The sequence below is a fragment of the Rhinolophus sinicus genome, linkage group LG03, assembly GCF_036562045.2.
Source record: "Rhinolophus sinicus isolate RSC01 linkage group LG03, ASM3656204v1, whole genome shotgun sequence".
Lineage (NCBI taxonomy): Eukaryota > Metazoa > Chordata > Mammalia > Chiroptera > Rhinolophidae > Rhinolophus > Rhinolophus sinicus.
The window spans coordinates 27,162,198-27,234,286 of record NC_133753.1 but is presented as its reverse complement, the minus strand read 5'-3'; the positions used below and the strand labels follow the sequence as shown (position 1 = coordinate 27,234,286).

The following is a 72,089-nucleotide window of genomic DNA, read 5'->3' as shown; positions in this document are numbered from 1 at the left end:
GGGCAAACACACCCCCTGGGGGTATGATACAGACTGGCAACTTATGCTGAAGGCAGGCCTCAGAGCTACCTCCCAGACGGCTGTCCCAGATGGCCCCTTCCCACTCAGGCACCCACTATCAGGAAATTGGCTTGTGTGCCCATGTGTGTACACATGTGTGTACACGTGTGTCAGTATGTTTGTGAAGCAGCAGGTTCGAAGGACCAGCAAGAGGAGTTGATCATTAGTGCCTGGAGCTACCTTATGCCCTGGTTTCTTGTGGTTAATACATCTGGGCAAGGAAAAGGGAGCTGAGAAGGAATAGGAGAAAGCTGATCAAGAAGCATGGACGCAGAAGGACATAAGAAAGAGAGCTCAGAGACAGGAGCGTGGCAGCTCCTCAAAACACCAGATGTGGAAGAGTTTTCTCATCTATAGTTTCTTATGTTTCCTCTTTGTGGAGTCCAGGTGACTGATGTGGTTTGCTGGGCTGCAGACATCAGCCTCTCCTTGGGAAGGCAGCTCTGCACAGAGGACTGGATCCACCCAGCCTGGAATCACCTGGCCGCACAGTATCTAAAAGGAGAATGTAGAGAGAGAACAGGCCAGGATTCATGATTGTGGGAGCCCTGTGGAGAGTGCGGCCCTACGCCAGAGGGGGACTTCATCCAAGAGGTAGCGCCCCCAAAACTCAGTGTTGTGTGGTCTTAGCACGCCCCCTAGTGGTGTCAGGCAGTGTCTCCAAGGCTTTCCCACACCAGGATGATTTCTTTCAGAAGCACCACAAACCAAAGTTATGCCTCTCAATCCTTTTGTCCTCAAAGTCTAGTCTCTACTCTCACCATCTAAAGGAAATTGAAAATCCCATTCAGAAACCTTTTGCCCACTTTCATTCTATCATTTGGTAATGCTTCCCGCAGGTTAAACATTGTTTAAGGATCAAAAGACAGAAAACAAACCAGAGAAAAAAAATTTTTCAATGAATTATTTGAAGCAATGACTTAGTACAGAATATTTATCATCTGGAAACAGATTGTTTTTCATCTACTAGTCAATAATAATAGCCACTACTTTTATCATCTATTTTTTCTTTGCCTGTTTCTTCACTGACTTCCTTGCATACTTCACCTAGGCTAATTGACACAGACAGCTATACAAAACTCCAATTCAGAGATGAGATAATTGAGACTCGAGTGAGTTATATAATTTGTGTAAATTACACAGTTTATAATCTGACAAACTGACAGAGACAAGATTCCAATTCAGGTCTATCAGTTTGCATGTTTTTCCCACTGAACTTTGCTGTTTGTAGGAGACATAAAAGATCACTCTGATAGGTCTTTCCACTCAGGATTAATTGCTACTAACTTAAGAGATGGTTGAGCAATGCTATTTTAGATGCGTCATTTTTATAAGAACTTTTGTTCTCACTAATGATCCTTTCCTACTTAATAATAGCGAACGTCTGTTGAGTTCTATCTCTATGCCAGTTATTGTTCTAAGAACTTTACATAATTAAATCACATTAACTATATGATGTCATTACTGTTATTATTCCCATTTTCCACACGAGGAAACTGAAGCACCAAGTTGCTAAATAATTTTCCCAAGATAATACATGCATATTTAATTTATAGACTATCCTGCTCTTCACTAGGATTCCTCACTACTTCCTTGTGACAGAAACGAGCTTATTTGCAGAGCATTTGGGGATGGGTGCGCTGGTTTGCAGGAGCTGGGGAAAAGCTAACTTGCTGTGCATATGAAAATAATGAGTATGAGGGAGAGGGAGAGAAGGGTATGCATTGGGAGGTATTGTTTAAGAGCAAGAGACGATCCAGAAACAGAAAAATAGGGACCCTTGGAGGCTGGGCCCCTCGTAGGGAAATGGCCAAGTGCGAAGGACGTGGGGTGCCTGTGATGGACTTCATGGGAAATTTAGGAAAGGGATTTCTTGAGGTAGTCATTGTATGGTGTGCAGTGCAAACCTTCTCTTCTCTACGAAGTCTTCAGTAAAGTTTACATTGATTACTAATACTTTGTGTCAGAAAGCTGAGTTTTCTTTAGGGTGGGGAACTCAAAGACAATGATAGAACATTACCAATCAACTGCATTGTAAACTGAAATGCTCCCATGGATTCTCAAAGGCAAAAGATATCAAGGTCTTAAATATATTCACTTTTTACCAGGAAAGACCAGGAAAAAGACTCCACGTTAAGTCAGCTCAGAAAGCATTGTCTTTAGTGTTGTGGTGGAGACAGGAGAGAGGAGAATTGAAAGGAACAATCTTTGCCCTTGAGGCTTACAGTCTTACCAAATCCTAATGCCACTCCGTAAGGGTCTAATACACCTACCAGGGCTGAACTCATTTACCAGTTATAATAGTTTTAGTGGATTCATCGAAGGCTCTATGTACAGGATCGTGTCAACTATAAATAGTTTTACTTATTCATTTCCAGCACGGATGCTTCTTATTTCCTTTTTCCCCTCCTAATAGTCCTAAGACCTCCAATGCAATGTTGAATAGAAGTGGTGAGAGCAGACATGCTTGTCTTCTTTCTCATCATAAGAGAGCACTCATTCTTTGCCTATTCAGTATGTTAGCTGTGTGTGCGTGTGTGTGCGTGCACCCGGATGCCTTTAATCAGGTTGAAGATGTTTCTTTCTATTCTGTTTATTCTTACTATCATAAAGAGGTGTTGAGGTTTTTCCAAATGTTTTTCTGCATCTTGATATAATCATGTGGTTTTTGTTCTTAAATCTATTATTATATAATTTTTGAATGTTAAATCAATCTTCCAATCCTGAGATAACTCACTTGATCATGATGCATAACATATTCTATATGTTACTGCATTTGGTGTGCAAGTATTTTGTTGAGGATTTTTGTATCTACATTCATAAGAGATATTGGTCTGTAACTCTCTCACCATGTCTTTACCTGGTTTTTGTACTAGGATACTAGCCTCATAGAATGAGTTGGGAAGTGTTCTGTCCTCTTCTATTTTTTGGAAAATTTTGCGAAAATTGGTATTAATTCTTCTTTTGAATATTTGGTAGAATTCACCAACGAAACCATCTGGGTCTGGGCTTTTCTTGTGGGTATTTTTAAAACCCTAATTCTTCTCTTGTTATAGGTCTATTCAGATATTCCTTCTTGAGTCAGTTTTGATAGTCTGTGTTCTTCCAGTATTTTATTTAATCTATCTAATTTATTGGCATATAATTTTTCATAGAATTCCGATAGTTCTTTATTTCTGTAATGATTCTATTAACGTCCCTCTTTCATTCCTGATTTTAGTAAGTTTTCTTTTTTTATCTTGGTAAATCTAGCTAAAGCTTGTCAATTTTGTCAATCTTTTTTTAAACTTTTGTTTTCATTGCTTCATGTATTTTGCTGCTCTGTCATTAGGTACGAACATATTAAAGATTGTTCTGTCTCCTTGGAGAACTGACTCCTTTATCACTCCTGTATCATCTTTATCCCTGAGCTTCCCTTGTTTTGAAGTCTGCTTTGCCTGAAATTAAATAGCTTACTACTCCTTCCCTCCCTGCCCCTTCCCCTTTTTTCCTTTCTTCCACCCACCCTTCCCTTCCTTTTTCTGTGTCATGTCTACTCTGTTGATGACCCCATCAAAGACATTCTTCGTTAGTTTTATTTTTAGAATTTCCTTTTCTTAAAACCTCCATCTCTCTGCTTAATTATCTGCCTGTTCTTGCATGTTGTGTACTTTTTCCATTACAGCTCTAAGCACATTGGTCAGTTATTTTGTGTTTGACAATCTAACATCCCTGCCATATATGAATCTGATCCTGATGTTTGCTTTGCTTTTTCAAACTGTGCTTTTTCTTTTCGTATGTAGTTTTTTGCTGTTATTGTTCAAAGTTGGACATGACACCCAGGTGGACTGGGTACAAGAAACTCCAGTGAATAGGACTTTACTGATGTGGCAATAATGTGTGTCTACAGTCTTATGACTTGGTCTGTCTTAGTGGTCATGGGCCCCTGGGATGTGACCTTCACAACTGCTTCTCAGTCTTCCTCCCCACCACTTCTATTTAGGTGCGACAGGAAGGCTAGAGGGAGCTAGAGTTGGGTATTTCCCTTACCCCATTTAGTCAGGCTCTGGTAAAACCCAATGTCATTTGACTCTAGCAAAATAATTTCCTCTGAGGCCAGGCTTTTAAGGAGAACAGAATTTGGGAGGCATATTTCTAAAAGGTTACTTTCCCCTCCCATTGCTGGGTACACAAGGAAATTTTTCTCTGATACTGTGAGAACCTGGTGGGACTCCAGGAAGTAAAACTCACAAGTGTGCTCCCAGCCCAGTCTCCAGTTTTTAACTCTCAACTTGGTCCATGCTCAGTCTCTAGTAATTAGTTAATTATCCTTTAATATTCCTACCTGATGCTGGCTCCCGTGGTGGTTTCCAGGTGGTTTCTCTTCCAGGTAAACTGATTTTTGGTATTTGCCTCAAATGTTCAGGATAGTGGTTTTGTCTTGTGACCTCAGTTCTCTCATAGATCAAAGAATTGTCATGAATTTTCCGTTTTTCAGCTTTTCTTTGTGTTAGGATGGGAGTTATGACTTCCAAGGTTCCTATATGTTGGACTGGAAACCAGAAGTCTCCTATGCTGATTTTTAAGAAACTGCCAAACAATTTTCCAGACTGGTTGTACCATTTGACATTATACTAGCAAAGTGTGAGAGATCTAGTTTCGCCACATCCTTGCCAGCATTTGGTATTGTCACAATTTTTAAATTTTAGCTGTTCTAACAGGTGTCTGATTTCTCAATGTGTCTAAATTTATATTTACCTAATGGCTAGTGAAGTCAAACATTCTTTTTGTGAGTTTATTCGCCATCCAGTGAAACGTCTCTGTCTTCTGCCCATCTAATTGGATTGTTTGTTTTACTGTTGAGTTTTCAGTGTTCTTTACATAGTCTAGATATGAGTCTTTTGTCAGATATGTGGTTTACAGTATTTTCTCTCAGTCAGGAGACTGTCTTTTCATTCTTCTACCAGGGTCTTTGGAGAGCAAAGGTTTTTAATTTTGATGAAGTGTCCAACTTACCAAGCTTTTCTTTAATGAATTTTTTGGTACAAACTATTCATCAAGAACTATACACTAGATCCTAGAGACTGTTTTTTTCCTAAAAGTTTTATAGTTTTATGTTTACATTTAAATCTGATCCATTTGGAGTTAGTTTTGTACAAGGAGGAAAGCTTAGGTGGAGGGTCTTTCTTTTCTTTCTCTTTTCCCTATGAAATCCAATTGCTCCCTCAGATAACTAAGTCTTATGAATCCCCTCTATCACAAATTATCATCACTAGATAATTAGTTTGCTTTCCTTTTTGCTAACACTAACGCACTGAAAATAGGGATTTTCATTGGGGATGAGGTAGGTGGATTTATAACTTTTGGCAATTAAAACAGTGACATAAAATCACTGTTTGATGTTACTATGAGAATTTGGATCCAGACCTACTACTGTCATTAAGAATCAGACTGAAGTATCAAAATGTTGCCCCAATGGCTGGTAGAAAAGGAATATGGGTGGGTAGTTGAGAGTGGAATAAATGACACTCTTTAAGTAGCAGTGTTCAGATTTTTAGTGAATGGTATAAAATATGTGTGGTCTACATTGTTACTTTCATCTGCAAATGGGAGAGTTAGGAAGTATAAAGACCTGTACTTGACTTTTTATTAAGATTATCTGTTATCAAATTATTCACATCCAGGCTTCTGCAGGTCTGGAATTTTCATTCCACTGGAGAGGAGTCAGTATACAGTGGGCATTCCAGTTGATAACATTTTGTTTTTAAAAAAAAAAGAGAAAGAAAAGAAATCAGCATAGTCAAGTTGTCTTAGTCTTCAGGAATTCTGGATTTCGTCCTTGGAGGAGCTGAGGATCTTCCCAAGGCCTCGGTCCTCGAATATTCTTCCAATCGTCAAAAGCAGAGTCTTTTATTTTCTATAGAGCCACAAAAATTGAAGTATATGTATTAGTACATATACTAGGATTAGGAGTCCTGAGGTTTTGATTAGGACATCACTGAATGAATGAATGAATGAATGAATGAGCGAGTGGAAAGAATCAAATAGGTCCTCAATATAATTTTAGCAAATAAATCAACTGCATATCAAGCACAATAATTGAAAAAATGACATATTTCTTAGGATTTTGAATTTTTCTTGCTTGCTATTGATGTTAATGTCAATCTTTTCCCCTATCAGAATAAAACCATTCTTTTAAAAAAGAGTCTACATGCTGTTTTTGAGAGTACAAAGAAAGAGAAGCCTAAGAGAATTTAAAAATAATTCTTGAATCCTTATAGTAAGTGACATCATAAAAATGGCAGCAAGAGGTGAGCCCCTTGAAATCTCCCCTGGAACTTACAACAAATTGAACAGTAACTCCACAAAGGACTCCCTGCGCAGCAGACAGACAAGAATAAGAGGCGCACTACTGAAATCACCTAAAGGCGGGCAAATTCTGCGAGCGGGGGAGGAGGGAAGGGAGAAGTGCGGAGACAGGGCTGCTCGGTCACAGGACGCAGACCTAGCTCAGTGCTCCGAGCTCGCTGCATCCCAGAACTACCGCAGCTGCGAGTGAGGGAAGAACTCGGACTGCTAGGGCTCCGCTTATGGCCCACAGGGCTGAGGGGACAGCATATAACACAGCTGAACCCAATGCTCACAGCAGAGACCTCAGAGCAAAGACTGAGGAAGAAGGTGGAAAATGGTGGTTTAAGCCTTCACTGCCGCACAGAAGGAAGACTTGGGCACTGATATTAGCCGCCCCCTCCCTACCCTCCCAGAGCTCGCCCTGCCCCCACCTGCCCAGTGCTAGAAGTGGAAAACTAGCAGTGTCAGATCAAAAGAACAGAATATTTGCAGTTCTGAGAACTGTGGTCTGTAGACACGGACTTGCAGCCCAACTAGTTTTGGCAAAGGGGAGGGAGCTGTGGAAGCAGGACTGGCTGTGGTGGTGGTCACCGCCATTGCTCTGGGCCACCTCTCACAACTCACCCCGCCCCTGACCCCACCTATCTGGGCAGATCCCTGCAGGAGTAAACAGAGCTGCTGAAACACACCAGCTCTGAATCTGGTGCAGGAAGAGCTTTGGAACTTCAGAAGCTCACCACATCCCCCCACAGAGGGGGCACACTATGACCCAGGTGAACTGTTCACAGAGGAGAAACCCACCTTCCAGGGAATCCTCCCATCGTGTGAGAAGCCGGAATAGTTCAGAGAAAACATAACACTACAGTGTGAGAGAGAATAAAGGGCTGCAGTCGGAGAGAAAATAAAACATTCTGCCAACACCTACTGGAAAACAAAAGAAAGATCTCTTTCTATCAACCTGTTGCAGAATCCACTCCTGTAGATGTCTAGGAAGAGAAATAATAAATCATTAACTGTCATGGATAACCAAGGCAACAAGACAGCTCAGAAAGAAAATGAAAAGTCTCCAGAAAATTACCTTAAAGATATGGAAATATGTGACTTAAATGACAGAGAATTCAAGATTGCAGTTCTTAAAAAACTCAATGAGATGCAAGAAAACACAGACAGGCAGATTAATGAACTCAGAAACACAATCAAAGAACAAAATGAACATTTTTACCAAAGAGATTAAAATTTTAAAAAAGAACCAAATAGAATTTCTGGAGATTAAGTACTCAAAAAAAGAAATGAAGAATGAAATAGCCAGCTTAGGTAGTAGAGTTGACCAGATGGAGGAAAGAATCAGTGACATCAAAGATAGAAACCTAGACATGACATGGATGGAAGAAGAAAGAGACTTGAGACTTAAAATAAATGAAAGAACTCTACAACAAATTTCTGACTCCCTCAGAAAGAGCAACATAATAATGGGCATACCAGAAGGAGAATAAAGAGAGTAGGGAACAGAAAGTATATTCAAACAAATACTCAACGAGAACGTCCCAAACTTGTGGAAAGAACTGGATCCTTGAATCCAAGCAAATAGAATACCTAATTATCTCAACCCCAACAGGCCTTTTTAAAGGCACATTGTATTGAAGTTAGCAAATATCAACGACAAAGAAAGAATTCTCAAGGCAGCCAGGGAAAAGAAGACGGTAACCTACAAAGGAAAGCCCATTAGATTGTCATCAGATTTTTCAGCAGAATCTCTACAAGCCAAGAGAGAGTGGAACCAAATATACAAACTATTGAAAGAGAGAAAGTATGAGCCAAGAATAATATATCCAGCAAAGATATCCTTTAGATATGAAGGAGGAATAAAGACTTTTCCAGACATACAGAAGCTGAGGGAATTTTCTAACATACAACCCACAACACAAGAAATACCGAAGGAGGTTATTCAACCAGCATCAATAGGGATAATATGTGGCAACCAAAACATAAAAGAGGGGAGAGTAAAGGCCTGAACCAGAATATGGGAATGGAGAAAGTAAGCATGTTGAAGAAAATGGAATACTCTAAATATAAAACTTTCTTTTACATAAATGTAATAGTAACGACTCAAAAAAAATCCAAAGACATATATAATGTAATAAAAGAAGAAACAGGGAAACATCATAGAATAACACCACACAGAAATAATAGACAACAACAAAAAGGCAAAAAAACAATGGAGAAACAGCCTTACCAGAAAACTAAAGATAGACTGACAGGAAATCCTCACATTTCAATAATCACCCTAAATGTAAATGGACTGAACTCACCAATAAAAAGGCACAGAGTAGCAGATTGGATCAAAAAACTAAACTCAACCATATGCTGTCTCTAAGAGACACATCTCAGCTACAAGGACAAGAGCAGACTCAAAGTGAAACGGTGGAAATTGACACTCTAAGCAAATGGTAGCCAGAGAAAATCAGGTGTAGCCATACTGATATCATATGAAACAGACTTCAGGGTGAAAAAGGTAACAAGAGACAAAGATGGACATTTCATAATGATAAAAGGGGTTAGACAACAAGAAGACATAACAGTCATCAATATTTATGCCCCCAATCAGGGAACACCGAAATACACCAAGCAACTACTAACAGAACTAAAGGAAGAAATTGACCAAAACGCAATTAGAGTAGGGGATCTAAATACATTATTGACAGCTATGGATAGATCACCCAAACAAAAAATAAATAAATAAATAGCAGCCCTAAATGACACATTAGATGAAATGGACATAACCGACATTTATAGAGCACTTCACCCTAGAACATCAGACTATACATTTTTTTTCTAGTGCACATGGAACATTCTCAAGGATAGACCATATATTGGGACATAAAATTAGCCTCAGCAAATTTAAGAAGACTAAAATCATACCAAGCATATTCTTTGATCACAGGCTTTGAAATTGGATATCAACTGCAAGAAGAAAGCAGGAAAAACCACAAATACGTGAAGATTAAACAACATATTTTTAAAGAACAACTGAGTCAAAGAAGAAGTAAGACAGATCAAGATACATAGAAACAAATGAGAATGAAAATACATCCTACCAAAATTTTGGGAATGCAGCAAAAGCAGTTTTAAGAGGTAAATTTATATCATTACATGCCTATCTCAAGAAAGAAGAAAAATCCCAGATAAATAACCTCACGTTACACCTTAAAAAACTAGAAAAAGAACAACAAATGAAACCCAAGGTTAGCAGAAAAAGGAAATAATAAAAATCAGGGCAGAACTAAATGAAATAGAGAACAAAAAGACAACAGAAAAAATTAATGTGACAAAGAGCTGGTTCTTTGAAAAGATTAACAAAATTGACAAACCCTTGGCTAGACTCACTAAGATAAAAAGAGAAAAGACACTAATAAGCAAAATCAGAAATAAAAGAGGGGAAGTTATCACGGATGCCACAGAAATACAAAAGGATCATCCAAGAATACTATGAAGGATTATATGCCACCAAATTCAATAACCTAGAAGAAATGGACAGTTCTTAGAAACAAAGAGGCTGAATCATGAAGAATTGGAAAAATCTAAATAGACCGATCACGAGTAAGGACACTGAATCAGTCATCCGAAACCTTCTCAAAAGCAAAAGTCCGGGACCAGATGGCTTCACTAGTGAACTCTACCAAACCTTCAAAGACAATCTAATACCTGTCCAACTCAAACTGTTCCAAAAAGTTGAAGAAGAGACAATACTCCCTAACTCATTTTATGAAGCCAACATTACCCTGGTATCAAAACCTGGTGAGGATAACACAAAAAAAGAAAACTACAGACCAATATCTCTGATGAATACAGATGTAAAAATCCTAAACAAAATTCTAGCAAATCGAATGCAACAATACATTAAAAAGATTATTCATCACGACCAAGTGGGGTTCATCCCAGGGCACAAGGATGGTTCAACATATGCAAATCCATCAAAGTGATACAGCACATAAACAAAATAAAGGACCAAAATCATATGTTAATATCAATTGATACAGAAAAAGTGTTTGACAAGATACAACATCCATTTATTATTAAAACACTTAATAAAATAGGTATAGAAGGAAAATACTTTAAACATAATAAAAGCCATATATGACAAACCCTCAGCTAATCTCATAATTAACAGTGAAAAACTGAAGCCCTTCGCTCTCCGTTCAGGAACAGGACAGGGCTGTCCCCTATCACCTCTGCTTTTCAACACAGTGTTGGAAGTCCTCACCAGAACAATCAGGCAAGAGAAAGAAATAAAAGGCATCCAAATTGGGAATGAAGAAGTTAAACTGTCACTCTTTGTAGATGACATGATGCTATACATAGAAAACTCTAAAGACTCTACCAAAAAGCTACTAAAAACAATAAATGAATACAGTAAAGTTGCCAGCTACAAAATCAACGTACAAAAGTCCATTGCAAGCCTATACACTAACAATGAAATCTCAGAAAAAGAAATGAAGAAAAAAAAATTCCTTTTGCAACAATTGCAACAAAAAGATTAAAATACCTAGGAATAAACTTAACCAAGGATCTGAAAGACCTATATGCTGAAAACTATAAGACATTTTTAAAAGAAATTGAAGAAGACACAAAGAAATGGAAAGACATTCCGTGTTCAGGGATTGGAAGAATCAACATAGTTAAAATAGCCGTATTACCCAAAGCAATATACAGATTTAATGCAATCCCCATCAAAATCACAACAGCATTTTTTTAAAGAAATAGAACAAAAAAAACATCACATTTATATGGAACCACAAAAGACCCCGAATAGCCAAAGCAATCTTAAGAAAAAAGAACAATGCTGGAGGTATCACACTCCCTGACGTTAGCTTGTACTACAGGGCTACAATAATCAAAACAGCATGGTATTGGCAGAAAAACAGACACATAGACCAATGGAATAGAATTGAGAACCCAGAAATAAAACCACATAAATATGGACAGATAATTTTTGACAAAGAAGCAAAAAACATACAATGGAGAAAAGACAGCCTCTTCAATAAATGGTGCTGGCAGAATTGGAAAGCCACGTGCAAAAGAATGAAACTGGACTGCTATCTGTCACCGTGTACCAAAATTAATTCAAAATGGATCAAAGACTTAAGCATAAGACCTGAAACAATAAACTGCATAGAAGAAAACATAGGTACTAAACTTATGGACCTTGGGTTCAAAGAACATTTTATGAATTTGACTCCAAAGGCAATGGAAGTAAAAGCTAAAATAAATGAATGGGACTATATCAAACTTAAAAGCTTCTACACACTAAATGAAATGATCGACAAAACAAAGACGCAACCAACTGAATGGGAGATCTTTGCAAACAGTCCTCCGATAAGGGGCTAATATCCAAAATATACAAGGAACTCATACAACTCAAAAAGAAAACAATCAAACAACCCAATTGAAAAATGGGCATTTCTTCAAAGAGGACATACAAATGGCAAATAAACATATGAAAAAATGCTCAACGTCACTGATCATCAGAGAAATGCAAATAAAAACCACAATGAGATATCACCTCACCCCAGTTAGGATGGCTATCATCAACAAGACAAACAGTAACAAGTGTTGGAGAGGCTGTGGGGAAAAAGGAACCCTCATACACTGTTGGTGGGAATGCAGACTGGTGCAGCCGTTATGGAAGGCAGTGTGGAGGTTCCTCAAAAAATTACGAATAGAATTACCATATGACCCAGCAATCCCTCTCCTGGGTATCTACCCAAAAAAATCTGAAAACACTTATACATAAAAACACGTGTGCTCCAATATTCATTGCAGCTTGTTTACGGTGGCCAAGACATGGAAACAACCAAAATGTCCTTCGATAGATGAATGGATAAAGAAGTTGTGGTATATATACACAATGGAATACTATTCGGCGGTAAGAAAAGATGAAATAGGACCATTTGTGACAACATGGATGGATCTTGAGAGTGTAATGCTGAGCGAAATAAGTCAGGCTGAAAAAGTAGAGAACCGTATTATTTCACTGATATGTGGTATATAAGACAGAGACAACAAAAGAACAAGACAAACAACTGAAAGAACAAAAACTCATAGACATAGACAATAGTTTAGGGGTTACCAAAGGGTAAGGGGGGAGGGGAGAGCCAGGCTCTAGAAGAGGGTAAACGGGGTCTAATATATGGTGATGGAAGGAGAACTGACTTGGGTAGTGAACACACAATGTGAGCTATAGATAATGTAGTCCAGAATTGTACACCTGAAATCTATGTAACTTTACTAACAATTGTCGCCCCAATAAACTTTAATTCAAAGAGAAAAAAAACAGAATAATTCTCAGATAGGATGCGAAGTTGGCAGAACAACTTCATGTAAAAATGGTCCAGTCTTCAGAGATCTTTGGTGACAGAAAGATTCCCTGTAGAATTCTGCAAACCAGGCAGAGTCTCTGAAGACTAGGCTGTCCATGTGCTGGGCAAGACCACTTACGGCTTACTCAGTATCAGCCAACTGCTTTAGAACTGAGTGTGGAACAGAGTCAACAAGTGCTGAGGATTTTCAGTCCTATCAGAGTGGACTTAACACCTACTTGCTACCTTAACATCCAGCTGGGACACCAAGAAGGCTGCTCTTGAAGAGTAATGATTATGCCAAGAATAGGACCTACTTGAGACTAAGCCAAGAAAGCTTAAAACCAAGCTCTGACAAGATCCTTTGGGGAGATGATTTGGAGAATGAAATGCACAAAGAGGGGCTGAGGAAACTCCAAAGCTTGTCCACAGTTCCTCCTTATAAAGTACAAAATCAAGTTCAAAATGATCAGCCAGTAATTGAACAGCCTACTAAAAGTTCAAATCTCTTCAATGTATTATTCACAATATCCACCTCTCAATCAAAAATGACCAAACATACAAAGAAACAGAAAAAAATAATACATAGCCAAAAAATGAACAAACTAAAAGAGATACAGAACATCCTCTCTCACCACATTCTATAATACAATGTGCTATTTATTAAACTCTTTGATTTTTGCTATTCAGATGAGTGAGAAATGACAGCTCATTATAATTTTAAGTAACATTCTTATAAGTTGAACATCTCTTCATATGTTTAAGAAAGATATTTATTTCCCTTCCTTTGAACTCTTTACATGCTTTGCCCATGTTCCTACTGATCAACTTGTTGTTGAGTTTTTGAACTTCTCCATATTGATTTCAAATGACTACACAGTTGTTCCAACACCATTTGTTTAAGGTAAAATTTTTTTTCTGCACTTTTAATAATTTAAGTTTATCTTAAGGAAGACAGAACCAGTCACTGACTAGGAAGAGTGTAACAAAAGAGAGACTATATTTACATACTGTACCTCGTACTCTGATTCCAATGACACTTTATTCATTTTCAGTTTTTCTTCTAATTCAGGATCGATCTGCAAAAAATAAAGAGGAACCTTACATAAGTCTGTTGGATTTAATTGTCATTTTAAAAAGTTATACAGGGCCGGCCCGGTGGCTCAGGCGGTTAGAGCTCCATGCTCCTAACACAGAAGGCTGCCGATTCGATTCCCACGTGGGCCAGTGGGCTCTCAACCACAAGGCTGTAAGTTCAATTCCTCGAGTCCCACAAGGGATGGTGGGCTCTGCCCCCTGCAACTATGATTGAACATGGCACCTTGAGCTGAGCTGCCTCCCGAATGGCTCAGTTGGTTGGAATGCGTCCTCTCAACTACAAGGTTGCCGGTTCAGCTCCCGCAAGGAATGGTGGGCTGTGCCTCCTGCAACTAGAAAACGGCACCTGGACCTGGAGCTGAGCTGTGCCCTCCACAACTAAGACTGAAAGGACAACAACTTGACTTGGAAAAAAAGGCCTGGAAGTACACACTGTTCCCCAATAAAGTCCTGTTAAAAAACATACACACAAAAACACAAAACAAAAAAACTACTCAAAAAAAAAAAGCAAAACCAACAGATTAAAAAAAAATTTAATTTCTGTAAAAAAAAATAAAAAGTTATACAGAGGATGGCTGGGATGGTATGGTAGATTACAAACACATGGCAAAACCTCCACCATCCATCGTCTAATTGCATAATGATAACTAACACAGTACCACCATCATCACCACCACCACTAACAGCAGCTATTATTTACTGAGCACTTGTTATGTGCCAGGCATTTTGACCTTTTGAATCCTCACAAAAACCTATGAGATAAGTATTATTATTATGATCACAACTAAGAATAATAGGACACTGGGAGTGTGAATAACTTGCTAAGAGGCAGAACTTGGTTCTGAATCTTGCCATGCTATTATCCACCACCCTAAATTATATTATATAGAAACATTATTAAAATACTAATAAATAGAATGCTTCTCTTAAAAACAAAAAAGAGGGGCAGCCGGATGGCTCAGTTGGTTAGAGCGCACACTCTTAACGACAAGGTTGCCAGTTCGACTCCCACAAGGGATGGTGGGCTGTGCCCCCTGCAACTAGAAACGGCAACTGGACCTGGAGCTGAGCTGCGCCCTCCACAACTAAGACTGAAAGGACAACAACTTGAAGCTGAACGGCACCCTCCACAACTAAGATTGAAAGGACAACAACTTGACTTGGAAAAAAGGCCTGGAAGTACACACTGTTCCCCAATAAAGTCCTGTTCCCCTTCCCCAATAATAATAAAAAAAAAAGCATAATGGAAATGTTGGACATGGTTCATAATATACATCTCGATTGGAATTCCATAAAGGAAGCAGAGAGAAATTGGGCAAAAGCCACATCTGACAAGAGAGTAACAATTTATTTATATTTTCACAGTTTTATTGAAATCTTCAAAGAAATAAGAAGACAATTTGAAACTCCATTTTCACATGAGAGTACTTAAAGAGCTAAGATGAACATTTTTGTTGCCATGATTTAATTCATCACTTGATACACTATAGAAAGCACGATCCTTGGTAAGACTTAGTAGAATCAGCTCCATATTGTAAGGGGTCGATATAGCTGTGTTACCGAAATTATCCCTATTGTTTGCCCACAGGATTATTTCAGTTTTAACCTCTAGATCAGAAAAACGTAACTGTGCTCAGTTTCATAGAGCAATCAAGGACATAGTATGAAAATGCATGTTCTCATTTGTGTGATATACACAAAGTCACTCAGCAACTGCTATTTTCAACTGAGTGTTGATGTTTTGAGGGGAGACAAGTAAACTGGATGGATTTACAAGTACTTGCCTCTCTCATCCTGGACCCGTGAGATACAGTCTTCATTTGTGTTTTCACATCCCTGTCTCCACCATGCCCAATCTCAAGTTCTTTTTCACATATTTTGTAGTATGATCTGTTTTGGTTATTTAACTGCCTAATCCAGTTGTATGTGTCCTTCCATCTATCATTAAAATAAACACAGTTATTTAGCTTTCTTTTTCAGTGATGTCTGGATCATACTGACATTGGTACTGTAATTGTTCTCATTTCCATTATCTGAATCTTAGAAAACCTGGTCACAATATGAGTATTTACAATGTTAAAAATTAAACTAGCACTATTTCCTTGCAAAGTACAACAGACAAGCAAAACCAAAAAAAGACTGGTAATGCTCCAGATCACAACACACTTCACTGCACATTTACATCATGTTACTTGGGGTGATGCAACAATGGATGACCTATTATTGTGGAACCACGGTTGTCAGCATTAGGAGAAAAAAGAGCAATGGCCAGTAAGGATGGCAGACAAACTATGTCATAGCTATTTCACACTAAAATTGAAAACTATTCCTTTCAGTTTATTTTCTTAGCCCACCTCACAGTTTCTGTACTTTCTTTTCAACCTTCTGTACACATGACTGAAAAGCAGGAATTTGTGTGTCCTGGGATGCTGGATTTTCAGTCCTAAAAATGAGGACAGTTCCAGGCAAACTAAGATGGCTGGTCACTCTGAATCAATACCATCTTTCTCCATCCTTCTCAAAACTTCTCAACTGAATTTACCCTCTCCTGCTCCTTCTCGACCAAATTTGTCCTCTCAATCCGTCCTGACCCCCACCCCCTTGACCTCAGAAATTTTGCTCTCTTAACTCCCCCTAGATCCCAATTTCTCAAGCCTTATAACCCCTGCCAACCTCAACCAATCTTAACCTCTCAATCCGTCTCAGATTTAGTCCACTTCATCTTCTCTAGCCTGTTTGAATTCAACCTCACCCAAACACTGACTGTTGACTTCACCTGAGTTTGACTTCTCAACATCAACCAAATTGGACCTCTGTCTCAGTAGGTCCTGCCCTCTGACCCTTTTCACCTGAACTTTGTCTTCTCAGCCTCCTTCCACAGACCTTGACCAACCATAACTCTCAACCTTGGTCTCTTGATTTTAACTGACCTTGTCATCTCAACTTCAATCAACCTCATTCTCTAAACTTAGTGCCTAACTTCGTTCTCTTATTTTAAACCCATCTTCTAGACTTATCCTGTTATCCCAATGTCCCTGATTGTTTCTTCTTAACTAAGTGATTACCACCACCATTTATCCAGTCCTCAAAACCCAAACCTTGAGTCATCTGAGATTTATTCATATTTTTATATAATATACATCACATTAGTCATCAAATACTATCAATTTACTGCTAAAAATTTTTATGGAACCCATTTATTTTTCTCTGTCTTCACTGCAAATGTTTTATTTCACATTCCATTACTGTTTATCTGTATTACTGAGAAAGCATCCTAAAAGGTCTCTTCACCTCCAATCTCTTCCCTCCTACATTGCTCTGCCAATCCCCATCCACCCGGTACTCTGTTGCCAGAGGGACATTTCTAAAATGAAAATCTGACCATATGCCTCATACTCCTAGTATATACTCCCTCTAGAATATTAATCATTTCCACCATTTAGTTCTTACTCATTCTTAAGGCCTGAATTCAAAGTTTGATAACTCTCGCAAAGCTTCTCAGATACCCCTCTTCCAAGTCTAAACTGTATGCCTCTCCTTGAAGTTCTTGTAATGTTTTATGCAAAATTCTAATATAGCACTTTATTGGGCATTGTTATATTATGTGTTTGGTACATATTTATATTACATGTCTTCCAGCCTTGATTATGTTACAAACTCTATAAGAACCAGTTTCTTAAATCTTTATCTGTAGGATCTACCACAATAAACATAACAAATATTCAATTATTTTTTAAATATGTACATGTCACCCCTCTTCCACAAGTCAGATTATTATAATTTTCATCTTAAAGCAAAAGGGAAATAATTTCTTAATGAAATAATTGGGATGCTAACAGAAACTTTTAAACTCAGTTGATAATTGCTTTATTCCCTCACAGAAACTACATATTCTTTTTAAATGTAATTTTTATTCTAATACCTACTGTCTTTAAGACTAGCTGGAGTTGGTGTTTCTCTTAAACTATAAAATTAACTGAGAAAATTGAATAGGCCTTTAATACTCTTTACCACACATTTTACTGAGGTCTGCTAATGAAATACATATGTTACTTGGGAAAAAATCTCCAATATCAAATGTGTTCCACAAACAAAAACTACATACTTATGAATGAACCAGAATTTTTACGTACACCTGGCCTGAATTTGACAGTAATTGTGTAATCACAGAGGGTGAGAGTACTGGCTCTACCCCTAAATAGCCATGGGATTTATGACCACAGATCCAGGATGAGAAAGTTTACTCACCTGTAAAATAAAGATAGATAGATAGATAGATAGATAGATAGATAGATAGATAGATAGATAGATAGACAGATATCAGTATAGTCCCACCACAAAGGCATACCTATGAAAAAGATACCTATAAAAAGATAGGTATCACTATTTATAATGAAAAATAATTTTTCTTTCTTGTAGTACTAGTTACTAAAGATAATGTAATTTATAAAATTACTGGGATTAATATGAAATAGCTAATTTATAATGGAAGTAATAAAATGGACTGAAATTGCAGTCCCATGTTCTTTAAACAATTACACCAGGGCATATGTTGTGGCAGAAAGCTAACAATATTACAAATTTTCTAGTGAATTAGGAGAAAGATTACTAAATTATTTACATTTCATGATACATTTCCATGTGATCTTTAATGCTATTCCAAAGAATAAAAAAGAGCCCAAAGATCATGTATCAGCTATGAAAAGCAAGACAAAACTCAGACTGCTTAGCATATTGAATATACACATCTCTAAACCAGAATACACACACGTCAAACTCCAAGTACAGTTCTTACTTTAATCTTCACAGCATCATAACGGATTTGTGAAAACTCACGAAGACCAAAAGAACCTCCAACAATCAACAACTGAAACAAAGAAAGGAAACAATTAAACAAAATAGAAGGGCAGAATTCAGTCTATCTATAGATTACTTATCTAAATGCCAACAGTGACAGATTATACAAAATTCTATAGATTATTTTTCCTGGTTAGTTACCATTCATCTTTCAGAGTAGATGCAGTATATACTGAAACTGGGAAACATTTTAGCACATTACCAAATACCAAAATCAGTACCCCATACTTGTACTTGACCTTATAGTTTAAATAACATCATCACAAGCATTATATTAGTTGATCCTTACAAAAGGCCTATGAGCTAAGGGAAAAAAAATCAATTTAATAGATGAGGAACTATAAGCACTGCCAACTAAATGACTTGTCCATAATTACCCTGGCTAAAGCCAGGAATAAAATTCTGGCGTTGTTTCTTCAAGACCAAAATTCTTTCAATTTTATGATTTTACAAAATAAATCAATTGGAGAGCATTTTTCTTCATTTTCTTACCAAGTGATAAAAGAATCTTATGAAATATGCCACACTTTTAAGTATGTGGTAAATCTTAAAGGAGCTCTCAAACTGTCATTGCTGCTTTATCATCTCCTCCAATAATCTAATGGGTTTTAATTCCTCATCCTAAAGCTGCAAAAGTCTAGCAATTTGGCAAAACATTAAGTTTGATCCCTACCTTCCTTTTTTATATCAATACATTAATATTACCACATAAGTAAATACAAAAAGATATAAAACACTATAAAATTTTATAATTTTGAAGTTGGAATACCAACAAAACCTTGAGGCTATGAATTTCAAAACCCAACAAATCTGACCATATAAAAATTTAAAACATCTATTCTGACAAATAAACGAACTAAAAACAACATAAAATCAAAAGACAACAATCAAAAGACAATACCAATCAGGCAAATTTCTGTTATATACAAGCAGCTAATACTTGCAATGTCAATATATAAGAATTATTTATAAAGGGAAATAACTCTTATCTCTTAGTTTCAATGAAAATACACACGTCTGGTTTTCCTAACTCCTGCTCAGTTTCCCTCTATTCATTCTTCCTCACCTTTCCAACCTTGAAATGTTGGAGTACCCCAAAAGATTCAGTCTTCATACCTCTTCTACCTATTCACAACCAACACTGAGTCCGTAGGTTATGTCATCCAGTTCTATGGATTTAAATATAGCTTCTATAACCCAACAACCTCCAAATGTACAATTTCAACAGGAAATATTCTAGTGAACTAAAGATGTGCCTTCCAATTTGAAATCTCCACTTGAAAGTCTAACAGGTACATACAAATTAACATAAGAAAAACTTCTTGACTTTTATCCCAACACTCTTTCTACCCCAATCTGCCCCTAAACAATCTTTCACATCCCAGTAAATGTCAATTACTTTTATACAATTACACAAGCAAACTTTTTTGGAGTCTTCTTTAGCTCCTCTCATTCATATAGCTCACATCTCTAATCCATCCCTGAGTTCTGTCACCTCTACTTTCAAAATATTTCTTGAATCTGACAATTTCTGACTATGCAATCACAGTACCCACATGTTACATTTCAAAAATCGTCTAGCCTTTGTCCCGGGTTTCTTAGTAAACTTGGAATTTCCTGAGTGCTTTAAAAATATAAACTACAATACAGCGACCTCTTGAGGGCTGCTACGATGTGGCAGGAGCCGTGCCAAACACTCAGTTCACAAGGTTTTATTTAACTCAACAGCAACCTTGGAAGAATTAAGCTGGTTCCCAAACTAGGAAGCTGAAATATGGAGATGCTCGAAACTGTACAGTTAAATTAAGCAATTACACCTAGTTCCAATGATCCGGAGCACTGTCAAGCTGTAGCGGCGGGGGTTGGGGGAGCTAGTTTAGAAACCATCCAGACTTGGGTTAAAATCTGGTTCTGACATAATTCTGAAGCACCAGGGAAGGTCAGAGGGGAGTGAAGATACCACCACCAACCAGAGAAGGCTAGGAGGCTCTCAACCTATCGCTAGACCTTTCCTAGCCCAGGCCCCACCTCAGGCATGACAGTTTCCCCGCAGTCTCCACCCAGCCAAACTTGAGGTCCCACCCCTTTCGCAATCCCGCCCCCACACTTCTTCTTCAATGCACTCACCAACATGGGGACTCCGTAGCGAAGGGTCTTGTTCTTGCGCAAGGCGCGCGTCAACGCGTGTGTAAACATGACTGAACTCTCAGACCCGTTTGGACGCCCCGCCAAACGGGCAACTTGGCCTTCCGGAGCTCAGTGACTCAAGCGCCCTCGTAGACCAAGACGTCTTAGACTTGACTCCTTTTTGTTGGCCCCGCTGCGCTTGGTCCGCTCCTGATAGGCCTCCGCCAGGCAGAAGCAATCGATCCATCGTCACATACTCGCGCGTCCGCCCAGAAATCCAGGTGTCGGAGCTTTGGTTCCGGCCGCTGGCTTGTGCTAGGGACTTAGGCATTTAAATCGTGTTTGTACTCGTCGTCCAGTCATATGGTAACCGGTACCTCCCTAGTTCTGGGTTTTGATCAACATCTTATTAGAACATTCCCTGGAACATAGCCGGTCGATAAAATCAGCTAAGGAAAAAAATAGGTTGGTGCTAGCTTCTATGGATGGAGAGTTTACCAGCTTAATAAAGATTTTTAGAAATAAATCGCCACCAAGGTTAGGTTGAATGGTTATCAGTGCAATGTGTTGCTATCATGGAACCTTCAATGCTGATGCTTTTACTGTGAAATGGCCTGTAATCTTCAGTCATTTATGAATGTCGATTTTCCACTTACTCAAGCTATCCAGCACACCTTTTTACTGGTCATTACAAAAGGCTCCAGCAACACATAGATGAAAAGATATCCCTGCCTTATAGAAGCTGGCAATCGAATGGGTACACAAATGAATGTGTGTCTAACTACTGTGATGGCTTGGAACGTCTCCCCTCTCCCCCCCTCCCTCCCCACCCCAGGGCCATTTGTCAGGGTGAGTCAGAGAAGCCTCACCTACCAAGTACTACATAGTCACTCCCAACTTTCTTAGCAAGGAATTTAAGGCCCATTGTAATATGACTTTGGCCTGCCTTTTCTGCTATTTTTCCTCATTCACTCCATACTCCACCCTGGAGGAGATAGTATTCCCTGAGTATTCCATGAACTTCCACATTTTCAAAATGCAGCTTCAGGGACACCAGTTTCTTGAAGTCTCCCTTACTCGACAGGCAATGCAAATTATTCCTCGCTGGGAGCTCCAGCAGCCTTTAACTAATGCATATCACAGAGCACGATCACTGTATAGTTTTAGTGTATAAAGTCATTGTTGCTCCAAATAGCATATAAACAAAATGAAGATAGGAGAGTGGGAAGATTATTTTGTTTTGAGTTTGAAACTTGGGGTTTTCTTTTTGATTCTGTGGCTGAATAAATGAGTCACACCCCACCCCCCAAAAAAGCATCACCTAAACTTAGCCAACGGAGATTTTGAAATAATCAGGGCAAGGTTCATAAAAGTAAGACTGCTAATTCTTTCCCTTATCCCTATTTTTCCAGTCTTCCCTCACTCCAGTCTCTCTAAGAAGACACCTTGCAAACCTAAGGACTGGAGCAGCAAGAAAGGTGGGAGAACTTAACGTGAGAAGTGAAGTCAGTCTGCAAAGTTGAGAGTGCTGGGAGAAAATAATGTAGACTTATGAGAAAGAGTGGAGCATTTGTAGAATGCCAGATAAATTTTGGGTTAGAAGGATGGGCTTATAAACAGGGTTGCTATGGTTTATAAATAGGATCTCCTTTAGTGTTGTGATGCTTTTGTACTTTATTTTTGATTGTTTGACTTATGCTTTTTGTTATGTGTTTAACTAATCTGTGTGCAGAGAAGAAACCATATAGGGCCATAAAGTTTATTTAAAAATGTATATGAGGTATGCAAAATTTGGCATTGCCACTCTCTTTATTCATCTCCTTTTGATATTTCAGAACTCATACAGCATCCAGGTTAGTTAAGTGAATTATTTCTCCCATTTTCCGTCATATGCTGGATGCCAAGGGCACTATTCTAAAAGCCTGGACCTTTCCCTATCTTTTAACTACTTAAAACATCACCTTACTGGATCTGACTCCAATAAAGCCCTATACTCAGCTAGTAGTTAATAATGGATTAAATAATATACATATATTCTAGGTAATGCTATAGCTAGTAATCTGTTACCCTTTTCAGATGAGCATATATTCAGCCACTCATTTGTTCAATCATTCAAATAAGCATTTATTGAGGACCTTGAGATGGCCCTGCAGGGCCTGTCCATGTGTATGTTTTGCTTTGTTTTAAGTGCTTGAGTAATATCTGTTGTCTGTCACTGGTTAAAAAAATGTCAAATATCATTCTACATGTAAAGTTTCTATAAATCAAAATACAATGCATCCCTCCATGGATGATTGGATAAAGAAGATGTGGTTCATATATACAATAGAATACTACTTATCCATAAAAAAGTATTAAACATTGCCATTTGCAACAATGTGAATGGATCTTAAGAGTATTATGCTACTATGTTTCCCCCAAAATAAGACCTACCCCGAAAATAAGCCCGGGTTATGATAGTCAGCCAGACGGACACATTTAATACGTTATGACGATGTTTCAGAAGAAGATGACATGACTGTATTTGAATAAATGTAGATTGTTGTACATGAAAAAATAAGACACCTCCTGGAAATGTGCCTTTTGGAGCAAAAATTAATATCAGACCCGGTCTTATTTTTGGGGAAATACGGTAAATGAAATAGTCAGATGGAAAAGGATTACACATATGTGAGATATAAAACAAAAAGCAACAAACGAGCAAACAAACTAAACGAAAAGAAAAAATCAAAACTCATAGATACAGACAACAGAATGGTGGTTATCAGAGGGGCCGAGGAGTGGGAGGAGGAAGAAGAGGGTAAAGGGGTCCAATATATGGTGATGGGAGGAAACTACAGTTTGGGTGGCAAGTACACAATAGAGTATACAGATGTCCTATTACAAAGTTGTACACCTGAAATTTACCTGTTATTAACCTATATTATCCCAACAAATTTAATGAAAAAAAACAAAAACAATGCACATCCAATACAACTAGAACTTGACACCTCAAAGGTGAATCTACCTCCTAAAGTAACAAGTTTTACAATATCTATATCAAGTAACACTGTTTTACAAATTAAAATGACATATAACATTGTGTAAAATTAATGTCTACAACATGATTTGATATGTGTATATATTGTGAAATGATTACTACAGTAAATTTAGTTAACATCCATCACATCACATAGTTACAATTTTTTTCCTTGTGATGAGAACTTTCAAGATCTACTATAACACTATTAGTAACACTATTTTGAATAACACCCAAATCAAGGATATAAAAATAAAAATGATAAGTTATATGGCAATTAATATTATCAAAAGGGAAAAAACTTCACATGAAATCCTATGACTTAAGAGAACAAAAAATAAATATTCAACTTATAAAAAAGAAAGACCACCCCCCGCAAAAAAAAACAAAAAAACAAAGAAAGAATTATAGTCAAAATGAAAGCTAAAATAAAAGAAGTGGAAAACAAACAATATCAGAAGAATGGATTAATATAAAGCTAAAAGCTGGTTATTAGAAAGAATTACTATATTAAGACAAAAATTTTAATTTGTTAGGAATGATACCGAAAATAAAAACATATATAAGAAAGTAAAAGGGATTATATGAGAATTTGAAATTCTATTCATTACAAAACAATAACTAGCTAGAGAAATTCATGGTTTTGTGATAAAACCTAAATGATCATTTAAAAGTCATACATATTATATCAATTACTAAGGAAATCAGAAATTTACCACTAGGAAGAGGCCCTTGACTGTGACACAGGAGTAAACATTCATCGTAAGTGAACCAAATCGTAACTATCTTTCAAAAGTCCAATGAAAAACTGGTCTTTTTAGCAAACAGCAGAGTGAGTACATTGGACAAGGCTTAACAGTGGGAATAAAATATATTTTACTTATTTCTCAACATTCATCACAGCACAAGTTCCATCGGAAAGATACTTTATGATCTCATACTCATTATCCAAAAAAATTAACCTTTGCTTAACACACCCACAGAAAATCCAGATTTATTTCAAGTCTAAATTTCCTGACCCTTTAAAATAATGCTGAGATAAAGAAAAAGCTTTTTATACTTTCCTTATCTCAGCAATCTGGCATTCACATTTTTCTGGCCAAGACAAACATTAAATGATTCCTGTAGTGATGCTGTTAAATTTCTTTAAACACCAGCACCTTGTACACCAGCACCCCTCTCCAACAAAAGCCAGATTAAAATACTCTTGTTAAAACCTAACGACGTTAACTGGGGACAGTCACTTCACATCTCTAAAGTTCTACTTTTCCATCTTGAAAATGGGGGAATTTCAATCTAATAAGATTATTTAAGCATTAGGGACTTCTACTGTAAAGTGCTTGGCGAGTACTTAATATCACTAGTATTTTTAGGTGAATCCTGCATTTCAGGTGGTGTCCTGGCCATGATAGGTGCTCAGTCAAGTCTGACAATGGTCACTCTTCAACTAATTTCCAAAATTGCACCAGGGTAAATATTTATTGGATTTTCCCTGGCTTCTCTTTCTTAGAGGACAAGAGATTTTTTAAATATTCATTCCTAGGAAATGTGTCAATGCTCTTCAATCTGGAACTCAAAGGGATCAACATTTGGGAGCTTTGTCCTTTCAGTTTTACTCCTAAAAGTTCATCTCAACCTGCAATAGTCTTTGTTGGCAGTCCTCAAACTAGTATAAACCAGCAGGGACTCGTTTTTGTAAATAAAGCTTTGCTGGAAGACGGCCATACACTTTTGCATATACCAGAGGTGCCAAAACAATGTATACAAGTGGACACTTTGTTCAGCGTTGCTCAGGCAGTAGTTCGCCATAATCAGAAATGTCTGGAAGCTGATGGTGACCACTTTGAGCACCTCTTGTAATTGCAGAAGTTAAATGTGATTTGTATTCATTTTTGTTATCGTTATATATTGATTATTACACTTTTAATAGTTATCTCCTTTCTTAAAATGTGTATACATTTTTTGGATATATATATGTATATTTATGTATATGTATATATGTATATATGTATATATGTATATATGTATATATGTATATGGTTGCTTTCACACTATAACTGCAAAAGAACCAAGGCCCATAGGCCTAAAATATTTACCATCTGGTCCTTTATGAAAAAGTTTGCTGACCCCTGATCCTTGCTGTTTAAATTCTGGTTTCTTTCTGTGATGGATTAAAAATGACCACAATTCTTTGCACTATTCCCATCAAGGGGTGGAGTTTAGGTGCCCTTCCACAATGCCTCTGGGCTTGGCCCTGGCTCGGTCTGGCCGATAAGACATCAGCAAATGTGACAAATGCAAAGGCTTGATTAGTGCTCTCCACACTGGGGCTTGCCTTCTTGGAACACTTCCCTAAGACACCCCTGCCCCCATGCTGTGAAGAGCCCAATCTAGTCTGTTGGAAGATGAGAGGCCATGTGGAGAAGAACCAAAGCATCCTAGCCAATAGCCAGCACTAACTTCCAGACAGGGACGAGAGGCCACCTAGGACTTACCCCTGTTCTGCCACCAGATTAATGCAGATGCATGTGACCCCAGGGGATATCAGGAGAAACAGTCAACCCATGGGATCTTTAAAAATTATTAAAATATTGTTGATTGAAGCCACTACGTTTTGCAGTGGCTTGTTATATAATTGGTAATTGACATACTTTCTTTGCCCACAGAGGGAGAAAACGGCCATTTTGTACATGCTATAGACTAGCACTTTGACTCTAGATCTGAACTTTGCTTAAACTGCATGACAGAGCAATGATGACCAATGTAAACTGCCTTTTTCTCTTCATATCCAAGTCAGCTATGTGTTGACTAACTTCAGCAAAAGGTCAGTATTCAGTTCTGACAAGTCCTTTTTCATCCTGTGGCACAAACCCACTTCTGCCTTCTATGTATCTTGTAGGGCTTTGGGGCCACAGTACGATACTAAAGATTGGCAATTGCTTTCCAGTTTTGTATATAAATACAGAACGGTACTGTTACCATTATTGTTGTCCCTCGTATAGTCAATTCCCTATTATCCATAATGAAAGGTTGGGCTAGCATGAACCAAATTCAGTATAATAAACTTCAATTTTTCTGGAATGCTGAGAAGTGGACTTCTCATTGGCTTGAATTCCCAGGTATGGAACTAACTAGCTATATATCTTGAGCAAGTTATTAACCTCTTTAAAACCTGGGTTACCTTATCTAGAAAAATAGGATTATTGATACTGTCTTGTGTGAGAATTTGTCGACATTAGTTTTGCAAAAGGGCACCCCAGTGAAGTAAGTGCCTGCCACCATGGAGAATGGGGACAGTATAGTGCCATGGTTATGTATGCAGGTTCTGGAGCTAGACTGCCTGGATGTAAATCCCAGCTCTGGTACTTAATAGCTGTGTGACTTGGGCAAATTACTTCATCGCTATATGCCTTGTTTATCTCATCTGTAAAATGAGGATGATGACAGCAGCTGCTGTGAGGCTTGACCACATGCTTAGAACAGTAGCTGAAATATTGATAAGGTTCAATAATTGTTAGTCAATTCTTATTAGTAGTAGTACATGATAGTGCCCTTCTTTTGTCCTTACTGTTCTCCTGTGGCGAAGCTAAGCCTCAAATCGATCAGATTTCTTTCCTCTTTCCATTGTTCTGTCAGAAGTGCTACTCTAAGAGGTTGGCAAAAAAAAAATTTATTCATCAATCTCCAAAATAAGGTGGAAAAAAAAGATTGCAAAGATTATTGACAAATGCAGTAACTTTTTATTGAATGTGAATATTGAGCTAGACACATTTAGACACACTATTATCTCATTTGTTGTATCTAGTATCAAATAGCAAAGTTTAGGAAATTATCATCTATTTTCATGGCACCATTAACATATTTAATCTGTAGTGATAATACGGTTTTATGCCCATGTGTCTTCCAAGTTGTTATAGGGCATCTACTACTTGGTCTGAGAAACAGATTGCTGTTTAGATCCAACCATGCAATGTTAGGATCAAAGTAGAAAGGAAGCAAAACAAGGTTCATAAGGAAAATAATCTTGTAAGAACTAACATGGCCAAGGGGTAAAATGTACATATATCCAGTAATAAGAAATTCATATTCAAATCAGAATTGCAGACAGAAAATTAAAATGGAATTCGATTCTGTGATTCCATTTGCAAATCTGCAAACTAAGAAGGATCATCCCATTTCCTGTGATTGATCAACAAATTTAATGGTTACGGTAAATACAAAGTTCTTTTATGACTCTGTTCGTTAATGATTGACTTGCATTTGAAAACATACTTCAGCCTTCTCCTTTTCCTTTCCCCATGCGAAAAGGTGGTTATGAACAGTAAGGACAAAATTTAGAAACAAGACATAGTGTTTGCTCTAACTTGATTCCTTAGACACAGCAATACTTTCTTATAGTGGATGTTATTACAGTATCATCAAGTGCATCAGGTAAGCAAATCAAGTGCTACGTAGTCTACACATACAAATATCAACATCAGGAGTCTACAGCTGTTAAGAACTGACCAGAACATAATTCCTTAATACTGTCTTCCTTTGCATCACAATTGCCCTTTGGAATGTAAGTGCTGGTCTCAAAGATTTGCCGATTAAAAAGAAACAGCAAAGAGCCCTACCCCAAGATAATCAACTCTAAACCTATTATAGGTGAGAGGTAGAGAGCTTCATCACTCAACTTTCTGCTTCTAGATGATGTTAGAAAAATACTTTAACATCGAAATTACCAACAAATACTCCACCACCTTCTGATAATGAGCTATTTCAGCTTAGAGTGACTATATCTTATTTATCTTTGTATCCTCAACACCCAGCACATAGTACGCACTCATTTATTGAATGAAGGAAAAACCCTCACCCGTCCAAAGATAAATTTTAACTCAAGTTGAGTAGAATAAAATCTTTATTGACTCCACATGAAATTACATAAACTCCACTCCCATACATACTTGACAGCTTAATATTCCTTATGTTGTTTCATTTCTTAAATACATCTTAAGTTGCTTATTTACACAATAAAAACAATGTCGAACATCAAAAAACATACTTCTCTAGTTTAGAACTACTGGAATTAGTCTCAGAAGAGCTCACTTAATTGAACTTGGTCTTAGGTCTTCCTCAGATTATTCTGTGGCATCTCCCAATTTTGCATGATGCTTGCAGTACACTTAAGCTGTCAATCAGTTCTCCTGGTCTTTATTTAAGGTCCAAAGAGAGAAGATGGAAATGGACTAAGATAAAAAGGATAGTTTTGCATATGATCATGTAGTGGACACATTCAAGACATAAATGAGACAGAAAGAGCACCTCTGCAACAAACTGTCTTTGCTCTGGGTTATTAGCTCACCTCTCTGAGCCTTGATTTTCTCATCTCTAGGACAGATTCATCCTAGAATCTTTCTGGTTCCCTTTGACGCCAATGTTCTACATTTGGTTCGTTAACAGATGCACAACCTGAAACACCCACTAATACATTTTGCTGGAGGTTGGTCAGTCCTTAGCAAATCAGAAGCCACTTCCTATTCTACACCTATGCTTGGGAAAGCAGCTCACGAAGAGAGGGTCTCTAAAAAAGGCCCTAGAGAAATTTCATTTTTGGCTGGAGCACTGTCTGTAACTTATGTAGTGTCTAGGTTTAAATGCCATACAGCATTTTTTACTGACATTGCACACTGGAATCACGTGATGAAATTAATTTTATTAGGGCCCGAGTCCCATCCCCGAGATTGTATTGAATTCATCTAGGTGCAGCCCACGCATGAGAATTTTTACAAACTCTCTAGATAATTCCAACCTGAGGAAAAGGGGACAATTACTGGCATACAGCAGTAATTCTCAAATGTTAGCTGAATCAGTCACCTAGAGGGCTTATTAAAACAGATTGGTGGGTGCCCTCCCCATTTTGATTCAGGTCTGGGGTGAAGCCCAAGAATTTGCTTTTCTAGCAAGTCCTCACATAATGTTCCCCCCCCCCTTTTTTTAAAGAAGGGCGCAGCTCAAAGTGGCCCAGGTGGGGATCGAACCGGCAACTTTGTGTTAGTAGCACGCGCGCTAACCGACTGAGCTAACCGGCCACCCGTCCTCACATAATGCTGATGCTTTTGTCCAGAGACCTCACTTTGACAACCACTGCCAGTGAGGAAGTATCATTGATGGTGGCACCTGAAGTTGAGTTTAAATCCTGATTCTATTATTACCACTGATGTAACCTTAGGAAAGTAATTTTATTATCTTTTCTTTAGTGTCTTTATAACAATACTTAGATCGGAGTTGTGAGGCATAAACAGTGTTACCAATCAGGGTTTAGTACAGTACCTGGCACAGAATGCAGTAACAAATATTAATTTCCTTTTTCCATTATACATGGTTAGATGCTGTGATTAAGTTAAATCAATAGCACAGATTAAAACTTGGCAGAAGGAAAGAGATGATTGAAGCAATGTGATATAGAGAAGTGTTTTAAGTATATCGTCTTAAAAATACTTTCATTCATTTTTTAAAACTTTGAATACAGTAATTTAGGTGGTAGGAATATAAGATACAATCTATAAAGTGCCAGAAATATTAGATTGAATTTATAAAGAGCATGAATGTTTTTAATGACCTACAATGGACTCCGATATCTTATCTATAAGTCTTCTAGAGAATGAGAAATAATATAATAGCATATCTGCCTAAAAATTTAGTATGTTGATCTTTAAATGCTATTCAATTCCAGAAAAAACCTAAATTATTAAAGTGCATCAGAATCCCTATTATTAACCAAATCAAAACTTCCACCGACAATGGGATGGGTGTTCTTTTACATACATGTCAACAAATAAAAAACTAAATAGCATTCCTTCCTGCTTGCCATTGTGCTTCATTTTGCACGTGTCGGGTCCTCTCAGGAGTTAATGTCCAGACCCTGAGCTGAATCTTGGAAGCAGCAGACCCACTGCAGAAGCTACTGCACAGACCTCCAGATACAGGGAGGGCATCGGGCTGTGCCTCCACAGCGGGGCGGGTTGCGGTGGGAACTAGAATACTGTCAGCATTTCTCTGTGGAACCTACAAGCGCAATCGTCCGAGTGAATCTCAAAGGCACTGAACAGTTCAGGTCTAAAGGCGTAAGTCACATCAGGATTGCTTAAAGCAAGTTTCTCCCTATACGAATAGTTGACTGAGAGGGCAAAGTCTTTCTGGGATTTTTATTTTTAAAAGCCTTCCCTTTCTACTCTGGCCTCATGTCATTACCTGACAGCTTTCTTTTTCTGAATTCCTAAAAAAGTGATGGTTGTCTGCACGTCTTTGCTGCTGCATCGTGTTCTGTACCATTTATTTTATTGTTTTCAACTTTTATTTAATCTGATGATATACTTTTAATTTTTCATCTATTTATGAACTCTCCTACTAGACTGTGAGCTCAAGGGTCCTCAACTTGTCCCCTTCCTCCATGGAACTTTCTCAAGTGTCTCAAATTCAGTAACCATTCTCTTTTGCTGTCGGCAATATAAATGCGACACTAACTTACATTGCCCTGCCTATACAGCTAATTTCATTTTTATATGTGTAAGTTTTCTTGTCCCAACTGGAACCAAAAACCCCATTAGGGTGGAGGCTATATGTATTTCACTTCTTTGCAAAAATGTCTTAACAAAGCTGATAAGCAATTGACATTTGTAAAATACTCACTAGATAACCCTTGCTAAAAATTAGACACAACTCCTTACCTCATACTCTTGCTGTCAAGATTCTATAAGGCCTATAGTCTTGCCAGTGTGTTTGTAGGATGAAAATAATTTTTTTTTTGGAAATGATTTTCTTGAAGCCAGAAAATTAGCCTTGGGAGCCCCCATTAGTGCTTGAAAACCAACTTTCAATTCCCATCTCATTAATAACCTTAGTATTTCCTAGCACCCATTCATCTATATCCTTCTCTCAAGCTTTCCCTATGAAACACCCACCAAACTTCCCTGCCACTAAGACAAACAAAACTCTTTTTTCCCACTTTTCCTGCAAAATGGTTTATTCATTAAAAGCCATAACCACTATGTAGAGCTTTTCAAAAACACTAGCAATCCAAATGCTCTAAACTTAACTGAATCAGAAGCAAGGCTGATGTCGTGCCCATCCTGCCAGGGAACAGTTCCTTCTCTTGGATTCTGCCTGTTATTAGAACCCGAGAAGACCAGCAGACAGCCTGAGAGGGTTCAGGTGCCCCCACGGAGACACTTTTTCCTTTTTAGAGTATTTTCATTGGGTTGGTTTGGCCCCATCACTATAGTTTTGACCACAATCATTCCAGCTGATTCTTTCACAGGACATGAGGTAGCAAAAAAGTCACTAGGGTAAGATTTATTTATCTTTAAATCTCAAAGGTTTTTTAACAGATTGACTTGTGCAAAGCTGGATTATGGCATTTTACCTCAACTTCACCTTAATATTATGAAAATAAGATTTCTAAGATTTTAAATTAGTTGCTTCGATTTTCTTTTTTTTTCAATGACTCAGATGGGGCATCCTGTAAAGCTCACTGTCTCTTACTCCCACTATGTATCAAATACTTCAATTAAGATCATACCTTACATCATACTTTGAGATCATACCTCACAGAAACCTAGAAACCAGAATAGCTTTCTACATCTTTAATTCTCCATAAGGCATTACTATTATACTTTCATATATGCATATGTGTGTATATATGTTTTTTAAAGAAGTAAAAATGCTCTCCTCATTATCTTTTGTTTGATACAGGCACCCAAGTATGTAGTTAGAAAGTAAATAAAGGCCACAAAAACTTCCTGAGGAAGATCATTAAAAAGAAAAATCCTCTCTTCCTCTTATATCACACAACTGGCCTTTGAGGCATGCCAGCTAAGAAAACTGGTATCACTCGTGGTGATGGGAAGACTGGACCTTTCCCTCTTTGGGTTGTAGCTGAACTTCTATTGGCAGTCCTAGTAACATGTGTAACTGCTCATTTGTTCTAAGCAAGTCTTTTCTTCAGCTTTCCTTCAAACAATGCCTTTACTTTCCCATTAGAATACGAGGATTTGGAGATTTTGAACAGCAAGGTCTGGATGGGAAGGAATTTCTTTCAATCATGTGTTAGCTTGTGCAGAGAGAGGGAAAGATACGGAAGAATGGCAGGGGAGGACGTGAGAGAAGGAAGAAATGTGTCTTCATCGGGAGCGCGGGAAGAAAGGACGCTTTTCAAAGTTGTTGCCGGTATCTCATGAAGGCCCAAGCCACCACCATGGTGAGGGCAAACACTGGCACCAGCACCATGGCTATGGGAATACCACTTGGTTCCCCTTCACCTCGAGGTCCTATAGGCCCATTCTGCACCTGTAGCTGGAAGGGAAAGAAAGTGTTAACTCTAGTGACAATATGTGCTGACAACTGAAATGTTCAGCTGACACATTACCTGGCTCTGGAGTCTCTAGACCACCCAAAGCTGCAGACCCAAGCACCGTCTAGCAGAGGGCATCCTGTCTGTTTGTCCTCAGTTGACAACATCAGTATCACCGATTCTTTGGAAACAAAGTAAGTCTGATGGGGAGGCATTTAACCTTACTGGGCTTCGGACCTAAAGGGACCCCTGAAGGTAAGTCAGACAACCTCTCACTTTCTGTTTTTGTACTACCTCCACCAACCTATTGTGTATCAATCATATCAGGAAAATGAAGATATGAGATGAAGCCTATTGATCCTACAGGAAACCTGGAAATTCTTCGGTGTGGCAGGGGACATCCATCTTCCTAGAAATGCTTACTTAGGAAGATTATCAGTCATGTTTCACATGTTTCCTTCCCTACTTAAAAAAAAAAAAAAAAAAAAAAAGACTCTGGTTGTACCTTTTCCCCCTTTATTTTAATTTGGTTGTCAAACTTTAACTTTAAGGCACATTATCCTGAAGCGAGGACCTGGGTTGCAAGCATACTGTTATGAATTTCCTTTAATGATAAGCAGAAGTCCCAGAAGACCGTTTCTTATGCCAGACAAGCTCTTCAAAAGAGTGGAAGTAAAAGGAGAAGAAGCTAAACACACCCCTGAGGGTTACGCGACAGGGTTTACTCCCAAGAAGGCACAGAAGCCGGGAGCCAGGCTGCTGGCTGCAGAGACACCTACCCTGTGCTGCACTCTCAGTGACACGGCGTAGCCTGCGTTACGAAAGAGGTCTACAGCGTCCTGGTGCAGCAGGTTCTTTAGGTCTTGGCCATTCACCTGTCAAAACCAGCAAGGAAAAGCAGTAAGAGCTAGAACACGAACTCTCTTAAGTCCAAGATTTACACTCATGTGACCAAACTAACAAACAAAAAAAAACCCAAACTCCTACAGAGCAAATTCCAAGAGTTAGCAGAATGGGTAAAGTTACTTAGAACCCAATGTAACTTTTTTCATTTTCAAAGTTATGTTTTCCTAGAACTGAGGTTCCGTGGGCTATTTGAAGAGCACCTAAGTTTTTTTTCTTTCATCTTAGTAGCTCCTATGGCCTGTCTTGTTTTGGCACTTGGGCTATGCTTACTGTATTCATATGTCTTCCACAAGCATCAGCCTGGCTCCCTGTAGTTGACATGGTCTTCTAGGTTTTTTCCTAATGCCTGACACTGCCACCTTCAACTCTAAAAATGTAAGTCTATGAAACTCACCCACAATTTATTTTGATGTGGTACAAATCTACTAGCCCATTCTATTGGTCTTGTTCTATTGTGAACAATTTCCCGTGATTCCATGGATACTCCTATCTTCCTCAAGTTTCCTAAAAATCATTATTTGTGATGATACAAACTCCTAAAAAATGTTTCAGTGTAGGTCAGGCTTAGAAGTGAGAGATGGGAAGGACTACTGGTATTAATATTAGATTGGTGCAAAAGTAATTGCAGTTTAAAAGGTTAAAAAAAAAAAAAATTGCAAAAACCGCAATTACTTTTGCACCAACCTAATACTTTTTAGTGTCAGGAGTAACACTGGCCACAAGTGCTATCTATCCTACGCTGCACTCAGTGACACGGCAGTGCCCACTTTATATAAGCTCTACTTATCTTTTACACATGGCAATGTCAGCAACAGCAAAAAGGACATCTAATGTATTTATTTAGTAGGTTCTGTGCTATATGCTTTACATTATAAATTATCTAACTTAATTCTCACAATAATCTTATGAGGCAGACATTACTTTTATCTTGTTTTCACAGATGAAGAAACTGAATCTTAGCAAGGTTAGGTGATTTGCCAAAAGGCATAGTACGTGTAGGAGCTAGGGTTAGGGTTTTTAAAATACCAGAAGGAAGATCAAAGTGCCCTGCGTTTTACTGTTCCTTCTGTACTATTCCTCCACCTTAACCCACCAACTATTCTCTGCTCAGCTGAAACTCAAGCAGTTGTCTTACTCAGCCTCTCGACTTCCTGGTCAGTCTTCCTTCTACAGGCTCATAATAGTCCCTTCACTCTATCTCCTGCCAATATCCTTGTGAATTAATCTACCAACACTCTGGACTTACAGATTGTCTGCCTTCCCAAATTAAGTTTCCAGCTCTATCCATGTTAGTCATCAATTGGCATAAGCCTTGGACTTCAACATTAGGCATGTTTCAGCTCCAATATCTCAAACTCTTAAAAACTAACCACAATTTCTACTCCCGTCACATTTCCGGTTCCTCTTCTGAGGAGCCTCTATTCTCATCAAAGCCTTTAAACTTTTTAGACTTTAATTGCATCCTTATCTATCTAGGAGTTCCTGTTATTATTGCTTTTCTGTTCTTTTTTTATTGGAAGATCACTACGTTTTTGTTCTGCTTTTATTCCCCCAATATTATTTTATATTAATTTCAGGTGTACAGCATAGTGGTTAGACACACTGTTGTTATTTCAACAAGCACTTGGTAAACTATTAGAATTCCTTGTCTCCATGATCTTCTGCCATCTTTCCAGGCCTTCCTTGTTAGCACTGAATTTAATGTTCCTGGAGACAAATACACAGTCACACTCTCCACCACGGAGCCGTGCCAGCTGACGCCCGCTACGTCCTCACAACCCTCCCGCTCATCTGATGAACTCTCTAGGAAGGACGCAGTGGCAGCCGCTCCGGACCTTTCTACCAGCAAACCCCAACTTCAAAGCCCATCTCTCCTCTCATCAGATTCCTTTGCCTTATCTTTCTTGAGAATGTTGAGAACTTCTTACAAAAATGCTCTCCATTTTCTCCCCCCACCTCAAAGTTTCTTGATAGCCTCTCACTGCTCCGTCCCCCTTGTTTCGGAGTTAGATCGATTTCCTTTATCGAGGCTAAACCGTCCCCTAGTGCTCTAGATCATAGTCCTTCTAGTCTCCTTATAGACTTAAGTAGTCACTTACTCTTCTTGATTCCTTGCTTATTATTACCCTCTGCTCCGTCGCAACTAAAATTATCCTCATCTATTAAGAAAACAATCCAAATATTTCCTGGAATGCACCATTACCTCCTGGCCATCTTCTCTCCTCGTTCATTGCAATACTTGTTGAAAGACCTGTTTGTACACACTGTCTCCACTTCCTCAGCACCCATTCACTCTTTATTCCCTTGTAATCTCATAATATATGAAGCGGGAGGGGAAGAGCATGCTGTCCCACAGGTCGCAGTAAATGCCAATCACCAAGTCCTGTAGCCCTTTCCAGTCTCCAGCCATCTCCTCCCTTTTGCAGTTACCTCCTGTCTTAGCTTATGAATACATAGCTCTCTTAGTTCTTGAACTATTCCTGATTCCTTTTTTTCTTCCTTCTTTCTTAAGTAAATATTCCTCAATGTCAGTTGTTCTTTGTTCTCTGTATCTTTTCTTCCACGGTGATCTTTCACAATTTCAACTATAATCTGCAAGACCACTCTCAAATTTTTATCCCTACTTCTACTTCTGGATTTGCCATCCGCTTGGGTGCCTGTATTTGGATATTCTGCTAAACCCCAATTCAACATATCCAGAGCCTCTTTATTTCTTCCCACAAAACCAGACTACTCCAACTTCCTTCTTATTGCCACTATCATTCCTTCAAACTAAAATTTTGATAATACTTTAAAACTCTTTCCACTCTGTCAATGTTCACATACAATATACTGCCAAACCCTGTGGTCTAACATAATGACTGTCCTCAGGTGCTATGTTCCTTCTATTACCTCTCCCTTGAGGCTATGGATACTTTCAGCTGAACTACTGTAATCCCCCATTCTAACCTATTCAACACTATGTCTCCAGGCCAATCTTCCCCAAGTATAATTCTGTTCATACCACTTTATGGCTCAAAAACAAAAACAAAAGTAGGAGCAGGGGAAGAAAGAGTGCATACCTCATTTCTCATCCTGGTATGCAAAGTCCTCCAGGAAATGACTCAAACCTACCTTCCCAATTTAATCTCTCATTATTTCCTTTCATATATCCTATGCTGTAGCTAAATCACGTAACTCACTGACCCTGTGGTATAAAAAAACATATATTCTTATTTTCATACTTGTGCTTAAGCTGTATCTGCCATCTGAATACACTTTTCTTTTAAAAAACTGTATTTATCTTCCAAGGTTGATCTTAAATAGGATGCGCTTTTTTTTGTTTTTGTTTTTGTTGTTGTTGTTGTTTTGATAGATATGCCACAGGGAAAGAAATCTAGGCTCTCTCAACTGAGTCATTCTCAATGACTCAATTTTCTAGTTAGTTCCTGGGGAAGAGAAGAGGCATGAGATTGCTGATTGTAGTAAGAATACTCACTTAACTAACCTAACCCATGTGATAACTGCATTTCTCATTGCAGAGAAATAGGTACTTATTTTCTCTCAGACAAGTAAGTTAATGATGCCGTCATGTCAACGGATGCCAAGATGTCATCGCTCAATATCAGAGCCAAGTTTCAAAGTAATGTGAATGCAAGTGGGGTAACTGAGTCACTAATAGGACATTCAATGGCAGGAATACTGAGTTCAAAATAATCTTTGCCATAGTAGTCAGTAATAATTGCCAGCAATCACTGCGTATTTATTATGTCTGGAGCTGATACTTACTTTACATGCACTATCTTATTTAGTCTTCACAATAGTCATAGAAGTTAGGAATCCCCAGTTTATAAGTGATAAAACTAGAGAGGCTATGCGACTTGTGCATGGGCATACAGAACGAAAGCAGCAAAGCCAGGATTCAAACTCAAGCCATCCAGCCCCAAAACCTTCACTTTCAAACACTAAATTATAGAAATTTTCATTGTAAGCTAGGATTTTATTTTGGTAACATACCACTATCCAACACTTTAATGCTGTACATTGAATTTTTACTGATTTTGCAGTTTAATTTGTATATAACGTAACACATTTAAAATTTTCAGAGTTGTATAAAAATATAAGGTGTTTATATGTTAACATTTTTTACTTATTTGTATATATTGAAGTAGCATTAAAATAAAAAAAGCAATTTAGTTAACTGCCACTTCATTGACAAGGCCTTTCTAGAAAACTCCACTGGATGTGACTGATTTGCGTTTTTGAATCTCCATGCTAAGTAACCATCTTAAAGTTCAAGCTGAACTCTGCCTTACACCACACCCCTTTACATTCTACCGTAAATAACCTGGAGAGGTTGTATCTCCACTCATCATTATGGCCCCTATCATACCTGAATAGTGCTTTGAACAAGACGTGAGTATAATAAATGTCACATGATTCCTGAGGTTTGGTTGCAGAGTACACCATGCAAAAACCTTAACTACACAAAGCCTGACGGCCATATTCTCAGTGTTACACAGAGCTGAAAGGCCTGTACGCCATCGGCAGCTTCACCTGCCAATGACTAGTGTGTAATCTTGTTCCTCACCTGAGCCTCCTTCTGCTAACAGGGAAGAAAGACATTGGTGACATCAGGTAAAAAAAAAAAAAAAAAAAGAAGGTGCTATACAGGACACAGAAGGTGCTATACAGGACACAGGCAAATTATGCCAGTTATGCCTTTCAACCTTCCCAGTTAAGCCGAAAGGTATTCTAATATAAGGACTGTTACTCTAATTGCTTTTTTTTTTTTTTTTTTTAAATACAACCCAAACAAGAGTCCTTTTAGAAATGCAAAGGGAATTTCTTTTTTAAAGAACCATTTCTCACTTTGCCTCTTAAACCAGCCCCATAAAACAAATCATGATTCTTTCTCTCTTCACAATGTCATCTCTACTCCAAAGCCAAATTTGCTCTCCAACATTTACCTCCTCTAAGCATTTTTACACATTCATTTCATATTGACTAACCACCAAGTTCTGTAGACTTTACCCCTAAATATATGTGGAATCCACTCTTTATTACCATCTTTTTACTAACATAGACCAGAGGGTCTCAAAGTGTGGCCCCCAAATCACCAGCATTAGCATTAACCTGGGAACTTGTTCAAAGTGAAAATTAGTAGGCCCCATCATAGCAATCTATGTTTTAACAAGCCCTCCAGGTGATTCTGAAGTTTGAGTTAGCTCTAACCTAAACTGCCTGAAACAGTCTTCTAACTGGTCCCCGTATCCAGCCTACTTTCCCTACTTAATACATATTCTGTGCACCCACGGATTTCATCAATGATTTTCCATTTACTGGAGTAGTGATTTTTCAGGTATCGGTCTGGTGACCCATTACAAAAGATAGTGACGTCAATCCAGTGGGTCAAGACCAGTATTGAATTGTTTTAAAATGAAATGAGAAGAAAACAAAACATGTCAGAAGGCATCACATATAGAAGAAATAAGTATTATTTTGTTAAACCTTGTTTCAAGTGTGTGTGTGTGTTGTGTGTGTATGTACACATGTATTTCCTATTACAGGCCACAATTTAAAAGGTTTGAAAGACACTTGTCTACTGAAGTGCTTCTCTCACTTTATTCACACTTACCCAGGGATCCTGTTATAATGCAGGTCAGGGAAGGTTCCTGAGACTCGGCATTTCTAACAAGCTCCCAGGTAATGGCCAGATGGTCCTTAGACCGCATTTTCAGCTACTAAACTTAGAAATCTTAGAACACTATTAAACTTGCTACTTCAGCTTCCTTAACTTATGGAATAGTAACTTTTACTGAACCTGAGATATGGCAAATTTGCAATATGCTAGACAATTTTGCGGATTAAATGTTCAGAGAATTGGGATGGCTGTGTTCTAGTTAACTGATGGGGAAACATACAATTTTTTTGCCTTAACTATGGTTGTTAGCAGTCTTTAAAAATGCATTTCCTATTTCCTGCCTTAAGAAATGAGTAAACGGAGTTTAAATTCATTTTCTTTGATGATCAATAATTTTGAATTGCCTCAGGATAATCTAAGATTATCTCAGGATAATGTTAGCGTTGCAAGAGCTCTAACTATAGGATAATATAAATGCAGATGTGTAAGATGTAGAGAAAGAATGGGTTCAATTTAATAAGCACTGATCAGATTACATTCTGGATATTTTAATTTTTAACGAAGATGCTGAAATGAACTGCAATTTTTTTTGGGGGGGAGGGGTCTCTTTTTTCATCAAAGTTGAAAGAAGAAATAAAATGATCCAGTTCCAATTAATCAGGCCCAACCAAAAAAGTCAGTTATGCGATAATTCATTCACAGAACAACTAATTTACTAGATGCTTACTCTGTGCCAGCTACAGGCCTTTGTGCTGGGAATATGGAGATGAGAAGACAAAGGCTCCTCCTTAGAGGTACACTGTCTAAAGGGGTCCGTATATTTCAATGTCTCTGCAGCTGATTGGATGAGGGTTTTTAGTGGGTCTTTCCCATTGATTTCTTAGCTAAGGCCAGAGACAAGTCTTAATTTTCCATAGCACCTGGCACAGTGCTCTGCAGGCCATCAAGTACAATAGTTGATAAATGTTGATGACTACTCAACTCTTTCATTCACCAAGTTACTAATTGTATTTGAAGAGAATATTAAATGCAGCTGAGTAACAGCCCAATCTGTGCCATTTTTGTTATGTAAGGGGTTTGGTCAAAATGGAACGTTCATCTGTGCAGCATAATAACCAGCTCCCATCACCCTGAGCTTCATAATAAGTACAGTGACCGAGGATGGATTATTCTTGACTATCCACCTCCCTTCATTTAGGCAGACATATGGGAGGAATGAGAAAACTAGACAGTTTAGTTTTTTTCCCACAAAAATAAAATTTCCCCAGGTTCCCTGATAATCTATACAAATGTTAAACCATCTTCACCATCACACACAAAAAATGAACTTTGGGTGAGGAATCTCCAGCCCTCATCTCAACTTCAGGTCTGTTCTGCTATTGGTAATATCTGTTTTTGTTTCATGCTTGTCAGATATAACAGGGCCTTAAATGTCATTTACATTCATTAAAGAAATTTCTTTTCTTTTTTAGTTTAAATCATCCACCATGATTACAAAAAATTAAATTTCACTTTTGATGAGAAAGGGAAAACCGCATAATAAATCATGGAGTTATTTAATTTTAGAACTAGAAATTAAGACAAAACATGGGTATTTCGGGAGAAATGGAAAGATTACATTAATAGTAACAACTCCCAGGAAATCTAGATCACTTAATGATACTTCTATTAGTTATCCAAAATGGGTATATGCTAAGGAAGGGACATATTCTTAGTTTGATTATCTAGCAAAAGTTAAAAGAAAGAGTTGGGGCATATTTTATAACATGGAAAAATTCTCCACGTGAGGAGAACAGGAAAGCCCATAAAGAATAAATGGGAATATAGGCTAATCAATACTTTAGTATCATTTTACAGAGACTCCAAAGCCAATAATAAATGAATGCTTAAGTACATAAAAGGGATAAAGTAAGCTAAAGCATGGACGTAACCGTTTAATGCTTAATGCCTAACAAGTTCACTTAAGGGTAGAGAGGGAATAGGATGGTGAGTGAGGCAACAGGGGCACTATTTCTTAAGGAATGGGATCTAGAAAGAATTTTGGAGCAAACCCTTGAAAGGGAAACTGGAGTCAATGAATGTAGTGCTAGATAGAATGCAGAGGATATGCTGAGCTTTTTCTCTTCTACACAAGAGATGCTCCAACTTTTTCTCTGTTTTTTTTTCTCTCTGTATCTGCCTTGCATTTTCTCCTCTTCTTTCACACGTCTTTTCCTTAATTGGCCAGAACATAAACTTGAATCACTCTTTGTAATGTGTTATATACATATTTGTAATATTTAATATCTTGTATAGGTCTTTGTAATATTTCTTGTATTTTGATAAAGTGAAATCCTCTTTGCTATAAATGTTAAGGTCAAGTGAGCTGAGTTTTTTTAGACATCTACTTTTCTCTTCATTGACATTTATCTCCTACCCCTTTTAAAAACTTGAGTAGCCTTTCAATAATTTCTTTCTCTAGGAGGCAATGAAGAAAGGCTCCTCATCTCAGCCTATGTCTAATAAATTCTCTCGCATTGAGGTTTGTGTCCTTTTCTCCCTGTCTAATTCTACCCTTCATAGAAACACTAATTTCAGTTTTTATATAAAACCTACATAAAATCTACTATTAATTCACCATGCAACGTTCTGTTTAGGGTAACTAATCCTAGCTCCTCATTTACTTTTTATGAGGCAGTATGGTATGTTAAGAGTACAGGTTCCAAATTCAGACAGACCAAAGTTTTAGTCCTCTGTCACTCACAACTTATGTGACTTTGGCAAGCTGCTTGACCTTACCAAGCCTCAGCTTCCTTAGCTGCAAAATAAGCATAATAATTGTACCCACCTTATGGAATTACTACAATATTAAATAAGTTTAAAGTTCTCAGAACATTGCTTAGCATATAGCTCACAAAAACTTCTACCCATTCTCATTTTCCCGTAATCTACCTTTAACCAAAGCTGTTTGAATATGGCTCCCGTCTTAACCCCTATACTTTTCGAGTCCCTCTTATGTCAAAGTATTAGGCTGCATAGTTTCTAACTACATGCCATACCTTACTGTAACAACCCATTCTCAAGTTTTCCTTAATGTACCACTCAGGGTGATTTCATGTTTGTAGAATGTCTTTCTCCTAGGAGTTATAGGAAATAATCTGCTTTTTAACTTCTACATATCCTTAGAAATAAAAGGTAGATTATCACTGCCTCTATGTCAACAGATTAACAGGGGTCTAGAAGCTTAATGGACTGAAAAGAGGCAAAATGGTCAGTGAGAAGGACTAAAGTGGATCAGCCAAGCTTGCTGAGCTTCCCTGAACGACTAACTTGTCAATTTGTTAAATATATAGTGAGCGCTGTGCTAGAAGGTGAAAGGTTAGAAAACGATCTGGTTTTTGCCCTTGAGGAACTTCCAGAAAATAATAAACGAATGCTGACCGTGTAGTAAGGGTACCACTAGGTACATTAGCAGTGTGACACGGGAGCACAGTGGGCAGGTACCCAAATCAGACTGCATTCCAATTCTTTATCTTAATGGGTAAAAAAGGGCTCTAAGTCTAAAAAGAACAATTCCTACCTTCCTTTTTTTGCCACTTTTGGAGTAAAGGAAGGCATATTAGTGTTTTCATTGACAATAGGGAGGTGATAAAAGTGTGACAGAAGAATGACAAAAATTGTGGGTTTTAAATGCCTCCACTGACCTGCCAGTCCCTCAGCTTTCCCTGTTTCATGTTTTTGAACTTGGGTAAGTAGCTTCACATTCTGGACTTAATTTGCTTTGTCTATCAAGTGAGGTAGTATCCTCCATACTCTATGGGAGGGATGGAAAAGGTGAATGATCAAGGTCCCTCCCGCTGAATTCTAGAATTTGGAATTTCCAGAACCAAAAAGGCAGGCAGGAATCTTCCCCAGGAAGGGCGAGGAGTAGGAACGAGGGTCTAGGGAGCAAGGGACAGTGTGGGAGGCCGAAGCCAGTTCTCACCGAAAGGATCTTATCACCCTCCTGGAGCCGCCCATCCAGGGCCGCAGCTCCGTTCTCTTTGATGCGACTGACGTAGATGCCACTGTCATTGGAGACATCCTGCTGGTCTGTCCCACCGATGATGTTGAAGCCCAGCCCTGAGAAAATCGGGGAGGAGGTGTGAAGGAGACGGGGTGAAGAGAAAGAAAGGGATCCGAGCAGAGTAGGATGAAGAGAGAGGAAAGGCCTGGTGGAGAGGGGAGACTAGTGAGTCAGTCTGTGATGCAGCTGGTGAACAGTCATGGCAAGGTCAGTGTGTACTACCGCCAACAGAGGTCAAGAGCACCTAGAGATGCCCTGTCAGACCAGGTAGAACTAGAAATACAAACACAGTGATCATCATGGTTTGTTGAGTATAACAAAAAACAGCTATACTGACTCAGTGAAAGAACAGTGATTCCTGTCAGGTGTGCTTCTGCTCACACTTGATTCTGATTCTGTTGGTGCCATTAAGAGGACCCAATAATTCCTGACTATTATTAATATAAGAGGGTTAGCTGTGTTCATGAGAAGAAGCCATGCTTTTAAGTAATTGGCAAATGTACTATTCCTAATTTAGTGGACAAGAGATTCCTAACCAAACCTTCCCCTCCATACTTCTCCAAACCTTTGGGAGAATTTGTGTATGTGGTGTTTTGGAAGAAACGGTCGTGCGAGTTTCATTTATTTTTTCTAATTTGAGTTGAGGGGGCAGTAGTGTAGGTGTTAGCAGGAAACCTGGGAAATGGAAAGGTAACTGATGCTTCATAGTCGGACTAAGTCACCAAATTCAATCTTCCTTACTTTTCTACCTCAAGTGCAAACAACCACATACTTGGGTATAGTGATTGCCAAATTTTACTTATGGTAGAAAACTGACTATTCAATGATTAGCAACTCCCCATTTCCTCTTCTCCCTAGCCCCTGGCAACTACCATTCTATTTTTCTCTTCTAAGAGTGACTATTTTAAATGGGCATAAAATTTCAGTTATTCAAGATTAGTAAGTTCTAGGGATCTGATTTAGGACATTGTGCCTATAGATAAGAAAGTGTACTGTTCACTTAAAATCTGTTAAGAGAGTAAATATCATTTAGGTGTTCTTACCATAATAAAATTAAATTAAAAAAAAATTAAAACTGACTACCAAAGTACTATTTCCATGGACCAACCACTAAGTTGTGGGAAGAATTTCACTTCACTAAAACCATTGTTATAAAGAGATTTTACCTATGCATTAAAAAGAAAGGGGGAAAAAAGGAACTTCTCTAGGGTTTTCTTTATGTCAGTTACTGTAGAATTCACAGCCAGATTGCAGAGAAAAAAAGATAGTTTCAAAACAATTAAAAAACAAAAATCTGGTAGCACAACTGGAAGGAACAGCCATAATCACTAGACTAATACTGGTTTCAATAGAAAACATACTTACAGAGACATGTGGACTTTCTAAAAGTTCTCCCCATTGGGGGGCTGAAAGCTTACACGAAAAGCTCATAGTATTAATACAAGCACTAGCAAAGCAATCTGTGTTTTAAAGAAACGTATGGCTAAAGAGAGAAGCAGCAGGGGACATTTAACTTAAATAGCACACATTGTGCACAGAGTATTTGCAGCTAGAGAATGAAAAGAGGGATTTAAGATACGATAGAAAGAACAACTTCTGGAAGATGACTATTTCAACTTCCTTGAAGGGTAGGGTATGAAAAATTTAAGTTACTAAATAGTTTCTCTTAGAACACTTAATTTGTATTATAGTGGGTGGGAGGTTTTGGAAAGGGGATGGTGCGTAGTTATTTGAGATAAGATGGAAAGATAGATGGAACCTGATTATGGAAGCTTCTGAAATGACTTCAAAAGTGTGACAGGTTTGAGCAAAGTGGCTGAGGCCAAGCAGCCTCTTTCAATACTGGGACGAACTATTTGGAGAAAATCTTTCAATGAAATCCAACATCCTCACCAAACACTACAGCTGCCCCTGGGACCTTGGGTAGGAAGCATGTGTTCAGCAGTTGAATGTAATATATTAGTTAGAAGGAGGAAACTTTGCTACTGGTTATTTAAACCTACAGAACAGTGTCTAAAAAAGTAGAGTAGAACAAATCTTATCGAAATTTCCTATAAACAAATGCACTCTACTTCCCTGAGAAATCACTTTACATAGGCATTTTTATAACCTACTGCTACTTCAGATGTAAATGAACCACACCACTTAACATAAGAACTCCTGGACTGACGTGAAATCTCTTTCTTCAGCCAGAACATTTATAGAACCGAATTCACTTATAATTCAAAGCATTGCTGTAATAAACCGTAATCACCAAGGCACTGAGTGAGCAGCATTACCAATTCAAACCTGGGCCCTATGGTTGGTTACCTACATAATCCCTAGTTCATTTGTTCATTTAAAAATTACTGACCATTTACTATGTGTCAGGGACTGTGTTATGATCTGAGAAAGGCATAAAGGTAAACAGGACATGCCCTGCTTTAACCATGAACAAAAATTTACCCTTTTCCCTGTCCCTTTCAAATTTTGCAGAAGCACGCTGAAGTCAGAAGACCTGGTCACAAATTTAATTCCATAACTTATGAGATATGTGGCCTAAAACAAGTCAGGGTACCTCTGCTCCTCAGCTTCCTTTTCTGTAACATAAGGGTTACAAATGCTGCCCACTCTACCCCAGAAGGTAATTGTTAGGGTCCAATTACATAAAATCTGAAAAAATCTTTATAAACTACATAGTGGTTGCTCTATTGAGTAGCCGCACTACGAGTAGTTGCCAATAAACTAGCAATACCGACTACAGCCGCAAACCAGATAGTTTGATGGAGAAAGGATGAATAACTACACAGTACAAGTGTGAAAAGTCCTGAAATATAGGAAGACAAAGAGATTAAAAAGTCTGTCCATCTATTAATAGGACAAGACTGAACCAGACCTCAAATTTATTGAAATTAAGTATGTCTATAACCTGTGACCCAGACATCCGCCCTCATTAGTAGTTTCTAGTAAATGTGGTATTTAAAATAAGCAGCAATCAGTCAAGCACATGCACCAACCAACTGCAACAGATGTCGGATGGAAACAACCAGAAGCAGAAGGGCTATCCCAGTACATATCTGCTAATTATGGGTTGTATTCTAGGACATTCCATGAACAGGTTGGACCACATATCCTGGTTTGTCTGGGAGTCTTAATATACCCTTGTTGTCCCTGTGTAATCAAAATATTCCTTTTCAATTTCAAAAGCATTTCAGTTTGGACCAATGTGATCATCCTATCTATAAACGATAATGTAAAAATATGTTAACTGCAGTACATTTTGTAATAGTGTGGATATAATGGTAATTCAGGCATCCATTCTTTGGGGGATAAATAAAATATAGTTAAAAGTTAGGAGCACTGAAAAATCATGTGTAAAATAACAAAGTTTTAAAATGTAGCGTTGATATTAATAGCACGGTATCTTCTTATAAATTAAAACCCATACACACAAAACAATATTACCTATTTACAAAAATGCATGCATATTTAAGGACATGTAAAGACCCATTAGAATGGGTAACTATGGGGGAAGGATACAGGATGAGGAATGAAGGGTAAAAATAAAACCAGAAAGGGACTTTGCATGTCCTGATGATGACAATATTATAGAGCGAAAGAATGTAATTAATTCATTCCTCAGCATCTATAATCCAAAAGGCGTTGATGAGAGAGGACAAAGGAAAAGACCTGGATTCAACAGGCTTTTTAAAAAATAAATTTTAAAATGTGGTGTGAACCAAAATATCTAAAACAGTCACTAATATCAGGGGACCCAAAAATGGAGTCAGGAGGCGGTTAAGAAAGCGGGGCTTCTGCAGCCTATGTGAGTCCTGTGCCTCAGTTCTCAGATCTGCTATGAAGCGCTAAAGCTGTTGCTAAACTCAGCTCAAGGCTAAGCCATAAACATCCTGCAACAACTGCTACATGGACACATAGGGACTTTACCTCTTTTTGGTAGTTTCTGCCTCCCTTGTTTGCATACTGGAACTAACCTAGACAATAATCCTTCATTTGCATGAAAGAATTACGTTTTGTGGTTTTTGCCCTTATGAACTCTGCCTTTCTTTGTTCTCCCCGAGCACAATTTAGGTTGCCACCTATGTATCCCGAGTTGCAGCTTCTTTTGCTATATAAATACTTCTTATTCTTTATTAGTCTAAAATTAACTTGGTTTATAGTGGCAAGATTGAAATGGGTTGCTTAGTTTCTAATTTAGAAGAGAAGTCTAAACACACGAAAAGTAAAGATGACACCTCCTTCTCCGTAGTACTGGGAAAGAAAGAAAGTGAGCCTAAGTTAAGAGCTTTGGAAAGTTTAAACAAGAAATGCCTTCTTGCGGACGCCTCCTGTCTCCAGGCCTGGACCTCGGGCTTCTTTATGAATAAGAGCAGCAGCAACACCTAAGATTTACCAAGCATTAAATATGTACCAGGTACTATGCTATGTACTTGACATCATTATCTCATTTAATCTTCTCAACAAACATATGAAGTGATTATTGCTCATATTTTAGGGATGAATTTAAAAGGTGAGGCATAAAGAGATTAGGTCACAGTTAGCTCTTCGCGCAAAGCCAAGACACTAAAGTCAGGATGTTTGATTACAAAGTGTGAGTTTTAAACCACTTTGCTATACCGTATCTTTGTAAAAAACATGAACAACTGATTGAGAAAAAAAAGTCTGCAAAGCACTGCTGGGTATCATGGGAGTCCATTTGTCTTTGGGATGGCTCTGAATAAGTAAAGTTGGGATAATGGCTGTAGAACAGCCCCAAAGGGTAGGTAATCTATTCCAAAGGAAGAATTGGGTCATTCTGGAGATCTGTCACCTTAGTCAGGGTCCCTAGTGCTTACTTTCAGGCCAGAGAAGGAACAACCCTTCATTTCATTCAGATTTTTGTTTATTAAATCTAAAAGTTATAAAATAAAAGACCAGCATTCAACAATCTGTTATTCTGGAAATAATTCTTGACATAAATGAAACAAAACAGTCAATTAACATCAATGATGATAGCTACTTGTTGAGTTATAAACACCAGATCGACAAACACCTTGTTTTCCCCCTATCTACTTGCAGGCTTTTTCTGTCCCAAGATAATCTTACTAATTTCCCCTAGACAGCAATCCAACTCTATTGGACACTATTTAATTATTTTGTGATAAAATAAACATACATAACATAAAAATCAAACTGCATTGGACACACACTCAGTTTGTTTAGCGGTAAAACATATGTAACATAAAATTTAACATTTTAACCATTTTTAAGTCTGTGACATTAATTCAGTGGCATTAAGCACATTCATAACGTTATGCAATCATCACCACTATACATATTCAGAACCTTTATCATACAAAACAAAAATTCTGTACCCATTAAAGAATAACTCCTCACTCCTCCTTGCCCCAGCCCCTAGTAACCTCTGTTACACTTTCTGTTTCTATGAGTTTGTCTACTCTATGTACCTCATATAAGTGGAATCATACAATATTGGTTCTTTTGTATCTTGCTTATTTCACTTTGCATAATGTCTTCCAGGTTCATCCTTGTTGTAACGTATCAGAATTATTTCATTCCTTTTAAAGGCTGAATAATATTCCATTGTAAGTATATACCACATTTTATTTATCTAGTCATCTGTCAGTGCACATCTGATTATTTCCATTTTGGCTATTGCGAATAATGCTGCTATAACATTGGTGTACAAGTAAGTATCTGCTTGAGTTCCTTCTTTCAAGTCTGTGGGGTAAGTATCTCAGAATTGAATTGCTGGATCATACGGTAACTCTATGTAACAATTTAAGGAACTGCCCACACTGTTGAGGAACTGTTTTCCACAGCAGGTGCACCATTTTACATTCTAACAAGCAATGTCCAGGGTTCCAATTTCTCCACATCCTCACATTTATTTTCACCTTTTGTATTTTGGATTTTTTTGGATAATACGCGTACTTATTCTAATGGATGTGAAGTGGTATCTCACTGCGGTTTTGATTTGCATTTCCCTAAGGCTTGTGATATTGAACTCATCTTTTCATGAGCTTATTGGCCATATGAATACCTTCTTTGGAGAAATTTATATTCAAGTCCTTTGCTTATTTTCAAATTGGCTTTGTAGTTGTTGAGTTGTAAAAGTTCTTTATACATTCTGTATAGTAGTCCATTATCAGATAAATGATTTGCAAATATCTTCTCCCATGCTGTGGATTATCTTTAACTCTCTTTACAGTATCTTTTGATGCACAAAAAATTTAATTTTGCTAAAACCCAACTTAATTTTCTTTTGTTGCATGTGCATTTGGTGTCATATCTAAGAAATCATTACCAAATCCAGTGTCATGAAAAAATTTTCCGTATCTTTTCTTCTAAGAGTTTTACAGTTTTAGCTCTTACGTTTAGGTATTTGATGCATTTTTAACTTCTGTCTATGATACAGGGCAAGGATCCAACTTCATTCTTTTGCATGTGGATATCCAGTTTTCCCAACACCGTTTGTTCAAAAGATTGTCCTTTCCCCCACCCTTGTCAAAAATCATCTAACCATAAACATCTGGTTTTGGAATCAGGGTAATAATGGTGGCCTTGTAAAATGAGCTGGGGAGCCTTCCCTCCTCTTGAATTTTTTGGAATAGTTTGAGAAAGACAGGTGCTAATTTTCTTTGAATGTTTGGTAAAATTCACCTATGACGCCATTTAGTCCAGACTTTTGTTTGTTGGGACTTTTTTGATCACTGATTTGATTTTGTTAGTAGTTAATAGGTCTGTTCAGATTTTCTATTTCTTCTTGATTCAGCCTTGGAAGATTGTATGTTTCTAGGAATTTATTGATTTCTTCCAGATTGTCCAATTTGTTGTCATATAACTGTTTGTAGTATTTTCTTATATTCCTTTATATTTCTGTGGTGTCAGTTGTCTCTTCTCTTTCATTTCTGATTTTATTTATCTGGGTACTCTCTCTTTTTTTCTTGATGAGTCTGGTTAAAGGTTTATCAATTTTGTTTATCTTTTCAAAGAACCAACTCTTGGTTTCATTGATTTTTGTATTTTTTTTTTCACTCTATTTCATTTATTTCCATTCTGATCTTTATTATTTCTTTCCTTCTCCTCACTTTGGATTTTCTTTGTTCTTTTTCTAGTTTTGTTTTGTTTTGTTTTTGTTTGTTTTGTTGTTGTTGTTGTTGTTTTGTTTTAGGTGTAAGATTAGATTGTACATTTGAGATTTTCCTTGTTTCTTGAGGTAGGCCTGTATTGCTACGTATTTCCCTCATAGGACTGTTTTTACTGTCTCATAGATTTTGACTCATTGTGTTTTCATTTTCATTTGTCTCAAGGTATCTTTTGATTCCTTCCTTGATTTCATTAACCCACTCACTGTTTAGTAGTATGTTACTTAGCCCCCATGTGTAATGTTTTTCATTTCTCTTGTAACTGATTTCTAGTTTCATATCACTGTGGTCAGAGAACAGGCTTGATATGGCTTCAAACTTCTTAAATTTATTGAGACCTGTTTTGTGGCCTAACATGTGGTCTATCCTGGAAAATGTTCCACATGCACTTGAACATACATTCTACTACTTTGGAGTGAAATGCTCTAAAAAGATCAATTAAATACATCTGGTCTAATGTGTCATTTAAGGTCACTGTTCCCTTGTTGATTTTCTGTCTGGAAGATCTATCCATTGTTGTCAATGGGTTGCTAATGTCCCCTACTATTACTGTTGATCCCTCCCTTTATGTCCATCAGTATTTCTTTTATATATTTAGGTGCTATTATTTGGTGTATATAAATGTTTACAAGGATTATATCCTATTGTTAGTGATCACTTTATCATTATGAAATATCCTTGTCTTTTATTATAACTTCTGTTTGAAAGTCTATTTTGTGATATATGTATTGCTACCCCAACTTCTTTTTCATTTGCATTTCCATTTGCATGAAATATCTTTTTCCATCCCTTTACTTTCAGTCTGTGTGTGTCTTTGTATCTAAAATGGGTCTACTTCGATGTGAAGTAGACATCATATATATGGGTCTTGTTTTCTTATCCATTCCGCTACCCTATGTCTTTTGATTGGAGCATTTAATCCATTAAAAATGGTACTGATAGGTATGTAGTTATTGCCATTTTATTATTCATATTTATTCCCTCCCTATGCCCCCAATTCTTAAAGAAGTCCCTTTAACATTTCTTGTAATACTGGTTTGGTGGTGATGAACTCCTTTAGCTTTTTCTTCTCTGGGAAGCTCCCTATCACACCTTCAATTTTAAATGATAGCCTTGCTGGGTAGTCTTGGTTTGAGGTTCTTGCTTTCCATCACTTCAAATATTGTGTAACAATCCCTTCTGGCCTGCAAAGTTTCTGTTGAGAAATCAGCTGACAGTCTTTTGAGAACTCCCTTGTAGGTAACTAACTGCCTTTCTCTTGCTACTTTTAAGATTCGCTCTTTGACTTCAATCTTTACCCTTTTAATTATGATGTGTCTTGGTGTGGGCCACTTTGGGTTCATCTTGTTTGGGACTCTCTGCACTTTCTGGACTTGTATATTTACAAGGTTAAGGAAGGTTTCAGTCACTATTTCTTCAAATAGGTTCTCAATCCCTTGCTCTTTCTCTTCTCTCTGGTACTCCAACGACGCAAATGTTTTACAGTTGATGTCCCAAAGGTCTCTTAAACTAGCCTCATTTTTTGGGTTTTCTTTTTCGCTGTTCCAATTAGGTGTTTTCCTGCTACCTTGCTTTCCAAATCACTGATTTGAACCTCTGTTTCATGTAATCTGCTGTTGATTCCTTCTAGGGTATCCTTCATTTCAGTTATTCTATTCATTTCTGACTGGTTCATTTTTATGGTTTCTATGTCCTTTTTCATGCTTACTGCCTCGTTGTTGAAGTTCTCGCTAAGTTCATTGACCATCCTTATAATAGCGTTTTGAACTCTGTATCTAGTAGATTGCATTCCTCCATTTCATTTAGTTCTTTTTCTGGAGTTTTCTCCCGTTCTTTCATTGCTTTTTCTGCTCATTTTGGTTGCCTCTCTGTTTGTTTCTATGTATTAGGTAGATCTGCTATGTCTCCCAGTCTTGGCAGGATAGCCTTGTATAGTAGGTGTCCTGTGGGGTACAATGGTGTAGTCTCTCTTATCACCTGAGCCAAGTTCTCCAGGAGAGTCCCTTGTGTGGACTGTGTGTGCCCTCCTGTTATAGTTGAGTCTTGATTGCTATTGGTACATCAGTGGGTCGGACTGACCCTCAGGGTGACTGGCTGTGAGGATTGGCCACAACCACAGCCTACAAGCTGCTGTGTAGGGCTGGCCCTACAGAGTGGTATTCACCCTAGCGGGCTCTGGTGCCTGCTGAGACCACCTTTGGGTGTGCCACTTGTGGGGCTCATTGGGTGTTTTGTTGTGGTTTGAACCTAGCCGCCAGTCGTGTTGGTTCTGGGGCCTCTTGGGAAGGGCTCCCTTGTAGGCCAAGGTCAGCTGCTGCCTGTGACCAGCCCGGGGCTACCTGGTAGGAGCTACAAAGTGATCTGAGGTTAGCAGCTGCCTGTTCCAGACCTGGAGGAGAATGGCAGAGGCCACTCTGTGAACTGGGGCTGGCTGCCACCAGTGCCTAGGTTGGGGCAACTCAGCAAAAGGCACAGGGCACCCCGAGGCCTGCTGCTGCCTGCTGGCTACCCATAAGGCTCAGCCACTAAAAGAGCCTAGGTCAGTATTCCAGAGGTACAGTCTCAGAGAGTCACCAGGGTGGCGTGAGTGGTGTTCATCCAGTTAGTGCAGATTCAGATGTGGTGCCAATGCCAAGCCTGGAGCCATTCAGTAAGAAGGACATGCCACACTGAGGCTAGTCACCCACCACTGAAAGAGCCTCCAGTGGTAGCTGTGCTGGATGGGGCAGGGCCTCAGGGAGTACTCAAGGTGGCTCAAGTGGCGCTCACCAGGCTAATGCAAACTCAGATTTGGCTGTTTGGGGAGTGGGTTCTACATAGGAATATGGCACCCACTCACCGACTGTGTGGGAGGAAGGTTCAACACATGGTCAACAGCAGCTATCCTTCCAGCCCTCGACCTGCAGCCATACAACTGAGTTTCTCCCTGTATGTCTCTCTTGCCCCCTGAGCTGCTGCCCTTTGGCTGCAGCCTAGGATGAGTGCCTGCGAGTCTGTGTGTGGGCCCTTTAAGAGAATGCCAGGGTTTCCAGCAGCCTTCTGTCTCACCTGGTCAAACAAAATCCCTGTGGATTTTCATAGCCAGATGATGTGGGGGCTTTTCTTCCCGGTACTGGTGCTCTGGGCTGGGGAGCCCAGTGTGGAGCTGACATCCATTGCTCCTCTGCAGCTGAGATATCCCCCCTGATTTTCAATCAACACATGGCAACACAGGGGCAGAGATACAACACCCTCTTTTGTATCTCTGCCCCTCCTACCAGTTTCGATGGGGTGTCTTCTTTATATCCTTAGTTATAAGACTTCCGTTTGGCTAGTTTTCAGATGATTCTCCAGGTTGATTGTTCTATAATTTAGTTTTAATTTTAATGTGACCATGGGAGGAGTTTAACAGAGTTTACCTACTCTGCCATCTTCACCAGACTGCCTCTATCTAAGCACTTTAAATTAATCAATTGAGTTATCTTTTGGTAAGATGATTAGAACAGTGCCTGATACAGTCAACAAAATAAAAGTATTTGTATAACAAAACACAATTTAAGTTGTACAACTCTATGAGTAGGTTCTATTAATACTCTCATTTTATAGCTTAGAAAAAATGAAGTATAGAGTAGTTAGGTAGCTTGCCCAAGGTCACAGCACTAGTAACTGAGACATACTGGCTCTTAATCACTAGGCTCTGCTGCTCACTGCAATATATTAAAATTCAATTCTCTTTTGTACCCACAGTGCTTAGCACAGAAACTTGCCCTACATTCATTGCTCAATAAATATGTATGGATTGAGAGAATGACTGAATGAGTCAAATGAGTGACTCCAGAGGTTAACTGACTCGGCATCTTTTCACCCAAAACTATTTATTCTCTGGAGAAAATCTCTGGTCCAAACATGAAATATGTCACTTGTCATTTGTTACCTCTCCCAAAAGACAGTAACAAATATACCAAGGCAGAAAGAGGGAAAATATTTCACCTCAAAGGAACAGAAAGACAATGCAACAATAAAAAAGAAAATGTATTATGACCATGGTCAGTCCCTCCCCATCTCAGTGCTTCATCTGATGAGGGCAACAAAGAATATGGCCTACCAAAGATGTTTCAGGCAGTGCCCGCCAGGATGTGTACCAGGGCTCTTACTATTGTTTCTAAACTTCTCTTTCAAATATCTAGGTAGGCATTCTTATTTTCTCATTCCAGAATAAGCCCTTATTCAAGCACTGAAGGTAAATGCCTGGTCTCTACTAATACATGTCTTCATTTGCTCCCTTGCTTTTGAAGTGTTTCAATCTCTTCATTTGTGTCTCATATTACAATCTTTACCCCCTTCATTGCCCTTTTTTCAACTTTCTTTTACTCTACTGCTTCTTGCCACAACATATGGTAAACTATACCTTGTATGCCTTCATTTTGTACAAGGGGAGAATGACATTATCTAATTTGTTTCCCAAACAGTTCCTAAAGGCATTTAGTATTTTATTAGGTCTTTTTTGCCTGAAATAGTCCACTGAGTCTGACTCTGTAAGGAACACAACATAGCTTATAAAGGTCCATAGCTCTTTCACTATTCTGCCTCTTAAAGGTACTTAACACATATCATAATTGCCTTCCTATTGGACTACAACATTCTTAAAAATAAGGATCATTTCTCATTTTTTATTCTAGTATCCATGATTCCTAATCATAGTATAGGCACAAAGTAAACATTAAATGAATATTTATGAAGCTTCCTTTCATTTTTGAGTCTCCTGAAACCAACAGTTTGTTCTCAGGTTATAGTCTAAGTATAAATTTCTTTCCTCAATAAATAATTTTTCATTTATTCAAATATAGTCATTGGCTACTTTGCTGTCTAGTCACATGGCTTTATATAATGTCTCTACCGATGAATATCTATCAGCTTGCTTTCTACTTCTTCAGAGTAATTCCTAGATATTTTACACTTTATAGTTATTCTTAAGGATTGTCTTTAAAAAAAAAACACCTTAATAAGACTGATCTTTGAAGCAATATTTAAAGACTTGTACCATATACTCTTCTCACTGGGGTTTTCCATCTATTCCATTTCCTTGTTTCTGGTATTTTTAGTTTCCTATTCATTATTACACATTATGTCCAAACTCATTCTTTCACTCTTAAATTGTATTTAGTAAAGAACCTTGTTTATGATTTTTTGAAAGATGAAAACACATGTTACTAGATGAAAACAACATGCCTAGTCATTTCATAAACATTTGCTGAACATGTTATGTCATGTACCAGGCAAGGTGTTAGGAAAACAAGAGATGAAATACATATCCTTTGAATCAAAAGAGCTCATAATAGAGGGAAGAGACACAAGTCAGGAAGCAAATATAAAAATAAACACTAAGATAGGAATATGCACAGAGCCCTCTGGGAGCAAAAGGAGAAAAAAAATTTCTATGATGGTTGAGAACCTCGATTTTTAAGTCACACAGGCAGACCTGGATCCAGTTCTCAACTCTACCACCTAAAGAGTTATGTGACATGAGAATCAAGGTTTTCTCGTTTGTAAAATGGGATAATAATGATTTCATCTGTTCCTTGTTGGGAGTAGACGAGACAAAAGTGCTTAATACGGAAATACATGAGAGGCACTCAGTAAGAGGTATCTGATACTCATAACAGGACATCTGGCCTGGGTCAGGAAGGATTCCTGGAGGAGGTGACTCTTGAATTGAGTCTTAACCAATGAAAAGGAAGGGGAAGGAATCAAGATGGAACCTTAGGGAAAGGTTAAATTTCCAGAGTAGCATTGAGAAAGTTTCAAAATCCAGTCTCTACCTCTCTCAGCAACCTCCTCCCCCTTAACTCTTCTTCTATCTAGGCTGGTTTATCACTGACCTCAGAATGTGCTTATTTTATTTTCTCTATTACTGCTTAGGCCATATCGATCCCTGTTCCTGACACTAGCCTAAAGCCTGTCTATAAAACAAACATACGTTCTATCTTCTTGTAACTGATTAGTCTAACCCTTAGCAACAGCTCCATTCTTTGAATTTTTCCATCACAGGGGCAGATTAACACACTCCCCTCCACACTTCCTTTGCCCTCCCACTACATACATGCCCGTCATAGTCTATAACCTTAATCTGCACCTTTGCACTGAGATTTAACTTTTTACATGTGAATGCCATGTCTCCATTGGAACGTAATTTCCATGGAGGCTAGAATTCATGTAATCAAGAGAAAACAGCACAAGGATACAGCATTTTGGTCTCAGATCTATTTAATACATGAAGTAACAGATCAGAAAACTGCTAACAACCATCTCAGGGTTAAACATAGAGCCCATGACAGGTCTGTAGAGGCTTAAATGCTTGGACTTAATAGGGTTTCTTGTTTTTAGGTTCTCACCTTGATATGCCCTCAGCTCTATCAACAGCAAACTATAAAAACTTTCCACTGCAGATTATGTGAGTCATTTAAAATGCCCCAAATCCTTCCTGGAATAAGGTATAATGTAACAAAATAAAGGTCAGGAGAAAGGTTGTCAGTCAACTTCTTAGATACGGCTACTATAATGGGAGGTAGCATATGGAATAGTAGAATCAATAAATCTGGGTTAAATTCCTGACTCTTGAAACTTACTGGCTTTAGAATTTTGGCAAATCCTTAACCTCTCCAAGAGACAATTTCCTCCTCTAATAATGCGGATTAATCACTTACCACTCAAGGTTGCTGTGAAAATTAAATGAGTTAATACATATATATAACGTAACTAACACAGTGCCGGAATGATAACACTTGCTTAATTATTCATTATTAAAACATTATATCAACCCATTTATTCTCTGAAACTCCTTTAAATAGAGTAGAAAAATAGAGATTTTCTTTCCTTTTTAAAGTTGGTATATCAGGCTCCTTGCTAAAACCTACTGATGCCTCAGGAAAAAGGAATTCTAATTCTAATACTCAGTGTACAGTAGCGTTGTCTTTATGGACAATCTCTACCTGCTACAGTGGAAAAAAAGCTAGTTTAGATTCTTGTCATATTTCTTAGAATAACTGAATCTTTCTAACATTAAGAATTCAATTTGACAAAAGAAAAAGTGGGAGGCTTATAGACTATAATCAAGCTGGACTCCTATAAAAAGAAAAGATAAATAGTGTTCCATAAAGCATAAAAGATGAATGCTTCAAACCCTTGAAGGCATTTGAGCACCCACTGTTGGACCAAAATGGCAGGAATCATAAAATAACATGTAAAATGTGCCAAAGGATCCTGAATGCTTGGAAAAAAAAAACAAAAAACCTCCAAAGTCATATGGCCTAAGTCTCTCCTTGTTCAGTTGAGGAAGTTGGTACAGGAGAGAAGTCAAAGCTTATGCCAAGCTTCTTTTTGCCTCCCCAGATACTCACTTCATTGTCCCAATTTTCCTAAGATTTTATTATTTTCCTTGCGGTAAGCAAGATCAGAAAGAGTAGTTCATTTGCCTTGTAAAATGGGCCCAAATACTGGAAATATACAACACTCTTGCCCCTGACAACATTGGCACAAAAAACAAAGGTATATACATTCTTGCAGTTACCTGATTAAACTATCAGGTCGCTGCATGGGAAGTTGTACAAACAGTGACAATACTTTCTACAAACAGAAATGCATACTGAGAACAAAAGGATTTTCATAGTTCTATTAAAATAAAGATTTCTATAAAACTATCAAAATTACTGGAAGTTTCTAGTGGTGATAACTGACTTCTCCATGATAACACAATGAAGAAAAGCTGAATTAGACTGTGAGCCTTCTTAGGAGTACCACATACCTGGTAAATAGCTGTGAGGTGATAAACAGAAACTTAATATCGTTTCCCGTTAACTGAACCAACCAAACGTCAAATGACTGTTTTAATCCAAGTTCAATACAAAATCTGTGGCTCTACTCTCCTAAACTCAAGTTTATCAATTTATGTGAGTAAGACATGAACGTGCTTGGGAAAATTGAAGAAGTCACCTAGTGAATAAATCCATTCATTCATTTTGAATAAATGCACGTACAATCCAGAAATTAAACAGCTTCTGGGTGAAATATATTAGCTAAGTACAATTATTTTTCTTAATTAGTCCTTTGAAGTTTGTTCTAACTCCAGTGCTTCAGAAAAATGCTAACACTAGGAACTTTAGGTCTGCAAGATCAAGAGGATCAGAAATTTTAGTAAATGGTAAGCTGAACATTAAGCAACACTGTTAGGTAAATACTAAAAAAGGTGAAGTGATACTACTGAACTTTAAAAATATTTAGTGACTAGAACATGCAAATAATATCAGAGCTCTGCTCTGCTCTAGTTAGGAGATCCTGGAAATACTGCTGGATACCACAGCAAAAGGACTCTGTCAAAGTACATTAAATTCCTAGGAGTCAAACCTCAAACCACATCACAAGAGAGCTAATGTAATAACTAGGCATATTTAGGCTATAGAAGAAAGAGACAAAACAGGAGAAGAACAGCTAAATGCCATTAAATATTTGCAAGGCAACCAGAAAATGTATTCACATTGTTTTAATGGACCCTAGGAAAACAAGCACCAATGGATGAAAAGTATAGAAAAACAGATTTTGGTTTAACAATAATTTTCCATATTCGCCTGTAAAGTCAACAAAAATTAAGTGTGAGAGGAGAAATTTACATAAAATCGGAAAAAAATGAATCTAAGAGACGGGAATAAGAGCTTTTGACAAAAGTTTAGGAGCTCATACGGAGCATGACACTAAACCATGCAGATTAGCAATGAATTATATTCTCATAAATAAAGTCAACTTCCAATGTTTTATAACAAGAAAGAAGGCAAAGTATGGATGATTCTGAAAGCCATATTTTATGGAGATAATCTTTGATGTGAGAAAAGATGATGGACTGTTCCAGGTAGGGGTGATGGGAACAGAAAGGAGTGGAAGGTTTATAGAAACATTTCAGAGATAGAGCTCATGGTACTTGACGACTTATTGGAGACTCTTGGAATAACAGTATTTAGTGGGATTTACTGTTTATCTAGCCATTCATCTATTAAAAATAATAACAACAGTAGCAATTATGTAGTGCTTACCAAGTGTCAGGCAATGTTCTGCATGTTTTACACAGATTAACTCATTTTGTTCTCCTAACTCCATGAAGTGCATTGTATTATCATGCACATTTTACAGACCAGAAACTAAGAATTACGTCAGTAAAACTGGTCAAAGAATAAATGTCAAAGAACTAGTAGGAGATTAGGTACCGGTTTGGACCTACATAATCCCAAAGCTAAAGCTCTGAATCTATACACTAGAGAGTTGTAAAGGAAAGGCACAAAATTCTAGGCAGGAAGCATGTAGTAATGTTAACATGTTATCATGTAGTAATGTTAAGTGAGTGAAGAGTAGTCAGGGGTAAGAGGACTGTAGGGGTAAATGAGGATTTGGTCATATCAGAATCAGGTAACCACTATCCATGTCAAGAAACAGAAAACTGTTGGCACTCCAGAGCATATGCACTTGTTTAAAAAAAGAAAAAGGAAAAAAAAAACCCACACCATAAAACACCTGCATTGAGTCCAAATTCCTAGAGATGGGATCTAGGAATTAAGTTGCTGGGTTTTTTTGTTTTGTTGTGCTTTTTTAAGCAAACCCCAAAACCCTGGGTAATTTTGAGGCAGAACCAGGTTTGGGAACTGCTTTAATAGATCACTGAGACCTCTTTCTGTTTTAATATTCTAGTTGACATTTTCCCAGAAACAAGAGGGGAGCAGGGATACAAGCACCAAGAAAACGGCTGAGTATTTACAGTCCACACCATTTATGCTCCAATTTTTACTAAACAGTCTCTCATAGGAACAGGTATAAAGCAGGCAATGGAAGGAGGGGTGTGGTGTTCACGGTATGCTGGCTAAAAAGCAGGCTTTCCCCCAGGATTTTCTGGTACCATTAGCAAAAAGAAAACCCGTCATGACTATAAATACATGTGGTATCCGACTCAAAACTGAGGTGGATTCCTCAGATCCTCAGGCTAACGATGGATACCAATATATTCTTCTACGTGCTTAAAAGCGTTGCAGGAAACCTCTAGCTTGGGGCCTGCCTGCTCCAAAGCCAAAAGAATCTGGCTCAGCAAAAGAGGTGTTTGCTCTGCAATTACACCTCAAGCACCTACCACCAAAGATGACCTGTTCCGCACATACCTGAGGGTCCTCTGGTAAGATTAATCTCTTCCTCAGTGACCAAATAATCCACTCTTCCGTTCATGTTTTACTGCCTGTCTGGCTTCCCACCTGGGTCAACTAGGGCTCGCACAGGTGAAGGTGAATCAATCTCGGCGCGGCGCCCAAAACACACCACTTTCGATTTCAGCTGCCCTGGGACCGGAAGAGGAAGCCGAGAGCGCTGGGAGCGCCAGGAATGCTGGGAGTCGTGGTTCTGGCGCGGAACGCGTTGCGTTACCTCACCCGGTCCTCAAAGCGAACTGTGAAGTGAGCGAGGAGCAAGATACCCTTTTAATTTGCTTTGGGGGTGGGGGAAGGAAGGACAGTAAAACTAAGAGACATAAATAAATTGATATTGTTGAGGAAAAATTAAAAATAAACTCTCCTGCCACCTCAGAAAATCTCCACAAATGAAGAAAAGAAAAAAAGAAGACAAAATCTCTATTATTCAGTAAGCATTAAACCAGCCTGGTTTGGGTGTCTCAGGAAATCCGCTAATGGGATTACAAAGACAGAACTCTCGCCCATTTATGTAGCCAAGCAGAACAATCTATTACGTGCATATTCCCATGTAAGAAGAGTTAACGACACCATTTGCTATATACATTCTTTGGTAAGTCGCCCTTGGGGTTACAATCTGTTACTTGACATTATCCAAAGACAGGAAATAAAACTATCTCTATGACAAGCAGGTACATACAGCTTGGAGCATGGCATCTAGGGTAACTCCTATAGTAAAGTTGGGTGGAGCAGTATCTTCCCTGATAGTTACATTTCAAAGAGTTGGCTCCCAGGACTTTGAGAAAAACTTTCCTGAGTTGTCCCTGACTAGAGGCTTGTTTAACTTTAAAAAAAGATTTCTAGACATATCAATGGGACAGTGGAAGGATTTATAATTACAGATTTGCTCAAGCAAATCCTTTAAAGGAAAAGGGGTAGAGGTCTCTTTATTTTGGTAACAGGGCAAAGTCAATCTTTTTCTTTTTTTTTTTAATCCTTACAGTAAGACTAGTGGATGAACTAGCTGTGACTTCAACCCAGCTTCCTGACTTTTGAGGTAGAATTCCAAAACAGGGCTTTAAGGAACTGTCAAGGGTCAAAAATTTACAAGCTTTAAGGGCCAGGAAGGTGATCTAAATGTGGGAAGAAACCTGGATAGACCACAGGAAGTGGTGGGGACCTTGGAGGACCAAAAAGTGCAGTTCCAATGAATGCAATTCAAATTCAGGTTAAATAATCAAAACAGAAGCTACTGTGTTTAGCAACAAAACAAGAAAGAGGTAGATTCCTCAGGAAGGCCTCTTATTTGCTAATCTTGAGAGAAGTTAATATGGAATAGTGGAAAGAACACAGGAGGTAATGTCAGAAGACCTGATCTCAAGTTTTGGTTCCATCTTCTTCCAGTTGTCAGGCTTTGAGCAGGGAACATAATATCTCCTGTGTTGCCCCATCTGAAAAAAGGGGATAATACAGATTTTTAAAGGGTTGCTGAAAGGATTAAATGAGACAGAAGTTTAAAAATTATGTCTCGACTTCAAACTCATATTCCTACTACTGTCACTCCCAACCCTCCTCAACATATATTGGTTGAATGAGTGAATAACAGGATCATAATGAAAAGCAGAGTATGATAAGTGACAAAACTAAGGTATAACTAAGGAACATTGGAATACCAAGAGAGGAAAGATCAAATAGAAATAAGAAAAGAAAATCAAGAAAGTCATCAATGAAGAAATTTGGAGGAAAAAAGTTTTTTATAGACTATTAAGGGGGAAATCACTACTCTGTACCTGGGAAGAGTGCCCTTTTCACCTGGGCACACAGCTTCAGCAGAAACACATAGGGCAGTAAAAGGAAAATAGATACTAAATAAGTTCAGGAAATGCTGGCTGTAAGTGGAGTGACAGATTAGGTGTGTAAATTGCCTTTATATCTTAATGTAAGTATAGTTTTTTTAAGAATGAGGAAACTTTAATATTTAGAGAAGCAGAAAACAGGACATAGGGATTTCCACTCAGAGAAAACAATTGACAAAAATTATGGAATGAGGATAATGATGGGAGTAGTTAAGGAATAGCAAATAGAGTTCATGGATGAAAAAGCAGAATGGGATGGTAGGTAATGACACTGAAAAATTAGGCTAGAAATGGATTGTGGAGGAAAACAGATTGTGGCGGAAGTGTATGCAGAAATATACACTTAATTTTATATGCAATATGCTAAGATGGAAGTTTGTTTCTCTCATATTAAAGAACTCTGGAAATAGATGGTTCAGGCCTGATATTGAGGCTGCTCAGTCATTGTGGTCCAAGTTCCTTCCTTTCTGTCTCCACCCAGCCCCATCCCTGGAGTGTGGCCTTTGCTTCATGGTCCAAGATGGTTAAGATGGGTTTGGGAACTTCAACCATCATTTTCACATTCCAAGAAAGTAATGAAGAAAGAGCAAAGAAAGGTTCACTCTATACCTTAATGGAGACCTCTTGGAAGTTTCATGCAGTTCTTATATCTCATTAACCAGAAGCCTGGTCTTATGGTTATATGTAACTATAAGGGAGGCCTAGGATATATTTTAGTGGAATGGAAATGTGCCAACTAAAAAAAAAAATTAAAATCAGGGTTGCTATTATAAATTAAAGGGTGAGAACGGATATTGGGAGGCTATTGGTAGTCTCTGACACACAAAGAGACACTTTCTGTCTGAATTAGCCTTTCTATTTAAGGCTTTATGACCTTGAGGTACATAAAAATTATGAAACTTGGTGACTTCAGCCTACTATTTACAAGATTAGTGGAAACTTTACCTCATACCTTGAGGTTCTTTACCCATAACTTGCTCTATTTTTGCACATTTCATATCATGTATTCACTTTGTCTTTCCAATCGCCTGTCTGCTTCTACCCCCTCCTACTTCAATATTTTATTCTATCAACCTCTTGATGACTAACTCATGGATGTGTTTGTATTTAGGACTTAACCACCTCTCCTTTGATAGGCATTAGTTCCAATTTGCTGCCCTATAACTGACCTCTTTGTCTTCAAACTCTTACATATTTTATTTTTTCTATGCTTTCTTAGGTGATTAAACCCCTTTGTGATTGACACATTTTTTTTACTTGTTGTATTATTACATTTAATCAGATTGTATTCGTTTGTTAGAGCTACCATAACAAATACCACACACTGAGTGACTTAACAATAAAAATTTATTTTCCCACAGTTCTGGAGACTAGAAGTCCAAGATCAAGGTATTACCAGTATTGGTTTCTTCTCAGGCTTCTCTTCTTGGCATGTAGATGTCTGTCTTTTTCCTCTGTGTTTACATGATCTTCCGTGTGTGTACAGATCTGTGTCCAAATTTCCTATTCTTATAAAGATACCAGTCATATTGATTTAGGGCTTATCCTAATGACCTCATTTTAACTTACTTACTTCTTTAAAGACCTTATCTCCAGCAGGCCAGAAGGGATTGGCACAAAATATTCAAAGTGATGAAAAGCAAGGAACTTCAACCAAGATTATTCTACCAGCAAGGCTATCATTTAAAATTGAAGGACAGATAAAGAGCTTTCCAGACAAGAAAAAGCTAAAGGAGTTCACTGAACCAGTATTACAAGGACTATTAGAGGGACTTCTTTAAGATGGAAAAAAAAAAATCAAAACTATGAATAATACAATGGCAACAACTACATATCTATCAACAATTACTTTCAATGTAAATGGGTTAAATGCTCTAATAAAAAAACATAGGGTGGCTGAATGGATAAGAAAACAAAACCCCTACATATGCTGCCTACAAGAGACTTCAGATAGAAAGTCACACACAGACTTAAAGTAAAGGGATAGTGTATGGCTTGCGGTGAGATAATGAGACTGAGAGAGTCAAGTGGGTTGAGCAAAGTGAGTGCTTTATTCTGCGCCTCGGGCGAGGTTCACCGGTCCACGGACGGTGGCAGTGAAGTCGGGGCCCAAGGTAGAGGGAGGGAGTTATATATGCGATTTTTGGGGTGGGGGTTGGCTGAGTGAGGTGGCAGATGAGCAGGCAACCCCAGAGCAGATCGGGCGCGAGCGGCTGCATCTGGAGCTGTTTATCGCACCAGGGTCTGCTGCCTTTTCTGGGAAACGCCAGGGGTCCCAGTTTCTATCATGCAAGGAGGGGTCTGACTTAGCAGAGGGGTATTTTTGGCTTTTGGCCACTTTGACCATGCCCGCAGCTTACCTAACAGATAGAAAAAATTATTTCATGAAAATGGGGGAAAAAATAGCTGGGTTAGCAATACTTATACCAGACAAAACAGACTGTAAAACAAAGACTATAACGAGACAAAGAAGGACCCATAATTCCACTTCTGGATATTTTTCTGAAGAAACCCAAAATGCTACTTCAAAGGGACCTGTGCATCCATATTTTCATTGCAGCATTGTTTACAATGGCCAAGATATGGAGGCAGCCTGGGTGTCTGTCAATGGAAGAATAGTAAAGAGGAGGTGGTACATATATACAATGGAATATTGCTAGGCCATGGAAGGGAATGGGTGCTTGCCATCTGCAGCAGCATGGATGGACATGGAGGGTACTGTACTGAGTGGAGTGTCAGACAGAGAAAGACAGATGCAATGTGATTTTGCTTATATATGGAATCTAAAGAGTAAAATAAACAAACAAAACAGAAACAAACTCATAGATACAGAGAACATTGTGATGGTTGCCAGATGGGAGGGGGGTTGAAGGGGTGGACTTTGAAAAAGGGGAAGGGATTAAGAAGTACAAATTTGTTGTTATAAAGTAATCATGGGTATGTAGAATATAAGGGATGTAGTTAATAATATTGTAATAACTATGTATGGTATCAAATAGGTACTAGATTTATCAGGGTGGTAGAGGGGAGGAGGTTTGTGGGAGCAGGATAAAAAAGATGAAGGGATTAAGAAGTACAAATTCGTAGTTATAAAACAGTCATGTGGATGTAAAGTGAAACATAGGGAATATAGTCAATAATATGGTAATAACTATGTATGGTGTCAGGTGAGTGCTAGACTAGACAGGAGGATCATTTCTTAAATTATAAAATTATACAAATGTCTAACCACTGTGCTGTACAACTGAAATTAATATAAAATAATATTGTCAAAAAAATTAAATAAACTTTTTTTTAAAAAAGACTGTATCTCCAAATATGGTTATATTGTGAAGGTTAGAGCTTTAACATATGAATTTTGTGGGGACACAATTTATCCCATAAAACAGGTTACAGTGAAGTCTTACAGACTTTAGAACTGCTCAATATCTTTAAGATGGTACTGCATATCTGCTCCAGCCTATTACAAGTTGGTTTTACAGTTTAACCCTGATAGCAGTATTATTTCTTTAACTTCCAAGTTCTTGGGGAAAATTGCACTGCAGACCTTAACTATTGATAACAGCAATTACCAGCAAGGTATTTACAATGATCTCACCTTATAGCAGCCCTTTTAATTGGTACTCTTCATTCTTTTGAACACACACACACACACACACACACACACACACACACGGTGCCAAAAAAATGTATACACATTTTAAGAAAGGAAAAAACTGTATTAATTGTAATACTCAATATATACCAATAACAAAAGATGAATACAAGTCATGTTTGACTTCTGCAATTACAAGAGGTGCTCAAAGTGGTTACCATCAACCTCCAGACACTTCTGATGATGGCAAACTACTGCTTGAGCATCGATAACAGTTCTTAAAATGTGTATACATTTTTTTGGCACCCTTGGTACACACACACACACACACACACATCCTCTTCACAAGAAATTTAATTTATTCCCATGGCTATAAATGCCATTAATATGCCAGCCCTCACCTCTTCACTTAGCATCAGTCTTGTATAACCCAGCTGTCTACCTGTTATCTCAAAATTTGGCTAGCAATAGGACAAAATTTTCTTAAATTATCATGAAAATAGATTCTTAATCCCCATGTCTCCAAACCTATATCTCCTTTAGTCTTTCCCCTTCCTTGGGTCACTTGATTTACCCAGTTAAAATAAAAATCTACAGAACCATTCTTTTTTTAACTTGAATTTATTGGATTGACATTGGTTAGTAAAATTATATAGGTTTCAAGTGTACAATTCTATAATACATCATCTATATATTGCATTGTGTGTTCACCAGAGTCAGTTCTCCTTCCATCACTATATATTTGACCCCCTTTACCCTCATCTACTACCCACTTCCTCCCTTCCCCTCTGATAACCACTAAGCTGTTGTCTGTGTCTATGAGTTTTTGTTTGTTGTTTTCAGTTTTATATCCACATATGAGTGAAGTTATATGGTTCTCGATTTTTGAGATTATCATGCTAAGTGAAATAAGTCAGACAGAAAAACATCCAGAATCATTCTTGATCATACTCTTTCCCTCACACCAACCATACAACCCATCAGAAAGTACAATTGTCTCTACAGACAAAAAAATACATAGCCTGTATCTGACCATCTCTGCTACTACCATCTTATTCCAAATCACCAATATTTATTGCCTGGACTTCTGCTATTCTTTCTAACAGTTTGCCCTGTTGCCACTGCCCACCCTCAATCCATTCTTCCCATAGAAGTTAGGGCAATCTTGCAAAACTAAATCAGATCATGCCATGCACCTGCTTGAAATCCTTCAATCAACTCCATCTGACTTAGAATAAAAGTCAAAGTCCTTAATATTGCCCACAAGATCCCACATGATGGGGCTTCCATCTAGCTCTCTCATTCATTTACTACCACAACCCTCTTCCCCCACTCACTACTTTGCATATTCCCTGGGCTTTTATTTATTCCTCACACAAATTTGTTTTTGCTTTAGACCTTTGCATTTCCTGTCCCATCTACTCCCACTGCTTCTTGTTCAGTGCTTTATCTCTGTTACCTAGAAAAGTTGGTAGCAGGACTTCAACGAATGTATTTCAGTGATGATGAAACTTAAACTCAGTCATTTGCTGAAGGTCACACCGTAGTTGTCATTTGCTCTCATCCCCTGCTTTTCCCACTAGCTCTGTGTCCTAGCTCTGCTGCCTGTTTTCCTTTCAGTTGTTCCCACCAATGTTGCTGAAGCCCTCAAAATGAATCCAGAAGTTTTGCCTCCAAAAGGCAGCCTCATTATTTTCAGACTGTCAAAAGAAAATTTTGTCCCATTGCTAACAACTGGTTAAAGTATATATTCTGCATGCTTGTTTGCAGCATTTATGTACACTGGCAATAGTCTCTTTAAAATTAGAACTTGTTGCTTCTGGTCTCTACAGACACCATTTCATGCTTTCATGGTAATTGGCCTTATCAGATGCTGCTGTTGGCAGATAAAATCTTGTTATTCCAATATTACACCCAGAGGTATTACCACTTGCTTCTTAAATATGCTGTTTTCTGCAATTTGTGACAACATGGGTGAATCTGGAGAACATTATGCTAAGTGAAATAAGCCAGATAGGAAAAAGACAAACACTGTATGATCTCACTCTCTCACTCATAATTGGAATCTAAAAATAAATAAATAAATAAATAATAGCTCTAGCCAGACTGTTGGCTTAAAAAAACAAAACAAAACTGTAAAGTAAGGGAGAACTTATTTCTTTTGGGGAACTTGTCCCTTTAGTTTCCATCTCTTAAGTCGCTAGGATTTGTGTTTGTGTTCTTTAATTGGAACTACTGCTTTGGGAGAAAATATTTGCAAAACACATAAGAACAAAGAAATGTGTATCCATAATATATGAAGAACTCTCATAATTTAATAACACTAAGACAAATCACCCAAACAAAAATGGGTAAAAGAGACTTCAACTTGCACTTCAAAAAAAAAAAAGATATATATAGAACTGTCCAACAAATATAGTAATGATGCATAACGTCATTAGTTATCAGGGAACTGCACATTACAATCAGAATGAGATATTGCTTGCCATTCCATAGCATGCCTAAGGTTAGTTAGGTTTGGGTGAGGATGTGGAGCAACTGAAATTCATGTACATTTCTGGTGGGATTGTAGTATGGTACAATCACTTTGGAAAGAGTTGGCAGTTTTTTTAAAGTCAAACTTATATGACCCTATGACCCAGCAGTTCATCCCATAGGAACTTATTTCCAAATACATCTTAAGCAAGAATTTTTATCATAGCTCCATGTGTAATTGACAAAAACTGGAGTCAACCCAAATGTTCATCAACAAATGGAATGCTAAACAAAACACTGTATACCCATAAAATGGAATATTACACAGTAATAACAATGAACAAATGTAGAAGCACACAAAAATATGGATGAATCTCACAGACATTAGGTTATATGCAAGAAGCTAGACACACATAATTACATATGGTATGGTATTATTGCATTTATATGAACTTCTAGAGCAGGTAAAACTAATCTTTCATAAAAGACATCAGTAATTGTATGGGTCAGGAGTGGGGTGATTGCTTGAAAATGAGAATGAGAGATTTGGGGGTGATAGACATATTTTTTTATCTCATGTGGGGTGGTTGTTACATGAGTATATATTTTTTTTCAAAACTCACAGAACTAGATGCTGAAATATCTTTTTTATTTTATGTACATTATACCTAACTCATTTGATGAAATAAACAGTAAATATAACATCAGTAGCTAAACCTGATGAAATGTTCACAAAAGGAAATACAGCCTAATCTATGAATATCGATGCAAAAATTACATATATAGTGAGCAATCTGAAACCAACTGCTTATTAAAATATAATACAGAATGATCAAGTAGATTTCATTCTGAATATGTGAAGATGATTATATATTATGAGACACATTAGTATTATATAATTCAATATATTAAAATATCTAAGAATAAAAATATACAATTACTTTCAGTGACATTGAAATGTTTTTTGTTTTTTGTTTTTTTTTAAATATTTTATTGGGGAAGAGGAACAGGACTTTATTGGGGAACAGTGTGTACTTCCAGGACTTTTTTCCAAGTCAAGTTGTCCTTTCAATCTTAGTTGTGGAGGGCCCTGTTCAGCTCCAGTCCAGTTGCCAGTTGTTAGCTGCAGCGGGCACTGCCCACCATCCCTTGTGGGAGTTGAGTCCAACCAGCAATCTTGTGGTTGAGAGCCCATTGGCCCATGTGGGAATCGAATTGGCAGCCTTCTGGTATTAGAGCACAGAGCTCCAACCGCCTGAGCCACCCAGCCGGCCCCTTGAAATGTTTTTGACAAGACTCAATACCCATTCCTGATTTAAAAGTGAAATCCCTCAGCGTAATTGCAATTGATTAATGCTTCCTTAGTACAATAGTCAATCTTATCTTAGCCCTAAAGCCAGTATTTTTTTCTAAAGGATAGTTTTTATTTTATGTACAGAAAACACCAACGGTGTACACTCAGCCCAGCTTGTTGGCCAGTTCTTTAGCCTTTGCCTTTGCCAGCTTGGCAATGCGAGCCACCAACGTGGGGCCCAGGACGTTGCCTCCCCAGTGACAGCGGATCTCATCGTATCTGTGGTTGTAATTGGTCCGGAGAGCTTCCACCAGCTTAGCCAGCGCTCCTTTGTCTTCCGAGTTAACCTGTGTGAAGGCGACGGTGGTGCAGGTCTTCCTGTGAACTAGACGCCCCAGCCTGGCCTTCCCCTTGATAATGTAGTAGAGAACCCCCATCTTACGGCACAGGGCAGGCAGAAAGACCACCAGCTCGGATGGGATCCACGTCATGTGCAGTCACCACCAGCTGAGCCTTCCTGTTCTCCACCAAAGTGGTGACAGTATCAACCCCTGCTCGAAGGACAGGTGGCCTCTTGGTGGGAACATCCCCCTTGCCAGCAGCTTTTTTCTCAGTTCGAGCCAACAACCTCTGCTTCTTCTCTTGCTTTGTCTCTGGTCTGTACTTGTGAGCCAGCTTACGCAGTTGAGTAGCTGTCTGGCGGTCCAAGGCCTGGGTGAACTGGTTGATGGCAGGAGGCACTTTCAGATGCTTATAGAGAATAGCTCTTTGCCGCTGTAGCCGAATGTACCCGGGCCATTTGACAAAGCGGGTGAGGTCCCTTTTGGGCCGGATGTCATGTCCAATACCAAAATTCTTGGGCCTTTTCTCAAACGGGATTTACCACCTTCTTGGCCTCCTGCTTCTTCACGACAGCAGGGGCTGGCACCACCTTCTCCCCCTTAGCCTTCTTCCCTTTCGGCATCTTGGGTAGTGGAAGGAGTGAGAAAGAAAAGAGAATTGTGGGAAATGTCAAGCCAGTATCTTCATAAAGGCGGAAACAGTGGAGGCATTCCCACTAAAGACAGGAAAAAGACTTAGGTGCTCATTATCTTCAACATGATTTAACATTTAAAAAATTATTTTCCTAAGCAATCAGGCAAGATTACATAGTGAGAAGCAGAAGAACTAGGAAGTAAGAAATGAAAACATCCTTATTGACAATTGATGTCAAAGTCTACATGGAAACCCCAGGGGAATTAATGATTAAATCAATGATTAAAAAGTAAACACAAACAGCAATGAATTCAGTTATTCAGCATGAGAAAAGTTAACCCCAAAACATATGATTTCCATATATATGAACTCTGAACTATTTACAAAGTTTAATGGAAGAGAAATTCCCACTTACAATAGCAACACCAAATATGAAAGATAGGAGCACTTTTAATGAGATATGTCAACATATATGCGTTGAAATTTAAATCCTATGAAACAAAAACTTGTTCAACATAGACAAACATCTGTTGTTCTTAGACAGCATTTTCTGAGTCCATAAAATGCCATTTCTTCCAAATATAAGACATTAATTCAACACAATCGCAACAGAAAAATCAATAACTTTTCTAGAGCTAGATGATTTGATTGTAAAGTCTACATAAAAAATTAATATAAACCAGCTAGAAAATTCTTAAAGATCTATTAGGTCTATGCTGCATTCTAGCGTTTTATTTCTTATCTTTCCAGGGCATGCAGACATCTAATTGTGACTCTCTGCCTTGGGTCTTTTGGGTGTTTGTT

General features: G+C 38.1%; 2 protein-coding genes and 1 pseudogene across 4 annotated transcripts; all 3 read right to left on the bottom strand.

Annotated features, from left to right (window-relative positions):
- Positions 1–5,672: 5,672 nt before the first annotated feature.
- COX16 (cytochrome c oxidase assembly factor COX16) lies at positions 5,673–21,155 on the bottom strand. Of its 3 annotated transcripts, none has more exons than XM_019733544.2 (4): positions 20,829–21,064; positions 18,640–18,711; positions 13,763–13,825; positions 5,673–5,956 (listed from the first exon to the last, which is right to left on the bottom strand). In XM_019733544.2, the coding sequence occupies exons 1-4, from the start codon at positions 20,895–20,897 to the stop codon at positions 5,840–5,842; spliced, it is 321 nt and encodes a 106-aa protein (XP_019589103.1). In that variant the 5' UTR covers positions 20,898–21,064; the 3' UTR covers positions 5,673–5,839. The 3 variants fall into 3 exon arrangements, with proteins under 3 accessions (XP_019589103.1, XP_019589104.2, XP_019589105.1); XM_019733545.2 differs by lacking the exon at positions 20,829–21,064 and adding an exon at positions 19,768–20,514; XM_019733546.2 differs by lacking the exon at positions 18,640–18,711 and having other exon boundaries at positions 20,829–21,155.
- A 7,574-nt stretch (positions 21,156–28,729) lies between these two features.
- SYNJ2BP (synaptojanin 2 binding protein) lies at positions 28,730–61,266 on the bottom strand. Its single transcript, XM_019733543.2, has 4 exons — positions 61,070–61,266; positions 43,672–43,808; positions 33,958–34,053; positions 28,730–33,180 (listed from the first exon to the last, which is right to left on the bottom strand). Exons 1-4 carry the CDS (start codon positions 61,131–61,133, stop codon positions 33,040–33,042), a joined length of 438 nt encoding a protein of 145 aa, XP_019589102.1. The 5' UTR covers positions 61,134–61,266; the 3' UTR covers positions 28,730–33,039.
- Positions 61,267–70,454: 9,188 nt separating this feature from the next.
- On the bottom strand, positions 70,455–71,274 carry LOC109448228 (large ribosomal subunit protein eL8; annotated as a pseudogene).
- Between the last annotated feature and the right edge of the window lie 815 nt (positions 71,275–72,089).

Excerpts from the sequence above, each read along its gene's own strand:
- COX16 (XM_019733544.2), bottom strand. The coding sequence starts at position 20,897 with ATGTTTACACACGCGTTGACGCGCGCCTTGCGCAAGAACAAGACCCTT. Across the intron at positions 18,712-20,828 it reads GCTACGGAGTCCCCATGTTG|TTGTTGATTGTTGGAGGTTC; the intron begins GTGAGTGCATTG and ends TCTTTGTTTCAG. Across the intron at positions 5,957-13,762 it reads CATTGGAATCAGAGTACGAG|AAAATAAAAGACTCTGCTTT; the intron begins GTACAGTATGTA and ends GTGGCTCTATAG.
- SYNJ2BP (XM_019733543.2), bottom strand. The coding sequence starts at position 61,133 with ATGAACGGAAGAGTGGATTATTTGGTCACTGAGGAAGAGATTAATCTT. Across the intron at positions 34,054-43,671 it reads AGGGTGATAAGATCCTTTCG|GTGAATGGCCAAGACCTAAA; the intron begins GTGAGAACTGGC and ends TGGTTTTGACAG. Across the intron at positions 33,181-33,957 it reads CACTGAGAGTGCAGCACAGG|CTACAGGTGCAGAATGGGCC; the intron begins GTAGGTGTCTCT and ends TTTCCCTTCCAG.